Here is a 72,089-nt window from a genome sequence, read left to right as displayed (position 1 = left end):
ACCCCACCGCTTTCTGTCTTACCTGCCAGGTCAGGATGGGAAATGCCATTGGGTTTATTGAGGCAGGGATGGTGAGTCTAGCTTTCAGTTTCCTGTACCTGGCTGACATGATTTTCTTCACTGTCACTTGCTCTGACTGGTACTTGTATCCATATAGAAAAATATAGACATAACAAAAGCTTTGAACAAATGAAATCAAATTCTAATTCTATTAGAAGCCACCTGATACCATTCTCTTAATGCCTTTTTAGAGTATTATTGCACTAATACCCTCCACCAGGGGGTAGGGGAGGAAGCCTGTATTCTCCTCTCTCTGCATATCTAGTACTTTGCTAGTGGCTGACTTGGTGCTCCATAAACAGGCCCTTTCTTCCTGACACTTTCATTTTCTTAAGCCCATTAACAGCATGAGATAGACACATATGGGTGGATTCCCAAGTCCGATGCTTGATTCTGAAACTATCTTTAAAATCTACTGTAGACTGATTTTCAGACCATTTTCCAGCGATGGAAACAGGCTCTCCCTGTGAGTTTATGCAGCCTTGTTTCCCCTACTGTTTCACCCAAAATGAGGTTAGCCCTGGAAATTCCAGTGTCCCTTAGCTACAGGGGCCCTCCACTGAGAATGGCTTACTCCTAGGTATGGTACAAGTATTATGTTTGTTGCCTGTTCACATCCCAGGAAAAATACTGATTTCTGCTCCTGAAGTCATAAAAGATTATTCAATCGTAAGCCTTATGTTTGGGACTATCTTCAACTATAAGTGGCTGCACACATTCAGCTTGTTCTTCCTGACTGAAGGGTCCAGAAGCAGACAGTCTATGGGTGGGAGGGTAACTCACAATGTCGTCAGGGACCCAGTTCCTTTTCATTTCTACTCAGTCATCCTTGGCACATGCGTGTTGCTCTGTGTTACAAGAGGGCTGTTTGGTCCACCAGCAGCAGGAGGAAGGGAAAGGGGCAATGGGCAGAGATGACATGTCCATTGGCAAACTCTTATAAAGAGATTTCCCAAAGGCAGGACCAACTTCTCACCCAAAATTTGGTTCAGATGTTGAGACCGATGATACCATATATGCATCCACTAAGAAAGTATGGAAAGGTTTATTACTCACATAATGATCCAGAAATAGCTTTAGAGACCGGAGAAGAGAGACTGGCTTGGCATTTATTGTGGGTAAAGATGAGGCTGGGGTGAAGGCTTTTGCACGTGGGTAGAGGCTTGTGGGGTTTAAATTTCCCACCAATTCCAAAGGAGGGAGCACCTGGGCCTTCTTATCACCTTCCTGGATATGGAACAAAAGGAGAAGAGGGAGTAATGGGATTTGAGTGCAGCCAGACATCAGAAATGTAGTCAGACTCTTTATTGCACTGTCTCAATACCCTTTTCCTGGCATCTTACAGCAGGCTGAGACATGTGGTGTTTTAGTGGCCACAATGGAGGGCTGTTAGCACAGAAGGAGTGCAGGATGGAGGTGAGCGGGGGGCAGGCAGCAGGCTCTGCCAGCCCAGCCATCTCATCTTTCCTGCTGACCTCCATTCAGAGATGAAAAGTGACCTTGGCTGTCCACCAGGATCAATGGTGTTGAGGCACCTGGCTCACTTTTGTTACATAATCAAGTCCAGTGAACTACAGTAATGTGGCCTTTTCCAAAGCTTGAAGGAGTAGGAGGAAAACCATGAGAAGGAAGAAGAGAGCTACCCTTTGGGACAGAGCAGGGCCCAGTGAGTGTGTTCAGCTATAAATACGGGCATCCTAAAGATCCATCGCAATGGTATGTCCTTCTGTTAATTGCAAAGACAAAGGGAACACACAAGTTAAAAACAAGAACAACAACAATAATAACAATAGAAAGCAAAACAGCCTAATTCTGTCCTCTAGGCTGGAGACTGTAATTTTTTCCCCACCATGGCACACTGTTAAGTTTATTCTAGGGTGAGTGGGTGCCCAAGGGAGGCAGTGAGTATGGCTGAGGTCACCTGGTGGCAGGGTGCTCAGGGACGGCCACAGGTTCTACAGGGCCCTACAGGGCCTGAGTCTTTAGTTTGGGAAGCTCCACCTTCTGCCCCAGCCCAAGGGGGTTGGGGCAGTCACGGATGTAGCAGTTTTCGTAATTCGCAGGGATCAGTGATGAGCATTGAGCAGGCTTGATTCTCATACACATATGCAGTGGCCTGGTCTTCCTGCCTTCGGAGGGTACTCAGGAAAGGCAGCCAGTGGGACAGGAAACTCGAGGGGTCCCCATCAGCCAGAATCAGCACCACGTTAGGAATGTAGACAGGGTGGACGCACTGCACCAGAACTTTGGTGTCCTTGGCCTGGCAGTCTCCACAGATCGCGATCTGCCTGAGGGTCTGCTGCTGGGCTGAGAGGGCACGGACCATCTCCGGCAATGCCACTGGGACATGGTGCATGTGCTGGGAGAAGGCAGTCAATAGGCACACACACTTGTCCATCCAGTCCTTGTGACTAGTGAAGCTGTGCATCCAGAGCAGGTTGTGGCCTGACACGGAATTGGCGCTGGGCTCTGGAGACTGTAATGTTTTAAACTCTAGGAGGAATGTCCTCTGAAAGATTGTTCAGAAGAGGAAGTCTTTTTCTCCACTGGAAGGAAAAGAGGGGAGAAGAGTCAGAATGATTAGATAAAAGTGATTTCCAATATGTTATTGTCCAGAGTGTGGTGTAGAAAAACAAAAGTATAGTAAAAAATGGTTCTCCCTTTCAGTTCTCTCTTTTACCTTTCTCTCTCTCACATTTTTGTACTCAGATGTTGCTCCCTGGATAAAAATAATTCTGCAGTTGAAAAGCAAGTCACTTGGGAAGATCCGGAAGTTAAAGCCCTACCAATAGTTTTCAAATATGACAATAAATGTCTGGGCGGTGATGAAGGGCAACTTGCAGAAATACCGTTTTCCATTAAGAAGGTGGTTATTGGTTTGCTATTAGAGGAGGAAGAAAAGATCTATGTTTATGGTAATGATGGAGAAGCATTCAGAACTAGCTGTTTTTTGTGTTTAATATTTCAGTGAGGCAGGTGTCCCTGAAGGCATATTGACACTTACCTCTAAGTAGTCAACCAGAAATCTCTTTGATTTGACATTTATTTTACAACTTTGATGTTTGTGACCACTGCTCAGTTCCCACAGGTTGCTGTTTGACCACCCCAAGGTCACAAAGCTGTGAAGCCAGAAAATATGTTCAATTCAATAGCTAGTTATGGCTCTCAGCTCAGGGACCCCACCTCCCCAAAAACCAGCAGTCTAGAGGACTCCCTTGGCAGAGAATCTGAGCACATGCGTTCTGAGAAGCCTCTTTGGGGGTCCTGATTTATTTTTATTTTTTCCCTTTTTCCCCTTTATTCTCTTGATGAGCAAAAAAAAAAAAAAAAAAAAAAATTCCATTGTAGCTGGAAAGGCCAAAAAGGTACTTAACTTCAACCACATTTTTGGTACCCTAGGAAAACTAATTAGAAATAATACACAGAGAACAAGGTATGGCATAGATGCACAAGATCTTTGCAGGCCAGTGAGCGAACCAAAGATACGAGAAATTATGGGTCTGCCAACCTTAAAGTAAAAAATTGAGTTACAAACAAAATACAAGTGCCACCACTCCTAGTGTGGAGAAGTCAGCTTGGGCCCATATCCCAACTTTAAGTAAAGTAGAAAACATTTCTTTTATGCTTGCTTTGCCGTGACTCCCCTACAGTGGAAACAGGACATTTTTGCCATGAATGTATCATTTGATGCAGACGTTTGGCTCAAGTTTCCTGATCTTGTCAGCAAAGTTGACGTTAAAACATTAGAACAAGAATTGTGGTTTATTTACGTTTTCTTACAAGGTGTAAATTTGCATATATGAGCATTGTTTTTATTGCAGCCTCTTTGAGAGCCTCTAGTTTTGGAGTGTATGCCCTATTTTTTCTCCATGAATAGTTTGATAGTTGTACTTAAATTTATGGGTTCTTTCTACCTCTTTCTACCTTTATTTCTCCAAGTACCAGCACATTTTATTACAGTGATTGCTGCTTTCCTGTTTTTTTTTTTTTTTTTTAATGGCCATCAAGAAATATAGACTCCCACCGTAGCATTGCAGGTGGCTAACCCCGTCTTGACCTCTAGACTTTTCTAAGTCTGCAAAGAATGAAAACAAGGAGGAATTTGCAAAGTTCATCAAGTCTAGACCTTCCTTAGAGGCCTAATGACTATATTTGAAGCCACTCTGGCCAGTTTTCCTGATTGGAAATGGTTAAAAAGTAGCTAGGAAGTTCTGAAAAAGCAAAAGTGGTTAAGATAACAAGTTAAGCATTAGCAAGGAAGTTTTTCTTGAGCTCAAGTATTAATACATGGTCCGGGCTTTAGAAGTAATTTTACACCAGTTGTCTGTTTTCCTTTTAGAGGTGGATGGAAAGTTGTTCTCAAAATGCATCTGAGTTGTTGAATATCCATTATGTTACAGGGAAGCCATTCCTTCTTCCAAAACAGTTTTAATTTTTATGGAGTCTAAGTTAAAACAGGAACATTTATTTTCTTATGGGTAAAGTTCCTGGAATGCTCTATTACGTGGATTTAGTACATTTTTTGACCAAATAACACTTGACGAAACATTATTTTCAAAATTGACCTCTCTTTAAAAAACAGAAAGATTTAAAAATATGGTTCCTTTTGCTGATGAGCATCATACTTTGGCATTTAGTCTGTAAAGCCCTGGCATTTAGTCTATCTTCCTGGAGCTCAGTTTCTTGAAATGCACGTCTTGCTTTCAGGGCTTTCATACTCAACAGGTGGTACCAGCCACTGGTGTTCTGCTTATAAAAAAAATTATACATGTGTGTTAATATTGCTCTTGAAGTTAATAAACACACCCAAATCTGGTTAATTTGTTCAAATTATTGACAGATTCTCTGTGATTTACTGGGATTAATGAGTATGCAAATACAAGGAAGAATGCCCAGGATAGAGAACATCATGGAACATATTGTACCTTATTGTAAAATAAAAATAGCCCTGGACAGCCCATGGAATGCGTTCTAACAGCATAATCAGTTCTTTACTGTGGTTTTCCTGCCAGCTGGGGAGCACTGCGTCACACAGGGTGGGTGCCAAGTGTCTGGTTTGCGCTTTGGTAAGATTTTTCTTTTTCTTCCTGATAATTTTCAGGTTTGCAGTTTATCCAAGTGCAAAACATCCAAGCTACCTCCCTCTGCAGTGGAGTATTGATTTTGTTCTAGATTTCTTAGCAAAGCTTGGGGTATTAGAGTTCAAAACACAAGTGGGCAGGGTGAGCCCACAGTCTCTGTGATGGGGCCTGCTGGACACTCCCAGTTTGCTGGCAGATGGCAGAGGCCTGGGACAGCATGGTGGAATTTTCAACTTGTTCAAATGAGCTTGGCCTCTTAGATCCAGGTCCTCTGCTACCAACAGCGAATTTGTTACAGTGTGAAGTGTTGAGGCAACTGCCTAAATAAGTCTGGGCAAAATATACTATCGAAGCAATCTGGAATTTCCACCCTTCATGAATTATCTCACATTTTAGTCTAAATTGTTTAAGAATGACTTGCTCATGGCTGGGCGTGGAGGCTCATGCCTGTAATCCTAGCACTTTGGGAGGCTGAGGCAAGAGGATTGCTTGAGCTCAGGAGTTCGAGACCAGCCTGGGCAACATGGTGAAACCCTGTCTCTACTAAAATACAAAAAAATTGCTGGGCGTTGTGGCGGGCACCTGTAATCCCAGCTACTCGGGAGACTGAGGCAGGAGAATCGCTTGAACCAGGGAGGTGGAAATTGCAGTGAGCCGAGATTGTGCCACTGCCCTTCAGCCTGGGCGACAGAGCGAGACTCCATCTAAAAAAAAAAAAAAAAAAAAAAAAAAATGACTTGCTCCCTTGCTCCCTTTTTGCCCTCTGTCCGCATGGTTCCAGAGTCGGTGTTTGAAAAGCTGCTTTCCACTGTGCAGAGAGGATTATTCTTAACAGGCTGATGATCCTGGGGCCCACGGCCACCCTTCTGGGCTCTAGTCACCTCTAATCCACGTCGTGTTAATTGGTCATTTTGTTTTGTGCAGGCAAGACTTGGATGTGCAGTTTTCATACCATCTCTTGATTGTTTACCCAAACAGAAAATGTAACCAGGGAACCAGCAATGTGGTAGTTACGCACTTCCCAAATCAACTTGTAGTTGATCCTAAATGCACGCTGTTTCCACTGGTGCTTCTCTGATGTAGTTTCTGCCCCAATGATAGTGAGCTGGGGTTACTGCGAACCAGGATTGCACACGGGGCTATATGTGGAAACTTCGACCCCATGGTGCCTGCCACACACTCACACACATACTCTTTGAGACCCAACCAAACCAGCACTTAGGGGCAAAGAGTTTAAAGAAATGGGGCTTTATCCAACATTGGAACCATTTTAAATTCCCCAAGTAGCTCCATTTCAAGTTCTTCAGATGGCCTATGAAAATCGATAGGGCGTCTTTCCCTAAGCCCTTGCCCTCCTGCCTCTCCTGACACACGCCTAGCATCTCTCTTCTGGAGGCCTTCCCTGCTAAAGCTCTTTCTGTGCAACTTCTTGGCTGACTCCTCCGTCCCCACCAGGCTCTATCTAACAGCAGGCTCATCAGGGCCACCTTCCCCTCCTGCCACCTGCTCTGTGTTCCCCCAGCCCACATCTTCATTACACAAACTATTTATTTGTATGCTCACTTATAAGCTTAAGGGAAAGAGACAGTAAGCTCGTCTGGGTAGGAAGTCTGTTTTGTTTACTGCAGTATCCATGTCCTATGGAAGGGTGCTGGGCCCACTGTAGATGCTAAATTAAAACCTGGTAAATGCAGAACAAATTAAATGATTAAATCAAATGGTGTAGTATGTAAGGAAGAAACAAAGATAGGGATTCAAGCCCTGCCTTTCTACCTGGCTGTGTGACTTCAGCTCAGTTATTCAACTTCTCTTGCTTTTAATCTTCTTATCATTATAATTATTGAGATTTGGGCCACATTTTTAGACAGTAAAGATTTTGGGTGGCTTTTCGAGCTTTAACACTTTAAAATTGTTTATCTTCTTTTCTGATTTTTTTTTTCCTGCTGGGCTGTAATTTTCTTAAGGGCAGGATTATAAGAGATGCATCTGTTTATTTCCTGAAATTTACAGGACAACACTTACACTCAGGTGCTCAATAATCACTTGTTGGAAATAACCTCTTTTGTTTTTTCCCCAGAAAGCCTGTTTCAAAAGGTGTATTTTACAGTATTTGATCTGCTAGATCGAGGGTTGGGAAACTTTTTCTGAAAGAAGTCCAGGCAGTAAATATTTTGAGTTTTGCGGCCGTACTTCTTCTTTTTTTTTTTTTTTTTTTTTTTTTGAGATGGAGTCTCACTCTGTCACCCAGGCTGGAGTGCAGTGGCGTGATCTTGGCTCACTGCAACCCCCACGTCCCAGGTTCAAGCTATTCTCCTGCCTCAGCCTCCCAAGTAGCTGGGATTACAGGAGGCTGCCACCATGCCCTGCTAATTTTTGTATTTTTAGTAAAGGCGGGGTTTTGTCATGTTGGCCCGGCTGGTCTCGAGCTCCTGACCTCAGGTGATCTGTCCACCTCGGCCTTCCAAAGTGCTGTGATTATAGGTGTGAGCCACCATGCCCGGCCTGTATTTCTTTACCACAACTCTGCAACTGTGCCATTTTAGCCTGAAAACAGCCGTAAACAATTTGTGAACAAATGGGCATGGCTGTCTTGAAATGAAACTTTATTTGCAAAAAACAAATGGCAGGCTGCATTTGACCTGGGAGCTATAGTTTGCTGGCCCGGCACTAGACGGTTATTGTCATAAAATAACCATTTTCTAAAAATGAACTCTTTGGTTCCACTGTGTTTCTGAGTAAGTTACATGAGATCATTTAAGTTTCATTTCTATTGTTGGCCATTTGTTATATGAATAAAGATTTGCTAAGTGATCCTTAAGCTTGGGTCTTTATTTCATTTTTAGATTATATAAGGCTTGACCCACTTAAGAAATGTAACCGTCTTTTTTTTCCTCCTATTAAATTTTTTTTGTCTTTGTGACTACCTTGTTTACACAAACTGAACCTGAGACAAAGCCTCTAGTGACTGCTTTTTGTGGTTAAACTGGTTTCTTACCCACCAAAGTCTAGAGGAGGGAAAGAAAGAATTGTACCAGATTTGATGTGTTTTGTGTAACATAAGCCAGATTGTACCTCCTTCTCTCTCCCCAAGTCTGTATACAACTTAGGACCAAGATGTGGACTTTGGTGTCTTAGTTCAAGCTCTAAAAATACCAGGGAAGCAGGGACGAGGGCACATCCCAGGCTTGGTGCAGAAACCTGACCTGAATTGGACCTTAAGATCAGAATATAGACCTATTGTCTTTCCTCACCTGGCTGTTACCAAACTAACTTCCGCATCTCCTGGGAGTGCTTTCTATTTCATCCAAGCAGTGCCCTTATCTGATCTGGAGTGGGTTTATCTCTGGGAGAGCTATTGACGTGCCTGACAGGAGAGGACACTGAGAGTACCTCCAGTCTCCAACTGCCTCCTCCAGCAGAACTGAGCAAGTCCTAACCATGCCAAAAACAGCATTATCTCTGGTTCCATCTTAGTCCCTGCACACCCTAGGATTCAAGGACTCAAGTAAGTTGGGGAGGGGAATATCTTTTCACCCCTAGAAAACCTTGTCTCCTCCCAAGCCCTGAGAGGAGAGGACTGCTGCTAATGAGACGCTGGTGGTTAGTCTTGTAATTTTTACGGTATTATCTGCAGAACGAATGACTACCAGCAGGTACTCTGAATGTCTTTTCTTTCTAATAAGATGTAATGAACGAACCAGATTGTGGCCTTGGAGCTGACCAAAGGATCAGCTAAAGGAATTGGACACATCCTGAGTTAGTTAACACATGGGTATTGTCGGTCTAAGATGCTCTTTATGGGCTAGTGACTCATTCATGATGTGCAGGAAATGGCACAGACACCTCCATGACCACAGAAGGTTTCTACAGGCGCCGTCATCACAGGGTCTACAAACAGAAGGAAGTCAGAGAGAGAAGCTCAGGGGAAGGCAAGGCGGGGCTGGAGACCTGGATTCTACATCGGAGTTTACTGCATCCTGGTTCTATTCCCAAAGTCCTCTCTGTGTGGCCATATCCCTGATTCTCAACCTGGCTTCATTCCAGTCATCTCAGGACCTTACAAACAACATTGATGTCACCAGGCCCCACCCCAGACCAATGAAATCAGAATCTCTTGGACATTTAAAAAAATGAGTGATTCTTTCTGGGTGATTCTAATATGTGGTCAGAGTTGGGGCCACTGCTTTACTTCATTACATCATGACACTAAAAATACTACTGGAAAGAAAAAAGGAGGGCTACCATCTGCCTTCCAATCTCTTCAGCTGGGAACCTCTTCATAAACTGTATCTGAAACCAGGATATGAGATCCTTATAAGTAATTCCATTTATAATAACAAAGAAAGAAAGAGAGAGAAAGAAAGAGAAAGAAAGAAAGGAGGGAAGGAAGGAGAGAGGAAGGAAGGGAAGGAAAAGAGAGAGAAAGGAAAGAAGAAAGAAAGAAGGAAAGGAAAGAAAGAGAAGAAAGAAAGAGAAACAGAGAGAGAAAGAAAGAGAAAGAAGAAAGAAAGAGGGAGGAAGGAAGGAAGGAGAAAGAAAGAGAATGAAAGGTGTTTACAGCTGGAACTCAAACAGAACTTTGCCTGACACGTGTTCATTTTTGGCCATTTTTGCCTTTTTTTGTGGTGTGAACCATTACTTCAGCCCAGTTAACCCTGAGACCACCCACAAAGACTGAATTCACAGGTGGCTGTCCAGTACAGTGATTCAAGGTGAGGACTGTGAAGTGAGATCGAGATTTGAATTTCTGCTTCTCAGTTCACCAACTATTCGATTTTGGGCAAGTGACTTAATTTAAGACTTAGTTTTATCATTTATAAAGTAAGAAGAATAATACCTATCTCACATACTCTGATTTGTTGATATGATAGTCAATATGCTATAAGAATAAATTAATAATTAAATGACACAGTAGACATAAGGCATTTAAATCTAATTCCTGATCCATAGCAAACCTTCAACAAATAGCAGCTGTTATCACTAGAGCTAAAACGAATCATGTATCTAAGCTAGGGTCTTGTTTCTTTGCTGTTTTGGATAATGGCTCAAGAATAAGAATAAAGCCCACTGAAGAAGTCTTGATTTTTCTTAAAGCTGTAAACTCACTAGAGTTTTTTGCATGTTGCCAATTTCAATCAGTTCCAGGAGTATTGATTACTGTTAGCATATATGATGAGATTAACTTTTGGAAGAATCTGTGGCATGCAGGCCAAAACAATTCTGAGGCTGCTTTTGATTTGCTTTGAGTTTGTTGCAGCTAATGTGAAGGATGCAAATATTTCCATATTCCCTACTATCTGCTAGGGGTCTTCAAGAGATGAGTTGCAGTGACCTGGAGGTAACATTTTAAAAATGCTAGTTAAGATTAGTGTTAAAAACATAGACAAAGTTTGAATCTCTCCAATGCTTGATTTTAATTTTTAAAAAAGAGGAACATATTACAAAGCAAGCAGAATTTCAACATAATCTTTAGATGGTAAATTATGTTTTACATTAGTCTGCATTATTATTGCGCCTGGCTGGTATGAGGAGTGTGTGTGTGTGGGTTACAGGGAGCTGTTATTTACCTGCTTATCTATCAGACTGGTAATACCAATTTCACTCCGAAAATTTAACATCAGGGATTTACTGTTCATAATAGAATAAATGCATATTGAGAACCTCACTTGAACTTAGCCCTTCTGACAGGAAACTTTCAAAGTTAGAAGTTACACTGGGCTTGAATTTTAAGAGAGGAAAAGTCATTTAATAAAACTAAAAAATGAAGGATGGATGGATGGATGGATGCATAGGTAGATGGATGGATGCATAAGTGGATGGATGGATGGATGGATGGATGGATGGATGCATGGATGTATAGGTATATGGATGGATGGACGGATGGATGGATGGATGCATAGGTAGATGGATGGATGGATAAACAGATGGATTGATGGATGGATGGATAAATGGATGGGTGGATAGATGCATAGGTGGATGGATGGATGGATGAATGGATGTATGGATAAACGGATGGATGGATGGATAAATAGATGGTTGGATAGATGCATAGATGGATAGATGGATGGATGGATGGATGGATGGATGGATGGATGGATGGATGGATAGATGCATGCATGCATAGATAGATAAATGGATGAATGGATATGTAGGTAGATGGATGGATTGATTGAATAAAATGCTGAAGTTAATAGAATTCTCTGTTACTCTGTATGCCCATATGTTCTTCATGGCCACATGTAAGGTTAGCCTTATGATGGAAGATTGGCATTAGTATTGTCATTTTTATTTCAGCTTGTGCCTAGGTTACATGTTCTCGTATGTTCCTCATAAACATTCACATGGTCCAGTGTGCAACTATGAAAGAAGCTTCCCATGACCTGTGCCTCCCAACCTCACCCCACTCACTGCAATCTGAGGAAGAAATCCAACACCAAACACTAGAAAGCTCCTTGCTGGTGTGGGCTTCCCTGTTAACTAAACTAAAATTCCATCTCTAGGACTCAGTGAACTGACAAGTGTTATTGCTTCCAAACTTGGGCTATGTTCACTCCATCCAGGTGCATTTCTACAATTCAAGTAAGCATTTTCACTATAAACTTATTGCTAGTAAGAGCACACCACATCACAAGGAACAGCAAATAGCAGACATATCTTTGCGCCTTCACACTGCAGCACAGAAATTATATCTGGTACTTGATTCAGTGTCAGGTGGTTTAAGCACTTCATCAACAAATGAAGAACAGAAAGGGTAACTGAGCAGCAACAAATATTTCATTAAGTTCTGTAACCAAGATAGGAGATAGATTCTCACACTTGATTGCTGGGAATACACACATCCTATAAAAGCCAGGAAAGTTAACTAAGTGGCACAAACCTTATAGCTTATCAGTACAATGCAAGGCACTTCAGGAAAACTGGCATGATAAAGCTTGGTTTCCTAGGAACAAGCTAATTAAATTATATTTATTCAGGTAATCTAAACTATTTGACTATTGAAGTGGTTCGACAATAAAAGAACTAGAATAAGACTCAGAAAAGTCTAGTACCTACATTGCTCTCCCTGGGAGGTGCAGCAGCACTTTGAGGGCATGCAAATTGTTTAAGATATTTTAAGGCAGCTCAGGATCTCTGCATACGTTCTAGTGAAAACAGCAGATCTTGAAGTAACTGAAGTACACGGCTCCTGTGTCCCACAATTCAAACATGAGAGGAGATGAGAACCCCGTATTATAAGATGGCTTTGCACATTATTGTTCCTAGAGGTGAGTTTTCAGGCAAAACAGAGGGAGCTCCCTGTCTGAGTGCAACCAGCAGGAAGAGGACCTTGATGCTGGCCACCTTTGCCCCTCACCATGGAGCTTCGTTCCCTGATATCTTCTGACAGAACACACGTGGTGCAGGACAATTCCCATGCCCTCCCTTCTCCAAACTACATAGGGATCCTGGGAGGTAAACTGTTTTTCTCACTTCACTAGTGCAAAACCATCTCAGATAAGTCAATCTGCTTGCCTCAGGTCATTGAGTTAGTAAGTAGCAGCTCTAGAATTTGAATCTACAGCTAAGACCAAACCTACATTTCTCCCTTGCACCCTCAATGGACTTTACTCCTTGCCAGAAAGAAAGAATATAACCATTTAATGTCCCAGGGCAAGAATTATAACTTTGGTTCAATTTTGCTGTTGGTGTCCACACTGTAAAATGAGATTTGACTGGTAAGATAAGACATACCACTGAGCAATTTGAAAAACAAAACATAATGACGTTTGCCCAAGAGATTGCAATGATTGTTTAAATTGATAACCCAAGTACTCTTTCTGATGTGCGTACTAGGTGATATATGTTATTTACTGATTGATAAATGGTAAGGCTGCACCTTTAGAATTACTGCTGCCTACTAAGTACACACAGATTTCAGAAGGGAAGTGAGCAGAGGTGAGTTTTCAGTCATAACTCAACTATCACTCTGAGTTAGGGTGACCACAATGGCAAACCAAAGCCAGTGGAACAGAATGGATGACAGATAGGAAATATTCTCCAGCATGTGATCAGGAATAAATGCATGGAGGTGAAACAACTCCAGGAATTTTTCTTAATGAAGAAGGAAAGAAAATACAGTCACTGCATGTCTAGTCTGTATAGGTGTGGTCAAATACCAAGGAAACTAAAGGCTGTATGTTTGACTTTAATTTCAGAAGCCTGACTTTGGCTCAGTCATAATTCTCTAGCTGTTATTCTTCAGGTCAGACAGTCAAGGAGGAGAAAAATAAGAAAAATCAGTACCCTATTATTAGGCATTCTTTATCATCTCTTTTTCGGCTGGAGTCTCCATCATCTCTACGTGCACATTTGATAAGCTGAAGTGCAATGATAGAATAAGATGATCTTGGACAGCTTTCTCTTTGAATTCATTTTTAGCTTAATGTATTTGTTGTGGCTTCTCTAGGAAATGTTTGCTGAATTAGCCCCTGTGCATTGCTAGGGCTGATAAGGAATAGGCGGGATTTAATAGTCAAGAGTTTGAGTTCACAACACTCTCTTTCTATACTCCTGCTAGTCCTTCAGTGTGAAGTCCCTTAGATTTTTATGACAACTGGGCTGAGATCTTTCACTTTACGTAACTTAGCCAATTCGCATTGCTCAGTTTTTCCACAATAACTAGAATGTTTGGCAAAAGGGTACAATTTTGCAATGGGAAAGCTCCCAAAGTGAAAAACCTAATTGTTTACCCGGTTCTCCTGCTAATAATAAATACCCAAGATGAGACCTGGGACTTCTCCTAGGCCCTCTTGCATTGATGCCAGGTAGAAGGAGGGGTATTGGTGCAGAATCAGGGTTTGAATGACATTCTTCTGTGTGGATATTAGAGGGATAAACTGTATGGATTGATAGGGAAGTGGTTCAGGATGTTACAAATGAGGACGTTATAGCCTAATAATATCACTACATGCTGGAGCAAATAAAGGGCCATAAAACATGCAGTGTGTACCCAACTAGCTCTTCCAGAGGCCAAGAACTAAACTTGGAAAAGGGTGAAAGAGGCCTGATCTATGCTCAGGAATTGAAATGTCATAGCAAGAAATATCAGTATAGGAGAGATCTGGAGGTTCACATGCTTCAGACAGTTTGATGGAACTTGGTGATGAAGGATGTGCCGGAATACAGCAGGTAGAATCAAACACCTGGCCTGTCCATTGATATTGCCAACTTGAAAGACAGATCTCCCATTGGCTTGGTGATTTGTTTTTAAAGCTGAAATGTGTGATTGATCATCAGTCAAGCACCAATTGACCAATTGCTAAAATATGAAAATGGAAGGAAATGTAGAATGAATCACTACTTTTGTCTTCCCTAATTGATCTTTGAAATTATTCAAGTGATAATTGCATTTTCTGTAATATTCTATTTCAAATATTGTAAAGTGGGTCTTGGAGTGTTGGGTTCAAAGTCAATCTGTTGTATGTAAGACAACGTGTCTGGCCATCTGGTAGAGATAGGGTCCACGGCACACATACCTCACCATCTGGTCTAGGAGGCTCCCTGTACAGTTGATTCAGAGTTAAACCACAATAAGACAACAATAGAAGAGGTGGGGGTAATACAAGCCAGCATGCCACACATTGACGAATGATCCGGTGAGGCTTTCAAAGCAAGGCAGGATTACTCTGGTTGCAGTGGGCTGGAGAAGGTAACTATACTTAGCAGATATTGCTTTTCTATTTGCCAGCCCACACTGTCAACAGTGGAAAACAGTCATTATCATATCCCTTCTTTGATGGGAATTGCCACAAAATAGTTCACTTGGTAAAAGCCTGTCTGAGGTGAACCAGGAACAAACGGTGTGTATTTAACATGTGGTGTAAGGTTGCACCAACAATAAAGGAATAAAGTTCAATTTGAATAAAGCAAGAGGAAACCGGATCGCCCTTGGGTTCATGTCAGCGGTTGCTTCACAGTTTCTCAATTCTGAAGCCATGCCGCTGATAGGGACCTAGAATCACCAACTAACTCCAGTAGAAGTTTAAAGGACACTTCCATACGGAGCCCCTATAGAGAGAGGCGGGCACTTCATGCACCCAACTTTTAAGTATGTACATTCCCACCTGACAAAGTTAGATTTTACAGACGCCATGGCAAATGTGCACTAAGTGCTAACAAATTAGGATATCAGGCATGTATTAATGCTTTCATTTTCCAATTTTTTTTATTGCATTTAACAGCTGACTTCAAAAGAGCTGAGGACACACAGAGGAATAGGGTGACCCATTTTCGCAATTTGCCAGTGAGTAGGGGATTTCTTAGGATGTGGGACTTTAAGTGTTAAAACCAGGGCAGTCAGTGGAAAGCCAGGAATGTTGGTCACCTGACAAAGGAATGACTTGGAGGTAACATTTTTATTAAGTGAGTTTTGCATTTTTGGATAATTTTTGAACCATCTCATTTAAGGAGAACGTGAATAAAATAGCTTCCATGTCTTCCTGAGGAGGAATGCTTTGTGTTGAGGATGGTGGGTGGTGGGAAGATGGGGAAGCCTCCAGTGGGAGGCTAGAGGTTGCTTTCAGCCCCATTTACTTCTCCCAAGGGAAAGCTAAAAGACAAGGGGAGACAGGCGATTCTATAACCAAAGCCATTTTTCTTGTGATTTCTTGCTGTCTGAACTCCATGAGGCTAAGGCTAGAGTTACATTGCTAAGCTGTCCCAGAGGTCAGATCACTTGGCTCTTTTAATCTTTACTTAAATAATCTTTAATTATTTGCTCTTCATTTTTCCTGGAATGTCAACAACCCTACTTTGTCTCTACCTATGGAAATCTTGTGGGCTGCACTCAATTGTTCCCACCTCTGGAAGGCTACCTTCAAAATCCCAGGTAGAGTAAATTCCCCTTCCTGTGGGCTTCTAGAATATTATGGTCCTATAACACTTATCACAATATATCATGGTTAGCTATTTGTCCATCTTTCTGCTGAACGATAATTTAGTCCAGTTTAGGAACTGGAGGGTCTTTGGAACTCAGCAAAAAGAAGGCATCTGATTTAGTTACTAATCAAACTAAATTGACATGATACCAGTAACAAAGGTTTCTGTTAGTAACAAGAAAGCCCTGCTAGGATTCTCCTGGCATTTTGAGGAAAAGACCATATGCATAATAAAATCTCGTGCATCTTAAATGGAATTCCACATTTTAATGCTGAAATTCACGATTTTATTTTAATTGGGAAACTGACAAATTGGAGGAGGATGGGAACATTGAGGGATTGAGGAGCGATGATTAGGGGTAGTAATAGCACCTGCACCATGGATTGGAAAGCATTCCAGCACTCACAGGATTAGCCATCACAGCCAGTGCTGCTGGGAGTCTGCCCCAAGCCCTGTGAATGTTCTGCACTGCTTCTGAGAGCCCATTCCTGTGCTTCTGTGTGTATATTAATTTTAACAGCCTGCTGCGCCTACCACCATCTTCATAAGATTGCCCTTGGGCTATGGGAGCCACTTCCACTTCCGTTGCAGATGCAGGAAGCCAGAGCCCTTGGGAAATTGCATGCTCCCATCACCCTTTCTACTCTCAGTCAAAGATTGATAGGCAGCATCATGAAAGCCCAGCTCTCTTACCTAGGATGCTATTTTCACTCCAGAACTCCCTCCCCAGTGTTAGGCAGGGACTGGGTCTTGTCCTTGTCCTAAAATTATACCCTGGCTTCTTCCTTTCCTGACTTGCTTTCCCCACACCACTTTGGGTTCCTCCTGGGAGTACTACTTTAATAAATTGCCTGTGCATTTTTGTCTCAACGTCTATTTCCATATAATCTACCTCCAGACAAGATTTTAATTTTGTGGCTTCCCAGGGCAAGCTTCTTGCTAGAAAGACCCAAAGGCAAGTAGGTCCTCACCTCTGGCCTGTGAGGTCTGGAAATGGGTACACTTTATGCTTCAAGACTCACCTATATTCCAAGGAATCATTTTCAATGCCTGTAGGATAAGGATGGTGAGAACAAACTGGAGACAGCTGGCCATATCATGATGTACCTGTGGAGGGCTCTTCAAGCTGCTAGATTCATGGGAGATTCTGAGGAAGTTTTAAGAACTGTTGTAAGCTTCCATAAATAGCTCCATATCTAACCCAACTTAAATAGAATTTATTCCAAGGTAAAAATATTTTTTCCCTCTCATCACATTTTAAGGTTTTTTATGTCTTGATTCAAGCTAAGATGAGGATTGGAAACATTATAGCATTTTTTTTTTCTTTTTTGGAAATTATTCTTGGGGAACAGTTCTCTTGAAAAATTTGGTTCTTGTGAACTCTTCTGCCCAGTATTCAGATGTCATTTCAGATCTTCGTAGAAAAATCCAGACTTCTATGTATTTTCTATGCAAATTTGACACACCTAAGAGTTTCTCTTTCAGTTAACTGTGGAGGTGGGAGTTGGGGAGCAGAAAGAAGTAAACACAACTACTGAATAGTCATTTATATTTGTTTTTGTCTTCAGCTAAAAGGTCAGTAAAATTAACCATGTTCAATTATGAAATGATTAGCTATGTTATTTCATGTAATCTTATACACTAGATTTCCCGCTGTACTCCTTAGAACCAGATTGTGAAACAAATTTTACTCATTGGATGAGAGAGAGATTGGATGGCAGAAAATATTGTTTTGTCAGGATTAATAGTTTGTCCTATTTCCCTTAGTCAGCTTCAGAAATTTCCAGAAATACTTAGATCATTCAGTTGTTAAAGCACGCTAAACAAAGCCTGGCCTCTATGACAGAAGTCACATAGATGCGCATTTTAGAATTTCCCCACTCACCTTTCAACCCTGCAGTCATACATTTATAATGTCTCATCTTCTTTGGTAAACTGTCAGATCTGCAGCCTCAAAATCTAATTGTTAACATATCACCAAATGAAAAGTAACAAAAACAGGTAAACATCACCAAAATGAAGGACATTGTCTTAGCATTTAAACTTTAAAATTTATTTCTGCTACTCTGGACTCATTTTTTCCTTCCATTATCTTTAAGATTGTTATAAATGAGTATCCACTCTACTGCATATGGTCCTACAAGAACTAAAACTTCCCAGAGTACTAAACTATGGTTATAATTCATGCAGTGTATAACTCAATGCTGAGAAGAAGCTACACATGCATATGTATGCTCAAAATATAAGAATTTAAGAAAAATGTACGATAATGAAAAATGCATGGACTGAAAGTGAAAAGAGCTGTTTTGAGCTTCAATTCATCGCTCTGTAGCTGTGTGACTTTGCACAAATCACTTATCTTCTTTGGCTTCCATCTCTTGCCCTTAAAATCCAACTAATCATGCCTACATTTTGGTCTGAGCATGGAATTAACAACATTTCTGGCAGTGTTTTACAAATTGAAAAAAGGTGTTCCAATGTTAGTTTATTAAGTAAAGCTGAGGCTGGAAATACAGATTAAAATATAAGGAGATAATTAAAGTTCCATGGTAATAAATCATGTCTTCCATATGTAATCTTTTATCAACCCACTTGACAAATATGCATATTTTTTGAGGGACTATGATGTGCCAGATATTGCTGGAAAGATGTTTGGTGAACAAGACAGGTACCATTGAGCTCTAGACTGGAACACAGATGGTAAACGGAAAAGCTTTAGGGCAACTTGAGGCAGTGGTAAGTGAGATACACGACAAAAGGGAGTCTTGGGGAACGGAGCTGGATCCAGACCAGATCAGGTAAGGATGTCCCAGAGGAGGTGCCATTTGGGCTAGGACCTGAACAATGAGTCAGCTTGGTGAATGAAGGCCAGAGGGGACCAGTCCAGGCCGAGGAAACAGCCCCTGCAAGTCATCCCACCTGAGCAGCTGGTGTGTACTCAGATCCTTTAATTCTCAGTTTTCCCTCTTTCATCGTTCTTCACCTCTGTGCTTACCTGTTTTCTATGGGACTTTTAGCATATCCTCGCAGGAGGTCTATCTGATTCTAGACTGCTGGAGTAAGGCTGTACCAGCTTTAAGAAGTCCAAATCTTGTGGACTTCTTAATCCTCCTGCCCTAAACCCCTGGGAGCCCAGTGTCTTCTTTCCAGGGCCGCCATTTTTACTCCCAGGCTGAAAAGGAGTCCCTTGCTTCCAGGGAAAGAAAGAGCAAAACAGAAGGAGACTGAGGCATACCATCTCCACTGGGAAAACAGAAATGGAATGATTTATGCACTGAGCTTTGAGTCAGGAGGGAGAGGGGGGAGAAAATAAGGAGGTCTCAGCCCTTCCTTCCTAAAGACAGAATGACACCCCATCCCTTCCAGCTCCCATTTAGTTCAAGCACCCAGAACAGCAGCAGCTGCACTTGGGGTGAATTGCGGAGCCCAGTACTCTGGGGAGAGGAAGTATCATTCATTTCCAACAGAAGCAAAGTGTTCCTCACTCTGTCTGCTCTATGTCGAACCAGATGCCGTGGTCTGTCCCCACTGACGTGCCTGGGCAGGGGACGTGTGGGTATATCATCGTCTCCCATGGGAAAGAGACCCTTTGCGTCTCTTGGCATTGCCTTTGGACCAGTGTAGAGGGCTCTCTCTAGGGGAAGTGCTTGTGAAAAACCCATTCCATCTCTTAGGATTGACCATGGTCCCCATGCAGTCTGGCCATGAGAAGGCCAGGAGAGCACACGAGCCTTGGACTGGCCTCCCTTGATGTGGTGGCTGCAAGAGTCACTTTGCATAGGATGGACATATAACCCCATTCCCGAAAGAAGCTTCCTGTCTCTGCTTCCAGAGATCTTCCATTAGAAGCCTTCTTCAAGGATGGAATTCTGAACATTTCTCATAAAGATGCCAGACTATGCAAGAATGCTGGAACCTAGATTCCAACACATATCCCGAAGCTCAGTTTCCATGATCCAGAAGAACCAAATTTTGCCCATGTCTATTCAACTTCTATATATATAATATTTATCAGGGAAAGCAGGGCAATAGAAAAAAAATCAGCTCATTAAGGGGGTTGAGATAAAACGCGAGTTTTCCTCTGTGGCATTTTGCTTAGCTATGTTTGATATAGGTATAGTCTGTATGGGTTCGTTCTGATTCCCCCAGGAGGCAAGAGACTTTGTTAATATTCATTTGGGGAGGAGGGAGGAAAGAGAAAAAGAAAACATGGGATAAAGGAGAGATTGTTAGAAAAGGTAATCTGGTTATTTATTTATAGTTTACTTAGCCAAAGGGACCTTAAAAAAGCTTTGATAAGAATGGCCAAAGTTTCTTCAAAGATTAACTGGCATTCTTTAAAAAGGCATCAGTTTTCTTTTGCACAGGTGTTTGGAGAGCCCGGACTGGATGCCCACTAGAATCCTGTGCTCGTCTGTAGATTTCCTTAAGACTTTAAGACATGCTGACATCATGGTCTCCTTTCTCAGATTCCTTCTCTCTTTTTCTCTTTCTCCCCCACTCTCTCTCTCTCTGTCTCTCACTTTCTCTCCTTTCCTCCCTCCCTCCCTCCTTCCCTGTCCCTCCCTCCTCTGCCCAATGTCTCCCAATCTCTTTCCTTTCTCTCTTCAGTTCCTCCAGGTAATTCTTACTCAAACTTGTACCAACTTGTTTTTGACTGACAGTGAACAGTGAGAGAGTTTTCTTCATTTTGAGGAACCCTAAACACCTATCTTTCCCAAGGCAACCTGTCTGGACTGAGCATTTCTCTGACTTGACATAACTTCCCATCCAGCCAGGAGTCTGTACTCTTCAGTCTTTGCAGGTAAGAGGTACACGGCGCTTATGTCAACTCTGGGGCATGTGGCATGCTGGAGGTATTTTTGAAAAACTTTACTTCTAAAGGTATGAAAACGTTGTGATTCTTTTAAAGCTTATTTAAATCATTCAAGACGCCCGTGCTTATCTGGGGGAATTTACAAGTGCTGTTTGCATGTGGAAAACGGAATTTTACTTAATGATGAGACAAAAAAAGTGTTTGATTCTTGCTCGTGAAACAATATCCAGATGTTGTCTTGTTTGCGGTGGGTGTACGGGGGTCTAGCTTGCGGGAGAAGAATTACTCCGACTTCTCTTTGCAAGGGTCTGTCAGAGCAAGTTTGTTATTGATTTTCAGCGATTACATAGTTCTTTGGCTAATTCTGAAGCAGTTACTTTCCTTTGTCAGTGGGGAAATCAGCTTAGATTGCCGTAAGGCGAAACCTCGCCGGAATATTTTAAAATCTGTTACCTATCCTTATGAGAAAAGTTATGTAAGTTTTCTGTGGTAGGTGTAAGGAATGTAAACAATCCTGAGTTTGGAAACATTATGAACTTTGTTCATGACCCATGATTAATATGTTTTTTAATCTGTGTATAATTTCATGAGAGTTTAGACTATCCTCAGCTAATAAATGTTATACTGGGTGAAATTTCCACATTGCTCCTGTAACGCCAACGTTTGTCTCCTCTGTACTTCCGCATTTAGTCGCTTGAAGGAAATAAGAATTTATTGTTCAATAGATGTTTCTTGACCTCATAATTTCTTTAACCCACAGGTTAGAAAACTTACAACGAATGTAGTATTTAACTGTGGAAAACCAAAGACCAAAAATGTGTACCATTAATTCAAATGTTTAGATTTATCTTTTTCCCCTTAACCTGTAAGAGGGATTTTGAAAAAAAAAAATCCAAGTGATTCTTAAAATTCATTTTTTGCAACCTCAAGATCACATGCACACACTCACACTCATGCACAATCAACTGTTATCCCCAATCCTATCTTATTTTGTCCTCTTGTGAATGTTTAAACAAATATGAAACAATCAGTAGTAATAGCCTTAGGTGACAAATTCTCTCCTATTTAAAATTGTCCTAAAAATCAAAAGAAAAGTGTCCCATAAAGCTGTAATACATTTTTAAATATCATCATTTTGTGAAAACTAAATACAGTATCAGAGACACTTCCAGCCAATTAATTAAGTAAGTAAGCACTTACCTCACACACAGCTTCCCCGGGTGCTGTTCTTTCTTTCCATACCTTCTAGGGTTTAACTTTTTAGCAGTTTCTCTCTTTCTCTGTTAATATAATAAGTGACCATCCAGGGAATGACCCAGAGGTCACAAGGCAAGTCTTCCCAAAATACTGAAGATTAGAAGAGTTTAACCAAATTGCCGGTAGCAGCATGTCAGAAACCCTCATCAAATAACGGAACAGACCTTTCTTCACTGAATTAAATAAATGTATAAATAGTCTGGGGGTTTGAGAGAAATTGCCTTAGTTGAACTTTGTGATTCTGGTTGCTTAAGGAAAACACATTTTTCTAAAACGTCCTCTCTCCATCTTTCCACTCCTTCCTCCCACCAACAGTTGTGGTCATTTTACAGAAAGTCTTATTTCCCCAATTTCCTCTCCTCACACTTCTCACCAGTGCAGACAGCCAGTGTTTCAGGGGGAAAGAGAGCGAGACCCCAGGCTGCACATGCCAGCAAACCTGAGAAGCCAACAAAAGCAGGTCTCTGGGCTCTTTCCCATAAGGCTCGGCACAACCTCACTCTGCTTCTGCATCGAGGAAATCTCGAAAGGGCTGTGCTTTCTTGGGGCGTGTGTGTGTGTGTGTGTGTGTGTGTGTGTGTGGTGTGTGCAATTATATACCTGAATAACAATGACATACTCATTACAAGAAAACCCACCAATATGTGGCTTTAGGCATGGAATAGAGAGGCAAAGTTATTCGGATTTAATCAGTACATGTCAAATCCTTGAAATATCCTTTCCCGTCCAATCCCCTCTCATCTGTTTGGAGACTCGAAGCAGCCCACGAACTTTTTTGCATACTTTGCCTCAGAGTCCAGGGTTGCTTATGAAATGTATTTGTGTGGTGGATGCGTCAGAGTCTTAGAGCCAACATAACAGTCCAGAGACTGAGCTGTAAGCATGATAAAGCTGTAAATGACTGGCCCGTGGGAATGCGTGTTGTAGGCATATACACCTCCCTAATCATTTTCTTCAGTCTTTAATATGTAAGTCATACAGCTACCGTTATTTTTTTCCCCTGCAACAATTCAAGCATTGCACCCCGGATTAAATCGTATATCTCTAAATATGTTGTTTTAATTCTTTCAAGTAAAAATAATTCCACACTGAAAATTGTCAGAAAGCCACTACATGAGTTAATATTAACTTTTGTGTCTGCAAAGATGAGTTTGTTGCTTATTCATGGGCAAATACAAGAGGCAAGTCAGACAGAGGTTATTGTCTACCTTCTCTCTCTTCTGTCCTTTACCCTTTATCTCATAAAAGCCACCTCAGGAGTGGGGCTTTTGGTGCAGTCGATGGTGGGATAAGGCTGGGCAGGTCTGGATCTAGAACAAAGTGAACCAAGGGTGGGCCTTACTCTCTGGCCCTCAAGGATGCAGTGCCCTGGAAGGAGACAGGTCTGACCGAACACACCTGGCTCAAGTAACTTCCTGGTGCCAGTTTTGCAGACAGGTGAAGGAGCAGTGTGACCCGGTAGTAGCTCCAGAGACAAGCAATCTAAGAAGTGCTAATCTTCCCTAAAGGAACACAGGGGGCCTGCTCCCACATTTAAAAAGAGAACTAAGGGCAGAGAGGGAGAGAAACTAAGTTATAATTTATAAATAAAGGTTTATAAACATTTAGGAAATGCAACTGCTTTCTTGGATCCTTTATTTATAAGTTCTAACTTAGTTTCTCTCCCTGTATGCCCTCGATTCTCCATTTAAGAAGTTTTATTTGCTAAATATTACTCTGTTGAAATGAAAGAAAAAAAATGAGGGAGTAGATATTTCTGATAAAAAGGCCAGGCGAGAAAGTTGAACTTGACAAGTGTAGCCTCTGGAACATGTCTCTGGATGAATTCAGATGATAGTAGGGGGATCTCCACTCGTCGTAATGCAGCTGGAATACACATAGTGAAATCTGTCACATGCCCAGGGAGAATTTCAGTCAGAAATATCTGTGCTGTTTTCACAAGGGAAAGGTCAGAGCTCCATGAGGAGTTCATGTATCTGCACTTCTTTTGATGGGCATTGTGCCTTAACTAGAGAAGAGATCAATAAGCCAATAGTCGCCACTATCCAATTTGAATCCAGAAGTTCACACGTGACCTAATTCCAGAATACAGTTCGTGCTTCTAGACGAAAAATTCTAAAGCACACAATTCCAGATATTTTAGCCACTATACAAAGATGAATCAGGGTCACAGGATCATGCTAACGTCAGAAGATGCAGGAGAAGGACAAAGTTTTGCGTTTTGGTACAAAACACACATGTGCCAGCCACCTGATTCTTTTCCAGTAGGGAGCAGTTGAGTGGAGGGGCATGTCTGCACTACCTTAGGACTGAGGATCTACAGAGGGAACACTGGAAAGAATTAGCCACAGAACAAGCCAGGTTTTGTTTGATTCTGTCTCTCCCACCCTGCAGCTCCAATTCAGAGCAGTCTTAATGTGCAGGGATCCACAAAGAACCAGCCAAGCAGGCCCTCTCGTAGTAGCCTGGCCAGAAGTTACAGCAGCTCTGTAGGCCACTCATTCCCTCATTCAGAGTTCCGACATCCTGAGCCTGCCCATGTCCCTGGGATTACAGATAACATGAATCCTCAGAGTCACCACTGGGCCATCAAAGAAAAAAGAGGGTGACACAGAGAAGGAACACTGCAGTGGGGAATGCAATTCTTAGGGTGCTCTGAGGACCCAGGTGCCTGGGTTTGGGTTTCATTCACATCTTGCTTCAGTCAGAGCTGCCCTGGTGTCGGGCGGATGGCTCTGGAACTCATGTGCATTTTGTCTAGTGTCTATACTGGAGGCTGATGAAGATTTTATGGACCCTTAAGATTGCACAATTTGGGAGCTTTCTTTAGAGGAAACAAATGCAAAATTAGGACTGTACTATTAAGTACAAGGATTTGGATAGGACCTGGGCAAGTGAGGAACCCTGAAGCTGAAGTTTCATTAACTTCTTGATAAATCCACTCTGTGTCATATATAGTAAAGCCCTGATACTTGTCTCTTGAATGAATGGTTGAATCAACTTATGTAAATTTTAGCTGCTGGCTGCCCTCTCAATAACTCTGAAAAATGATAAGCAAAAAATACCAATCATGTTTATCCATATCTAGTGATCAGTGATATATGGAAAACTGATCTCAATGCTATCTAGAATGTTTCTCGTTTCATTGGCACCTTGCCATGAAAGGTAGGTCCTTGTACTGTGGTTGAACCTTTAGGTCATATCTCAGCCCAAGGGTAAGATGCTATCAAAGCTGCTTTTCCTGTGGTAGAGTATGCGAGTACTGAAATTAACTGTGTACTTTTTCCACTTGAAAAGCCCCCAACTTAAAACCTAAAGAACATTATGCCAGTTGTGCCACTAGACCCTAGAATGGTATTGAATGCATGAATAATAAGCATCTTCTTGAGCAGACTTGAGGGTTTGCCCCAGTGGAATATCTGTGTCTCTGGTGAGAAGGCTTCCTCTTTTTTCCTTAGTTTCTATTAATGCTGTTTCCAATTTTCGATAGCAGTTAATTGTGTCATTTCTTGGTAGAAATGCTGGCTAAACCCATGCCTACCAGGCCAGATAATGTTCTCACTCAATGATGTTTACATTTTCAAATATTTGCAGATTGATATCTTGCTTCATCTTAGACCTCTTTGCCAAAAAATACGAGGTCAGCTCCCTGAATCTTGCTTTCTTATTTCCTGAGTTATCCTTCATGTCTATTCCAACCTTTAAAGGACAAATTTGAAAAGTTTATCCTTTGCTTTGAAAGTTCATGAAATTTAGCATCTTGGTACTCTTCCTACCAATGCCATTCCCACATATCTGCTAGGAGGTAAAGAAAATATAATGAACCCTGGAGCACCTGGCTGCTGTGACTAGGATGCTCTCAATACTAAGAAATAAGAAACCTGCCCTGTCTTTTTTATATTGTCAGAAGTTTATGGAAATAATTTATATATGGACAGTGAGCTGTATTACATACACACACATGCAAGTGACAAAGGCAGTGTGGGTGTGTATTTAGCTAGGACATTAATAACAAAACTGACTGTGTAGGTATAGAGAGGCTATCCCAATGTCAACAACATCAGAATACAGTAGTACTATATTTTGAATGTCTTGTTTAATATATTTCAAATCTATAATTTTGACTTACAGTCAAAATTAAATATTAAGTGCACACAAAACAATTGCCCTCTAAACAGTATTTTTAAAAAGTGACGTCATAGTGACATTGACATCTGACATCTTTTTTTTTTTTGAGATGGAGTCTTGGTCTGTCACCTGGGCTGGAGTGCAGTGACATGATCTTGGTTCACTGCAACCTCCACCTCCCGGGTTCAAGAGATTCTCCTGCCTTAGTCTCCCAAATAGCTGGAATTACAGGCACCTGCCACCACACCTGCCTAATTTTTGTATCTTCAGTAGAGACGGGGTTTCACCATGTTGGCCGGGCTGGTCTTGAACTCGTGACCTCAGGTGATCCGCCCACCTCAACCTCCCAAAGTGCTGGGATTACAGGCCTGAGCTACCGTGCCTGGCCGACGTTGACATCTTAACGTCACTCCTTAAAACGAGTTGGATATAATGTCAAACGACTTGATTCTTGTCAACAGGAATGCTGTGATAATCTGATTAAGAAAGACTCAGGGTCTTGGTTCCTAGGCCCTATGGACAGAAGAAGGCTAGCTTCTCCCAGGCAGGCCAAAGCTGCTTTGAGGAGGGAAGGGGAGGTGAAGTCTCCACTCCATTGCTAGCAGGACACAGCTGCCTGGGAACTGGGGGAGAACTCTCAGAGGCTGACCCTATAGTTCCTGTCTCAGGAGTCAGGGGACAGGGGTGATTCTGCTGGTCAGAAGGCAGGAGGGAGTGTCCTGAAACACAATTGAATTTGACAGCAAAGCACTGTCTATCCTGGGAAGTTCTGCTGGTGAGCGGAGTCCTGTGAGGGTCCTGGTAACCCTATCCCTGCAAGAAATAAGAAGGTCTGCACTCAAATAGGTTCAGAAGACCTTTCCTAGTTTAGGCCCCTCTTGAAGCTTCACAGCAATCACTAACATTTAAAAAACCCCAAGAAGTTCTGCAGCAAAGACATTCTTTAACTTTGAATCCAAGTTGTACATCCATTTTGGACTGCAGAACTGTCCACCACCTCCTCCCCAACCACAGCTATGATTCCCTCCTCTGACTAATGTTTCACACAACCCCACTGGGGATGCTTTGGCCAACTGTGATGGGTGTGGAGTGGCAAGGCATCATGCGATCCAAGAAAGAACATGTGTGATGTCCAGGCTCCATTTAGGTGTAAGTTGTACTACTGGGGCCTGACTACCTCTGCATGTGACTGGCCAGCCTTCGGGATTGCAAAGTGGCTGCTTACAGTCAGCCCCAAAGAATTTTTTTTTACTTTCTTTCTCTTTTTTTTTTTTTTTATATCCACCTTATTCCTAAAAGAATTTAAGTGAATTTACAAAGATACACACACACACACCATGAAATAAAAGAAAAGAAAAATAAGAATAAATGTCAAAAAGGCCATTTGATTAAATCATTTGCTTACATAGATTTGATCTATTTTTAAAAATCACAGTTAAACGCACACAGATCCACAGTGCCAGAATCTTACTTTTGAGCTCAACATTAAATATAGATCTTAACTACATCTGAACTTAACTTAGCTTCCTATTTGAACCTGGGAATCAACTGGGCACTCACTGAATGTAGCTTTACATGCACTGTATTTTACAATTCTTTTGAAAGACAGTGTCCATTTTCCTCCGTGGATCTTTTAAATTTTATTTCACCTTTTACACCCCTTTATGTATAATTTGTTTAAACTTTCTTCATTGGCTTAAACTCAGGTCTGGCACTAGCCTAAAGGAATAATCTCTGGTCCATCAGGCCTGGGCTGGGAACCCTCTGTGGGGTTCCCTCCCTGTTCCTGGAGATAGCTGGTTCGCCCTGCTTGGCCCCACTTTACAACGGCCTGCCTACTTGTCCCTTTTCCCTACAGGGCCGCAAACTCTTTGACAATGGAGATTTTATGTAATTATTTATTTGTGCTTTCAGGGCATGGCCCAAGGTATTCCTTAAGCAATATATATTGAATCCACAGGCACTGACATGAAAGGCATAATTTTTGCTATAATTACATCTTCACTTTCACCATGAACTTACATCTACCTCATCCTGCAAATGCACAGCAGAGACCTTTTTATCTGAAGTCTTTTGAAAATATGTGTATGTGAAAATGGCTAACTGGTGTGTTCTCTCCCTTGGTGAATATTACAAAGTGATAGATTGGCTGCTAGAATTGGGTAAGTGGGGTTATTAAGGAGGCAGACATCTTATTAAGGAGTGAGAAGAAACAGGGAACCATGTGCTTAAGATATAGTAGTTGTGTAAACCCAGCAGAGAAGAAATAGAAAACATGCAGGTTATTTTAGAAAGAAGAAAATGAAGAAACTTGAAATAAAACAGAAAAGTAAATACGGAGCCAGCAGGGTTCAGCTTGGGAGTGTGGGCTGGAATTTTGATTCTGAGGAAGAAAACAAGGGGAAAAAAATAAAAGGAAGAATATACTGCAATCCCAGGCTAGAAAGGGGTGATTTGATCCATGGGGCAGCAAATGCAGAAAACAACAAAATTAGCATCATTTCAGTCTCCTTCAAACGCTATGTCTAGATCTGGCTTGTGTTAGCATACCTGTGGCAATAAAGGTATTTGGCTCTGAATGTGTTTTAAATTTTAAATTGAAGAGAATTTTCTAACATTTCCCCATTTTAAAGGTGAAATATTATAGGACTAAAACTTGTAAGGGCCACTTTTCTGTGATTACAATCAAGTGAATTTCTTTGCAGCTGGGAGCAGCCTATGCCAGTATATGGCATTTCAGAGTCTAGGGCTGCATGAGGATATGTACATTTAAACATGAATTGTATAATTATAGATATTAACATGTCTAGTCCAATATCCTGGGAATGTTCCCCAAATGATACTTTCTGCACAGTGCTTTGCCTAGTTTTCAGTATCTGAAGAAATGTTCTGACTTGCTAGCCCTGTGGTTGGTAGAAATGTATATTTGATGGGCTTTTAAATCAACTCTCACTCAGATTTTGGATAGTCAGGCTTTAACCCTCAGTGATCTTCACCAAGTATATTCTTGCCAAGGGCTTACTCTGCAGGAGGCTGGGTGGTCAGTCTTATGTCGATTTAGAAGATATAAGTGAGATCAAAGACTCAAGGAGATCAAGGAGCCTCCAGGCTGCTGCTGGACAGAGGTGTGGATAGGAAGACATGGAGATAGAGAAACAGTAAAGAAAAACACCCAAAGCACAAGAAAGACTGCAGTGCCCAGCAGAATGTGATGACATTGACATGAGAGGCCCTGACAAAGTTTCAGGAAAGTCAGAGAGGGGAAAGACCAGATCCCTTTGGGATGACTGTAAGAGGCACTGGGAAATTTGAGACGTGCCTTACAGAACAGGAGGACTTCCAGGGTCAGGACGGGGAGAAGCCTTCAGAGCAGGAGGGTGACAGGAGTTACCATGCACCAGCAGGAGGGTGCGGGAGGCCAACAGTGTGCATAGGGGCTGAGCTTACTGCAGGGAAGGAATGGGAGAGTGAGGGCCACAGTCAGGGTAAAGCTGGCAGCCAACGGCCAACAGTGCTGAGCACTCCTGAAAGGCCAGGCAGGGCTCTAAGTATTTCTTTTTGTTTATTTGTTTGTTTATTATACTTTAAGTTCTGGGATACAGGTGCAGAATGTGCAGGTTTGTTACATAGGTATACATGCGCCATGGTGGTTTGCTGCAGCCATCAACCTGTCATCTACATTAGGTATTTCTCCTAATGCTCTCCCTCCCCTAGCTTCCCACCCCACTGACAGTACCCAGTGTGTGATGTTCCCCTCCCTGTGCCCATGTATTCCCATTGTTCAACTCCCACTTATGAATGAGAATATGTGGTGTTTGGTTTTCTGTTCTTATGTTAGTTTGCTGAGAATGATGGTTTCCAGCTTCACCCATGTCCCTGCAAAAGACACGAACTTATTTTTTTATGGCTGCATAGTATTCCATGGTGTATATGTGCCACATTTTCTTTATCTAGTCTATCATTGATGGGCATTACGGTTGATTCCAGGGCATTAGGGTTGGTTCCAAGTCATTGCTATTGTGAACAGTGCTGCAATAAACATACGTGTGCGTGTGTCTTTATAGTAGAGTGATTTATAATCCTTTGGGTATATACCCAGTAATGGGATTGCTGGGTCAAGTGGTATTTCTGGTTCTAGATCCTTGAGGAATTGCCATACTGTCTTCCATGGCTCTAAGTATTTCTTAATCCTCACACAGGCAGGCTTTCTTACTAACCTCTTTAGAGATGAGGAAAGCAGGGTGCAGAGGTTAAGTAACATGGTGAGGACACAGGCTTCAGAGAGGAGTGAAGCTGGCCTTTGAAGCTAGGTTGTCCATCTCTAGAAGCCACACCCTTAAGCCTCTGCTGCAGGAGGTGGGAGTTAAACATAGGCAATGAGGAGTCATTGAAGATTTTGGTTTTCTGGGTCCTGAGCTGCACTTTAGAAATACCAGTCTGGCAGTGATGATTAAGTGACTAATTCAAAGGGTATTTTGAGAGACTGAGTGAAAGGAATGAAGACCTGGACCAGCATGGTGGCTGTGGGAAGGGGCAGGAGAGACACCCGTGCAAGGGGGATTCAGCAGGTGGAATCCGGGGCTTGCACTGATTGGATACAGGAGTAAAGTTGCTTAAAGAGGGAGAGGTGAGAGAATGAGGATGCCATTGTTAGGAAACAAAAATCAGGAGATGTAGCTGGATTTAGGGAGAATAATATGCCTTCAGTTTTGGATGACTCAGTTCTGGACTGCTCTCATTCCAGGAGATGTTGGAAACAGAGACTGGATCCCTGAGGAGATGCTGTTGGTGAGCATTGATTAGCACCATGGGACTCTGAATGGGCACTAGGGTAACTCAGAGGATGCCAAAAGAAAACAGAAAGATATAATAAAGGAGGATGAGCACAAGACCTTAGGGAACATAATTACAAAGGATGGGGAAGAAGAAAAACCCACCATGCTGCAGGAGAATGAACTCTCAGAGAGGCAGACAGATGACAAATGAGTCTGCTGGCCCACTAGTAACCAACAGTAGGAACTTTCTGAGGAAGACACAGTTAATGGCACCACCCTTGACTCATATATCAGAGAAGGGGAGATGGAGGGAGTTGAAGGGAAGAAACAGTGGAAGAGGAAGGCTTGGTAGCACCTTGCCAACTCAGTTCAGATGAAAAGCCTGAGAGGAACTGAGAGATTATCATTTGGCTGGCAGAGCAGAGTTCTCAGGGTCCTGGAAGCTGGCTGCCTTCAAGCCTATTAATGGTGAATGTTTCTCATGCTCTTTTTTGCTAAATTTGACAAACCTATTCCCCTTCCTCCTCAAAGTCAACTGAGTTATTCACTCAGTTAAATCTATCATGACTTAAGAAGTATATGCTTAGCTTGGAGAGGGGGTTACATCTGTTCTTGTAGTCACATAATTACTGGAGACATGAAGGAAGATTCCAGCAACTCAGGCCCCTTCTGAACAGGTTGAATACCTGGTTTTTATGAGCAACCCGCTTCAGTTTTCTGAGAAGCTCTGAGTAACTACAACTAAACTACAAGTCTATTCTTGAATATGTTTATAATAAAAAAGAAAGATAATGCAGTTATTTGCTAATTGCTGCAATGATTAAAGCAAGATTTTTCAAGTTTATCCTTTCATAAGACCGGCAACCTTTTGAACACAAACAGGATCTGACAAAGATAGTAATAATGAAAGCAGGAGAACAAGGAAACAACACCAATTTTCTTCAGAACAATCGGTCGCCACTGACTTCTAACCTACCTACAGTTTCAAGTTTCTTTGGCTGGGACTATATTCTGATTTTTCAGTGCTGTACTGTGATTAAGCCAAACTTCAGCAAAAAAGGAAGTGCTGCATTGTAGTAGTATTGAAAGTTATGTAGGTGGATTTTTAAAAAAAATTACAGCCTAAGTTTTCTTAGCAAAAGTCAAATGAATAACAACACACAGTTTGGAAACATTTGGAGAGGAGAAAACAAATATCTGATAACAGTACTTAAAATTTGAAAAAAAAAGGTGGGAGGAGAGTGAGAAAAAGCCCCTGACAGGTAATGGTGGAAAACTGACAAATGGAAGGTCATTCTAATGAGAGAGGCGGCCTGGTCTTATGGAAAGAGACTGGCCTTTGGAATCTGACCTTCCTGGATGTGAATTCCAGGTGTGCAGACTCCTGGCTGCAATACTCTTGGGAAAGGTGCACTAATGTTCTGAGCTTCAGTTTCTTAGCACATTGTGGGGTATATGGGAAATAGACAGAGGTGGGCTACTTCTCTCTCCACTCCAGGATGCCACCCTCCCACTGTTCCCCACCTTCCTTCTTCCCCAGGACCAGGCTTATCCCTAAGGCAGCTGGTAAAGGAAAGGTTCGACTTGGAGGTAGAAGCCCTGGATTGGAGTCCCCACCTATGAGCTGAGGGATCCTCCACAAGTGATTCAACTTCTTAGTTTCTCACCTGCAAAAGGCAGGGAAATTCCTGCCACAGGACAACAAGGAAGTTAAATGACATGATTTTTTGTGAAAGTGTGGTGGAAAGCACTTCTGCCTTCTACCTTATGAATCAGTAGGGAATGAGCATTCTCAAAATGACCAAAATGATTCCTAATTTCCTTTCTAAGGACCTGATTCCTTTTTCATACTTTCTTTTTGTTCTAAAAACAAAACAAAACAAAACAAAACTTACTTTATAAAGAAAGCCTGAATTCCAGAGCCAGAGTCTATCCATTAAAAACTTTCAAGCTTTGTTTTTTTAAACTTATAAAAGGCATTATACCCTATGGCCACTCAAACTTTCATAAACAAGAGTTGCAATGTGAAAAAACTCACTTGCTGGGTTTGCCTCTATGAACAACTATTGTTGTCAATGCAAATTGAATCAGAAATTACCCTTGTCATTGTTTTTTTCTGGGGTTGCCTCTTTCATTTCTGTTAAAAATACACAGAAACATTAAAAAAGTAAGGAGAAGAAGGTGATAAAGAAAAAGAAAATCAACTTGGCATGCAAGTGAGCCTTGCTCTGGAATTTGGGTGGGTCTAGGAAAAAGCACCGACCTCAGTGGAAAACATATATGGGTGTGTGGGAAATCCCTGTAAACTATAAATTGACTACACAGTGCTTAAGCTGGTGTGGAGAGAAACCACAATGCTCTCTGAAACCAGAGAGGAGGGGACAGAGAGTAAGTTTTGCACGAAGAGAGCACAAAGTGTCTCTGGGAGACAGAGCTGCTGGTAATTCTTAGCAGGCTTAACTGGATCTATTGAAAGTGATCACTGTAAAACACCACTGTTGCACCCTGGGGTTCTCTGTGGGATGCCCCTACTTGTATCATCCAGGAACCCTATGGCCTGACTCTGCTTCACCCACACTTCTTCCCACTGCTCCCCAACAAGGCCCCCCACCCTGTTCAATTGCTCCTCTATGCTTCCCTACTTCACTGCCATTGCCTGTGCAGTTCCATTTCCTGGAAAGCATTCTTTCCCTTTTCTATTAGAATCTCATTGTGTAGCTTTGAAGCCCTTCAAGGCCTGTCAAGACTCAGCTTTCCCTTCCCCATGGGGCCTTACCTCTTCTACACTTTCTAAATGTTATCTTCTCCAGGCTGAACAAAACCTAGTGTGTCTGTGTGCTACTAAGGACTAATCAGATGCTGTGTCCTGATTCATTCGGTGTTGGTGCATCCCATAGCTCCAATCAGATCACCAGCCCCTGGAGGGCTGACAGCACGTTGGACTTGGCTGAGCTAGAATCACCTCCCTTTTGCACCCTGAGCTGAGTGCATGCAGCTCTGCATTTGTAATTCTAGCCTAATGCAATGTGAAATTTATTATCTCTCTTTTTACAAATGAGGAAACTGAAAATCAGGGAGACAGTGTCGCTTGTCCAAAGTCACCAACCCAGTTGCCTTTCAAAAGGCATCTCACTCCATCTTCAAGATGACCGCAGGGCCTGAGCTTTCAGACTTTAACTCCTCCTAGAAGCTCATAACCTGAAGATCTGAGATTTGAACCCAAGCCTGTCTGGCTCCTACCCTGTACCTTTCCCACTGTAGCATATTGCCTCCGTATCACCAAAATGCCCAACACGAAGTTGAACATGGCATAATATCAAATGAACTTGTGATCATCACGTTTTGTCAAAACTAAGAGAACATAAAAAAAAAATCAGCAAATTTGACCAGAGCAGTGTATTTATGGCAAGACCAAGGCAAAACTTGATTCCGCATTCTTTGCTTTATAGTAACAGACTGAAAAGGTTCATAAGTATATTCATATTTAAGGGAGTGTGTAACTGTTCTGCCTGGGTCAGCGTAGAATTCCCTATACGTTGCATGCATCATCAGGAATTTCATATGCAGCAGAAAGGCATACAGCCTGGTTTCGCCAACAGCCAAAGGCATTTCTGAGTGAAACACCACTCTGATCTGGTGAAGCCAAGTCCATCCGGACATTGGGGAGCCCCAGGCCAGCAGGGTTTCTGCTAAGTGGACCTTTCCAAATCCTCTCTGGGACAAAACCTGGTTGGGCATCTTCAAGAAAAGAGGCCGGGCGCGGTGGCTCACGCTTGTAATCCCAGCACTTTGGGAGGCCGAGGCGGGCAGATCACGAGGCCAGGAGATCGAGACCACGGTGAAACCCCGTCTCTACTAAAAATACAAAAAATTAGCCGGGCGTGGTGGCGGGCGCCTGTAGTCCCAGCTACTCGGAGAGGCTGAGGCAGGAGAATGGCGTGAACCCGGGAGGCGGAGCTTGCAGTGAGCCGAGATCGCGCCACTGCACTCCAGCCTGGGCGACACAGCAAGACTCCGTCTCAAGAAAAAAAAAAAAAAAAAAAGAAAAGATGCTCTTGTAAAGCTGGTGTAGCTGCTTAAATAAGCCCCAAATAGAGTCTAGTCAGTCTCTCTGTGCTTTTCTTTAAATTTCCCCTCATAGAAAGCTAAAACTTAAAGAGCTTTCAGAGAAGCTAGTCTGACCCCATCTCCCAGTATCATTGAGAAAACTGAAGCTCGGAGGGGCTGGGTCACTTGCCTGAGGTTTTGCAGCACACAGAAGAGCTCGTTCTCCTAATGTGGCCTGGAACTCCTCACCAGGCCTCCTCCTATCCCGGGTGGAAACTGAAGAGGAAAAGATGAAGCTGAACTCAGGCAGAAGCAACATATTTAAACTGGTTTATCGTTTGGCAACAGAGATCAGAGGAGTGAGTGGAAAGAAACTGAAAATCAGTGAAACACTTGCAGTTTAAGAGGCATGCGATTCCTGCTTTTCCTAAGCAGTGGAAATGTGTTTATATGTCCTTCCTGGAGCTCTCTCATTGCTAATGTGGTCCTATAAGGGGAATTCCTGGAGACTGAGCTGGGTGTATTTGAGTATTCTTCTCAATGGAAAGCAATGAGCTTGTGTGCTACACTGCTTAGGCCACACGATCCCCCAGGCCTGGGCTGCCAGACATGGCCGTCATTGCTCCATGCAGATCATGCCCATCCTGTGCAGAAGGTCACTATAGGAACACATGGCACGGGGAAGAAAACGCCCATAGAAATTCACATGGCGCTTGTCTAAACCGAAGGCAGGTGAGATCCACCCACTGTCATGGGAAGCTGCTAGCATGCTCCCATTTGTTTATAATAATTTCTCCACCATAAGAGGCTGCTTTAAAAACAAATGGCCAAAACCTGCGACCCAGTGCCACAATTGAGACAGAAAGCATGGGACTGTGACAGTTTTAAGAATTACTAAAGTATGAGGCTTGACCAGATCATTTTTCCAAGGATCCAGAGCCCTTTAGAGAGAATTCAAGAGGGAGAATTTCTGGTGACTTCTACCATCTCTGAAGAATTAAAAAACTCACTTGTGCTGCTTTCCAGGCCTCTGTGGTAGTTAATTCTGCTTGGCAGTTTTTGTTATCAAATAGCTTTTAAAAAATCTGGAGCTATCTCAGATATAAATACCTTATGATGCCAGAGGACTATCTTTCACCCATAAAAATTGAAGCCATGTGCCAGAAGCCCTCGTGGCTCAAGGGCTGTGTCCTTGGACACGGATGAGGGCAGCTGGGCGGTGGGACCCAGGCTCTGCCTGAATGCTCAGCTTCTGCAGGCTGGGGTGGAGAGTGTGCTCCCGCCTACCGGCTCGGCCAGCACAGGAGCACGTAGCCTGCAGGTGTGGGTTGCACACAGGCTTCCCCCTGCAGAGTCAGTTCCCCAGATCTCTTCATCACTTCCCCAGATGTCTGGGATCTTCAGCTGAGATTGGGCCCCAGCACCTGGACTCAAGGTAAGACCCCTTAGGATGCTTGTAGCTGATCAATCAGGGTAGTGCAAAGGAAGAGGGGAAAAAGCCACGGAGACCTCAAAGGAGATTTCTGGAAGATCCAATCAAAGTGATTCACCTTAACCTCAGGCGTGACTTTTCCCCATTATCCGCTGTTTTTAATTTCAAGTAGTGTAAATCTTACTGATCTGAAGAAGACTTCTGCTTCTGAAACTACCAGCGCTTAACAATGATTGAGCCCTACTCTATGAGATTGCAAATAAAAATATATTAACCTTGGCAGGATATCAACTGATTGATACGTATACCCTACACTGAAAGACTGGAACCTCAATTTATCTGCATAAACAGAGGCTTTGGGTATAAAATTAAATGCAGTCGGTTATGCCGAAGACTGCTTTCAATAGTAATGCACCAAACATGCTTTTGAAAATAGCAACAAACTATTCATTTAGATTAGATATACAATAAGTAACTTTCAGAGTTAGTAGTAAGTTTTAAGCCTCAAAGACTTTGATTTCAGTGACAAGATGTGTAAATGCAGCTGTTAGAAAAAGCACACATACTGAGGTTTCTTTCAAGATTATATATAGTATTATTCAAAAGTCTTATTGTATATGAAAAGTGACAAGATTTTTGCAATATGAAACAACAGTAGCTAGCTAATACTCTAGTAACCTTTACAGATTGTCTTGTTGGTCACATTATACCTTAATTTTTCAGGATCTAACCAAGGCTTGGTTAACTCTTACTGGCAATGTTTGAAAGGGACGAAAGAGGTCCTATGTATATTACTCTAAGTTAATCTTAGTGCAGGAAGACAAGTCATATTTGAATAACTTTATTTTGTATCCCTAGCTACTATCGTCCTAGTATTTGAAAAGCTCCTTTTCTCCCAATGTTCACAAAGTCATTTTCCAAACTTGCAAATATTAAAACCTATTCATGTCTAATACCTTTCTACTTGGTCTATTTCCATGTCCTGTCAATGACATATCAATTACCCTATTCAATTACCCATGTCACTTGAGATTTCTCCCACCAGAATTTAGGTTGCATATTTTCACAGGGCAATTTATTTTAAAATCAGAATGGTCCATAAAACTAATAGCTTTGTGTGCACAGACCTAAAAGATTTGTAGTAGCTCTGCAGCTGCATTTTTGAACATCAATAGTTAAACAATCAATGTAAATGTTAAAGAAGTAAATTAACTTTCAGAATTTCACGTGCGCTCTAGCATTCACCATTGACCATGCTGGAAGAAGACTTTGAGGTCATTTCATCCAACCCTCTCATTTTACAGATGAGGAAAACAGGACTAATTGATAGCTAGCAATACTAAATTATAGCTCTTCTAAAACTAGACAGCAGAGTCAGTAGGCTTCTTAATGTGCTCAATTACTGTATGGATTCCACGAGTTGATGAGCGTGCTGTGACCTTGAACATTTACATTCTGTGGTTTTCAAATGTTTATGTTTCTAATGTGGTATTTGTAAACCTGGGCCCCAGTAACCTTTAGCACTGAGGCTTTGCCAGTCCCAACACTAGGCAGCCCACCTCTTCCATATGCAGCAGTGCTTCCAGGCTGTTCCACCTGGGCAAAGTCATGTTAGGTGTAAGCAAAGACGTGAACTAGTGTTCATGCTTGAAAACCTCACAGAGACCTGCCTGCTGGCTGAATCCTTTCTTCATCTCTTGTTGCCTCTCCTACATGTGACTCAAAAGCTAGCCAAGTTTGTTCCACATCCTTCAGCTTGTTCCTCTTACACCAAAGTGCCATACCATTATCCCCTTTAGCAAGATCACACTTCTCCAATTTCTGTCCTCTACTCCTCAATAAACAGGAAGATGCTGTCTGTGGAAATGCATGTGGAACTCTTGCACACGTTTTCTATAACTTGTCTTCCTTCCACTTCCCCCCAACTAGAATATAAGCCTCATGAGAGCAAACGCCTCGTCTGGACTGTTATCTCCCCTGTGTCTAGTATAGTCAAAAATAGTAGGTGATGGGTAAATACATGTGCAATAAATATATCCTTTCATCTTTCCTTCCTATCTTAGGGAAACAAATGTCCCTTTCTTTTCTGTCTTACCTCTCTAATAACATCAGTGCTTCTTTGTCCCTCCTCCAATATTGACCTCTGAATCATGTCCTCTTTCTTGAAATCTTGCCTTCTTAATTGTCTGCTTTTATGAATTTACATAGGTGTCCAGCCATCTGGCTGGCCTTTCTCCAGTTCTTTTGCTAGAAAATCCCCTCCTCTTCTCTTCAATACAGGCAATCTCTAAGATTGCCCCCTTCAGTTACTTTCTTCCCTTGGTATTTTTCTTTTTTTGCAGTTCTCATTGACTCATATCTGGTCAACTTTTACTTCTAGATACAATGATTCTTCAATTTCTACCTCCAGCCCCAAATTTAATTCCTAGATATGGACATGCTTGGAGCCAGCCCCACCATGTCACCTCAATACCCTCTACTTTTCATACAAATCTTCCTTTCCATCCAGGCAGCAAACTCCAGAATCCTTTCCACTCCTGTTCAACCCTTTCTACTTCACATCCGATAGGTGTGTGAATTTTACCTGGTGGCAAACCAACGTGGTGATTCTCTTGAATTCATGTATTACTTAGACAAATTCAACAGCCTCCTAAATGATCTCCTTCTAGCTCCTCTCCTCCCTCTCCATCTGTCTTGCTAGATGAGTCTGGCTTCTTTTTTCCTGCAGAAAGATCAAACTTTTCAGTTTAACCCGCATCACCTTTTAAAATTAATTGCCAGTGTAGTTCTCAATATGGCCTCATACTAACTTCAGGTACCCCAGTGTATCTGAAGAAAGTAATCCCAGCTACTTGGGAGGCTGAGGCATGAGAATTGCTTGAACCCGGGAGGCAGAGGTTGCAGTGAGCCAAGATCATGCCACTGCACTCTAGCCTGGGCGACAGACCGAAACTCCGTCAAAAAACAAAACAACAACAACAACAAAAAAACAACAAATGGGAAACTTTTTTTTTGAAAAGAGCAGAGGCTCCTTTTTTAAAAGAGCAGAGCTCAGACTCTTACTCACATCCCTGTGCCCCACCAAAATATTCTGATTTTATTGTCCTGCATCAGAGCCAAGGCATTAGTTCATTTTAAAATCCCCCTAGGTGAATCTCATAGGCAGCCATGGTTGAAAATCGCTGATAATTGATAAATCCTGTAGCCCAATCAATTGGAAGTACTTGAAACATACTTTGCCACCCCATAGTTTTGCCTGGGCAATTCCCCTTGTCTGCAATCTTCTTTCTTCTATTTTTTTTTCCTACAGAAAACACGTGATAACTTCTTTGATTTTTCCAGTTAGAAGGAATCAGTCCTCCTCCTGGAAATCCTTAACACTTTTTAATATATCATATTCATTCATGTGATCTAGGCAGACCTTGTGTTAGATATGGACAAAATGGAGAGAAAAAAGACAAGGTCCTTGTCTTTAAGCAGCTTATAGTCTTGCCAGCTCACTGGTTACACATGAACTAGTGAGTATCAACTTTTATGATAGAAGTGTCCGTGGAATACTGTTTAGGTGTGAAGGAGTCTATTCTGCTTGGCATGATAACAATTTATGTATATGTCATCTCTTGTATCAAATGGTATACTTTTGAGGGCTAAGATCATGCATGTCTCACCTTTACGTATTTCAAAGACCACAGTAGTGTAAAATGTTTGCTGAATAAATGAGCGAATGAATCATGTTTTGGTAATTAGGAGTCACTGGGGAATAATGGCAGCTCTTAGGAAATGGTACCATAGTTCCATTCTTGGGGTAGGGCTGGGTGTGTCCCCATGGAGTTCACAGAACCATGTCATAATTTCAGTACTAAATTATGTGTGTTTTGCAGTTTCTCTCAATCACCGGTTGTATGGTTTATTTAAAATGGTAATAGGAATAGCATGTTAGAAACTAGGTCCTGTACTCATTAACAAAAAGAAGGGAAAAACAGACATTGGGGTCTACTTGAGGGTGGAGGGTGAGAGGAAGGAGAAGCAGAAAAGAGAACTATTGGGCGCTGGGCTTAATACCTGGGTGATGAAATAACCTGTACAACTAACCCCCATGACACAAGTTTATCAATGTAACAAACCTTCATACCCTGTTTTCAGTACCCCTGAACCTAAAATAAAAATTTAAAAAGTTAGATTTTAGAATATATTTAAAAAGTAAGATATTATTTCTCAGTTAAAGAAAACATCTGAATTCATATTTTAAAAATTTTTTTAAAACTTTAAGTTTGATCAAGGCATTTACATCCTAGAAAACAAAAGCAATTATTTCAATATGCATTCTAGATTTATCAACTTTGCATACATATTTTAGGAAGATTTTGAGAGATTTCAATATAATATCTAAAAATGACCACTTAATTTTAGTAAAAAGAGACTCCTATCTTCTGGTAACTGACAATTACTATGGTCTAAGAGTGTTTAGATTAAAAAATATGTGTGTGTGTGTGTGTGTCTGTGTGTGTGTGTAAAATTATCACAGGAAAATCAATATATCAATAGTAGCACCAAAAAAGAAAAAAAAGAAAGAAACTAGGTCTGACTAAGAAGTTGACAATGGTCTTTCCAAATTAAGACTTGTCATCTTTGATTTTTGCAAGCATATCCTAGAGATCCAATGTGAGCATTTGATGGCTGACGGGAAGAATTGAGGAGGATTAGGGAAGACACTTGACTTTGCCATGATTCTCAAGTTAAATCCTTGAGCCTCTTAAAGATGTTGTTGATGAAGCTGCTAAAATGGTCACCAGATGAATATAAACAAATAGGACCCGCAGTAATTTCCAGGCTAATTTTGTGCACGTGCGTTTAGGGGAGAGGCAAATTAAATAAATGAGGAGCTGATGTTCATGTGAAAGTAATTACTCTCCTCCAGTAGAAATCCTAATCCTACAAGTAACTGCAGAAATAATTAATCATAACTAAGAAGCAAACCACTCTCAGGGAGAAAAGCTGTATCTGAACTTCCACGTGCTCTTGGAGGATATGGGTGATTCACGGCATAAGAGTCATCTACCAAGGGATCTGCAAGAGCAAGTGCTGCTTCCAAGAGGGTCTGAGTCAGAACAGATAAAAGGAAGTGCTTCTTAACTCAGAGGATTTCAACACTGGGAAAACTCATTTCCCACAGAGATAGAATAATGTGTACTATAAATCACTCCCAAAAAGCAACTTAGACAACTACACAGGTAATGATAAATGCATGGAGAGCACCCACATGTTTTGGGTTGTGTTTTTGACATTCATTCGTTCTTTATAGATTATTAATCCACAGATTAAGTCATTGACTCATTTATAGTCATGAGTCATTAAAACTTTTCTGGAGCATCTATCACATGCCAGCAACTGTGCTACTGAGGGTACAAAGGTGGACATGGCCCAACCCCTGCCCTCAAAGAACTTCTAGGGAGCACTGACTTTGCAGGCATGATTCCATCTGCATCACGCATCAGTAAACAGCTATGTGTACTGTAGGGTATTGAGACACAGTGACGTTCCCTCTGCTCAGCTCATCACCACAACCAATGTATAGGAGCTTGCTTTTTGAGACCCAGCGATGCTTTTCTATAACTGGGAGATTCCAAGTTCCGTTTGCTTCCATTTATGCATTCAGCAGACATTAAGGCCCTGCTAGAACCTAGGCATTGGCATGTACAAGATGAGATATGGCAGCTTGCATTCAGTGGGAGGTGGCGGGGTGTGATGGATGAAGAGCTGGCTTTTGAGTCAGACTACAATCTTCAACACTGTCACCACTACTAACTAGTTGTGTGACCCTAGGCAAATGCTTTAACTTATCTAGCCTCCATTTACTTATTTTTACCAGCTTTACTCTGAAGTGTGGAGTTATACATGCATGAGCTGCCGACACAGCACTAGTTACATATTCATTCTCAACTAGTGGCAGTTGTTGGTTGGATCATTATTATAATTAAATATACACAAGCAAAACAGATACCTCCAATACACTGAGATAAATATTCTGGGAGACAGAAGCACAGGTGATCATGTAGAGAAAGCCCCAAACCCATGGGAACAGGTGGAGAAAGCACCTACCTAGAAAAGGTAACACCCCAAAGGATAGACATGAGAACGCTGGCCAAGATAGGAGGTGGGCTTTCGGGCAGACGGCATGGCTTCAAATCAATCAATAGAGGACTAATCCATCTGGGCAACTGCAAGTCATTCTGCATGACCTGACCAGGTAACAACCTGAGGAGTGGCTGGCACCAAGGCAGGTGGGGCCAGTTTCTGAAGAGTCAGTTTCAGGAGCTGAGGCTTTGGTTTGTAGACAATGGGGCCACTAAGCTGGGCGGCAGAGTGCTTTAGGGACACCACTGAGGAGGGACTATGAAGGATGCTATAGAGAGAGGACAACTTGAGATGGGGACCTCAATTATGAGCCTGTGCTGTCATGCAAGAAATAAAGTATGTGGATCTAAACCAAGGCAGTGTCACCCAAGAAAGAAAGTGTGTGGATCTAAACCAACGCAGTGACAGTAGGAAGGCAGAAAATGGACAGCTTCAAGGGATGTTGGGGTAGACTCAGGGTGCTGAGTGTTTTTCAGTGCCTGAGGGTCTACGGGAGGAAGGGAGTTGCCCTGGGTAATGGATAATTAAGCTAGGCTGGGTTTAATTTGGGGTGTTTGTGGGCAATCAAAGGGAGGAACCACACACAGTTGACTGTTGTTCTGGCAGTCTTGCAAGAGCAATCTGGAACCCACAAAGTCTAGGCTTCATGAACTGCAAAGGTAACATCTGAAATCATGGGAGTGGATGCAGGAGTGTGTCTTTAGTGAAAATAAAATAGTTCGAGCATGGAGCCTTGGAGAAAATGCCACTTCAAAGATTGGCGGAAGAGGAAGAACCTACAGATGGAACTGAGAAGGCATCAGAAAAGTAGAGGGCAAGTTGAGAGAAGACAGTAGCAGCAGACTGAAATGCTATGGAAATGTCAAGGAAGATGAGGAATGAAATGTATTTGCCTGCTGAGTTGTAAGTAACTCTGACCAAGTGGAGTGGTGAGCTGAGAGGTTACTCCCTTGGTTGAAGAGTAATCACCCAGCCCTCAAGGAAGTGGAAGCAAAGTATCGCTTCTGTCCTTTTTAAAGCTCTTCTCCATATCCATTGACTCTGCTCCCCAAACCTTGGCTTTTAGTGAAAGCCATTCTCTTTAGACAAACTCATTGTCTCTCCTCTCAACCCCAAGACAAGCACTTTGACCTTTTTAACTCCGTGGGTTTTATTACCAATGAATGAAATAGGACATGGCACACAGAGCAGACAGAAGGGCATTGCCAAGGTCTTTCAACCGGGGTCGTACTCTCAATTTTACTTCCTGAAAGTTCAATGTCTTGGCTGAAAATAGGGTTGAAAATAGATCCAAGGAAGACCACTGGGAATTGGCCAACTAGGTTTAAACTGGGGAACAACTCCCCTCAAGTGGCAAATTTAAGGGTCTTCATCCTGCCTCATTGGCTTTAATCCCTCTTGAACATGTCAAAGTGGTTGAAAGACTGAGTCCTGGTGGGCCACATTGTGTTTCTGTGGACTGTGGACTAGTTTCAGAGGAAGCACCTGTCTGACTTAACCAGGGATCACTTAGGATGAACACCAGTTACACAGTATAGAAGACATAAATATTTGGCTGGGTGCCGTGGCTCAGGCTTGTAATCCCAGCACTTTGGGAGGCCGAGGCAGGCGGATCACGAGGTCAGGAGTTCGAGACCATGGTGAAACCCCATCTCTACTAAAAATACAAAAAATTAGCCGGGCGTGGTGGCGGGCGCCTGTAGTCCCAGCTACTCGGAGAGGCTGAGGCAGGAGAATGGCGTGAACCTGGGAGGCGGAGCTTGCAGTGAGCCGAGATTGCGCCACTGCACTCCAGCCTGGGCGACAGAGCGAGACTCCGTCTCAAAAAAAGAAGACATAAATATTTGAAAATTTATTTACAGGCACTGTTGCACAGTGCAAGCTAGCTCAGAAATTAAGGCATATATATAGTTCAAATGGGACCAAAGTAGTCTTTTGGAAGTCATAATAGGGAACACATACATGAATTGTTGAGCAGATCTTGTAAATTAAGAGATTCATTGTATTCAGTCAATTGTGTGTGTGTGTGTGTGTGTGTGTGTGTGTTCCCTTTCTTTGGGAAAACAGCATTTGTAAGCCACTCACTCCCAACGTCAGGGGCACATCAGGGTGAGGGTATATAGAGGTAGCTGTTATTAGTCAGAATATAAGCGACGCTTGACTTAGCACTCTGTTACTGTTAGCACTACCGAATCTTTGATGACTAGGTGTGGTCAAAATCTTGGTTTCCAGCTATGTTTCCCATAAATGAAGTTTCCAGATATAAGCCAAATGCTAAAACAAAATTGCTGACTACAGGATCATTTTGTAATACTGTATGGGTGATTTATAAGCTGCATTTTTTTAAAGAATTAAGTCATCTAGTGGCTTTGAACTTTCTCCCCATAGGTGAAGTTATAAGTCCAGCAAGCTCCTCAGAGTCTCCTTTCTCAATAGTCATGTGAGAGAAGCCAGCCTCAATTAAGCCCCATGGCATTCACTGATGGAATAAATTACCTTCTATTGTATGTGTCTAGAGTGATGCTTGCTATAACCATCCATGGGAGAAATGAGAAAACAGTCACTCAAACCATTTTCTGGGTTCAGTACCGTGTTGTCTAGATGAGGAACAGTGGCTGCAAAAGGCCGTTTGCTATGCAGAGTGTGAGCTTTCACCTCCAGCCTCAGCCTCGCCTGGGAGCTGGTTAGAAATGCAAATTCTCAGACCTACCGCAGACCTTTTGAATAATAATTTGCATTTAAATGAGCCCTCAGGGAATTCGTATGCAAGTTTAATCAGTATTGGTGTAAAGCAATGGATTCAAAAATTATAGCCTCTGGCAGCACACACAAGGATACTTAGGGACATACACGCACAATATATACATTTTTCATCTTGTTCTAACATATTACATATATTTTATTTATTTTTTCAACTTTTATTATAGGTATGGGGTACATGTGCAGGTTTATTAAATGAGAATATTGCATGATGCTGAGGTTTGGTGTATAAATCCTGTCATGCAGGTAATGAGCACAGTACCTGACAGGTAGTTTTTAAAACCACCCCACAGCCCTCTAGTAGTCTGCAGTGCCTATTGTTCCCACATTTATCTCCATGTGTGCTCAGTGCTTAGCTCCTTCTATTATAAGTGAGAACATGTGGTATTTGGTTTTCTGTTCCTGCATTAATTTGCTTAGGATAATGGTCTCCAGCTCCATCCATGTTGCTGCAAAGAACATGATTTAATTCTTTTTTATGGCTGCATAGTATTCTGTGGTATATTTGTACAACATTTTCTTTATCCATTCTACATTTATGGGCACCTGGCTTGATGCCATGTCTTTGCTCTGGTGAATACTGCAGAGGTGAACATACAAATGCATGTGTCTTTTGGTAGAATGATATAGTTTCCTTTGGGAAAACACCCAGTAATGGGATTGCTGGGTCAAATCACAGCTCTGTTTTAAGTGCTTTTAGAAATCTCCAGACTACTTTCCACAGTGGCTGGACTAATTCACATTTCCATCAATAGTGTAGAAACTTTCCCTTTCTTTGCAGCCTTGGCCAGCATCTATTTTTTGACTCTTTTGTAATAGCCATTCTGACTGGTGTGAGATGATATCTCTTTGTGGTTTTGATATGCATTTCTCTAGTGATTAGTGATGCTGAGCATTTTTTCAAGTTTGTTGACCGTTTGTATATCTTCTTTGGAGAAGTGTCTGTTCATGTCCTTTGCCCATTTTTTTAAAATGGAGCAATGTATTTTTTGCTTGTTGATTTATTCAAGTTCACCATGGATTCATTTTAAAATATGTGTAAGATATAAACACTTAAAAGGATAAAGTGGAAGCTACGATTGAATACTTCTATCATTTTGTCACTGTCCCTGCTTGGGTTACTGGTGTACCCCACATTGGAGACATCTGGTGTAAAGAAGCAAACAGAGCCGAAAGGAATCTTGGAACTCTTTGTCTATGATGGTCAGTGTACTGGGGAACATGAAATACACAGAGGAAGTAATTTGTTGGATGAAATTGAATATACTTATGTTTGCCCATAGTTTTTATCGGTTTTGTCATTTTGAGAGATGTACAACTAATTTTCTCTTCAAGACAGAACATTGTGGCATATTCTTTGTGCTACGAATCAGAATAGGAAGATGAAATCTTTATTTCTAATTGAATTGTTCAAATCAGTGAAGTATTCTCCACCCCAACAATGTGCCTAGCTATGGACTGGATTCCTCTCTGGGATTCCTCTCTGACCTAGAACGTTGGGCATCATAACCTTAGGCACTTAGGCAAGTGACGTTCTTACTAAATCAGATGCTGAGTCCCCTTGAATGGCATCTCTGCCCACCCTGTGCCTCCCTTAAACATTAAGTTCCTACCACATGCCAGGCCTTGTGTTTGCTACTCAGGATGAACTACTGAGCCCAGTCTATGGGGAAAGGTAAGCTCCAAGACTGATCATTACAGCAGCACGTAAGTATTATCATGAGGTGTGGATAATGAGAAGGCAGAAGAGAGGAACAAGATGAACTCTACCTGCATGCTGGAGGAGATGACATTTGAGTGGGGCCTCGAGGGATGTGTAGGAGTTTACCAGGCATAGAGCAAACAAGAAATATGGAATAAAGGGGTCAGCCTGAGCAAAGGTATAGGGCAGGAAATCTGCTTTATCAGCAGTATCTCTGGGTGAAGTGGAAACTCTTCTAATTCAGTCAATGAAATGAAACCTTAAGATGACTGAAAACTAGGTTCTTCGATTTGTGCAATAGATATTTGGAAATATCTCTGAGAGTAAATGATTTCATAATGTTTGGCCACAACACTGTGTGGAAAGTTTCTTTGTGTAATATAACACAGTAAGTACTTCTCATTTACAGTAAAATCTGGAATACTTGGAAATGGTCTGTGCTAGGGAAATTGAATTTTCAGATTAACTGCATAAAAATGGAAAATCTGGTTGAAAAACCTTTCTAATTTTGTTTTCCTTTAGAGAGATAACTGCTGTTAATATTTTAGAGGTGTTTTATTTTGATCTTACCTAGAGAGAGAAACAGAGAGATTACCCTGCATATTTAGCTGTATCACTTGCCTTTTAAAAAACATTTAGCATTTTGTCATGATTTTTAAACACTGCATAATATTTCAGCCTATACATGTTTTATAAATATAAAACCATTTCTATATTGTTGGTGACTCAGATTGCTTCTAAAGTTTTAATATCATAACAAATATAGAGAACATTCTTGTACATTATCCTATCATACATTTCCTATTAAGTCTTATAAGTAGACATTACTGACTCAAGCAGTCTAACATAAATAGTTTAAAACTTTGAGTATACATTGTCAAATTACTGCCTCCCTCAAAAAAGTTATGCTAGATTACTCTATCAGACACCATGCAGGAAGCTCTTCATTTCTTCAAACTTGTCAATGTAGAATGTTGACATGTCTTTTAAAATTTTCGGTAATTTGGGAAGTGAAAAGTGATTCCCTGGTGCCTTTGTGTTTCTTGGACTGATGGTCCCTCCTCAGTCTCCTTTGCCTGTATCTCTGACTCTGCCTGATCTTAAGGCTATTCAGGCTCAGTCTGGGTTGCTGCTTCCACACTACTGTCTAAGGGGGAAGCTCCTGCACTTTCATGGTTCAAATCCCACTTGTCAGCTTATGTGCTAAAGGCATCCCTCCTGTCCAGGTCTCTCTGTTGAAGGCCAGGCCCATCTGCACAGACCCTAGTGCTTACTTCTCTTTGGGTGTCTCCAGGCAGCCTCCAGTGCACACCTTCAAACCTGCACCCCAGAGGTGAGATCCTCCTTCTGCATCAGGATTCTGTACAAGCTTGAGCTCCATGCTGGTATAACACCAAAACATTCAATCTGGGTGTCCCATAACATGTCCATAATGTTAAAATCACAGAGGAAGATCCAGTGTCCTCTGAATAAGTAAGATAGCCTCCGCCCACCCCAACACACCTCATTTCCATGCCAGGAAGCCTGGAGTCGTTGGTGAGACCTTGTCTTCTCCCTGCCTTGTCTTCTTGACATCCACCTGTTGGAGACACCTGTCTGGGATCTGTCACCCAGAGCTCCTGGCTAGTAGCTCTCAAGCTACTACACCGCCCTTGTCCATGCATCAGTAATTTCAACTCAGATTACTGAAAGTGCCAATTAAATAGACTCTCAGCATCTATGTTTGACTCTTTCCAATCCATTCCCCATGCTGCGTTTAACATGATCACTTCCAAAAGCAAGTTTGATCCTTTCTCTTCCTTGAATAAAACCCCAAGATACTCCTTGTGCTCCAAGGGTAGGGGTGATGGTCCTCAAGGAGCCCACAAAGCCACATGCAGGGGCTTGGCGTGGTTCTGCCCTCGCTCCTACCCGACCCTGCTCCCCTCTCCCCTACTCGATATCCTCCTTGTTTCCTGGAAGGTGCCAAGCTCCAGGCTCCAACTCCAGACTAGGACATGTTATATACCCCATGTGCTAGTCTCTCATCTGTCCTTGACTTTCTCCCCAGTTCTTCCCACAAATGTCTTTAAATCACTCGTCTAATGATGTATTTAATGCCTCTCTTCCTCGTTTTCTTGCAAACTACCCAAGAGCAAGAACCAAGTCACTCTTACTGCTTCATCAGCAGCATGTGTCATGCTTAGCACATAGTTGGTGCTCAATTATTGAGCACATAATTGGTGCTCAATAAATTCTTGCCACACAAACCAATAAATAAATGTTAAAGTGTTGAAATGTCTTTTCGCCTTTTCAACATTTATTGAATTGTGTTTCTACACACGTTGCCCACTTAGGACGATGAAGGCTCTTGTTGATTTGTGAAAACTTTATATGAACCCTCTGCTGTTCATCTGTGGTAAATGTGATTTCTTTTGATAAGTCGTATTTTATGTTTTATTCGTGGTGTGCATATGTTGATAACAGTTAACACTTGTATAATGATTAATACTAATCATTATACTAATCATACGAGCAGGCAGTTTTATGGTACTTTATATGTTTTTACTTCACACGACCCTATGAGGCATAGAAATGATCATCATCGCCATTCTGCATATGAGGAAACCGAGTCTCAAAGGGGTTAAGAAAGTTGTCCAAAGTCACCCAGCTGGTGTTAACAGAAGCAGGGTCCCGTGCTCTTAATCTTTACACTATATTGCCTTTGAAGAATTGTTTATTTTTTTTTTAAGTACAGAAGAGATAATGTTCAACCTGACTTTTGAAGAACAGGTGGGAGTTAACCAAGAAAGGGAGAAAATGAAGAACCTTCAGGAAGGAATTCATGTGCCAGATGTGGGCTGAGAGGGCACCCAGCTGCTCAGGAAGGGGCAAGTATATACCGAGGCTCTGTTCTGAGGTGAATAAAGCCGGAGAGGGAGCGAGAGCCAGGGCTTAAGGGTCTTTTTGGTTTCCCAAGGTGTTCAGTATTTGTCTTGTCAGCAGTGGGAGATACTGGAGGATTTATGAAAGGGAGTATTGTCTCAATTAGCACTCTAGATGAGTAAGCTTTCTCTTTCCTGGTAAGAGTTACCATGAAACCATGGCAATATAAAGTTGCATGTGACTGAGTGGTATATTAACTGTAAAAATCCACCTTCCTGGCTGGGCGCGGTGGCTCACGCCTGTCATCCCAGCACTTTGGGAGGCCGAGGTGGGTGGATCACAAGGTAAGGAGATCGAGACCATCCTGGCTAACACGGTGAAACCTTGTCTCTACTAAAAATGCAAAATATTAGCTGGACATGGTGGCGGGAGCCTGTAGTCCCAGCTACTCGGGAGGCTGAGGCAGGAGAATGGAGTGAACCTGGGAGGTGGAACGTGCAGTGAGCCGAGATCGTGCCACTGCACTCCAGCGCAGACGAGAGAGTGATACTCCATCTCAAACAATAAAACAAAACAACAACAACAGCAACAACAACAAAAATCCACCTTCCTACTTCCGAGAAGTGCTACAGTAAGGCTATGAAGACCAAGCATTATGTATGTATCTGAGCTGTTTTCTGTTATTTCCCCCTCTGTTTTTATGTCAGAAGAAACTGTACCATTACTTCTAGAGTAGAAGATGTTGGAATGTCTACTCATTAGTCTTACTGTTCCAATCACGTGAGCACCAATGTAATGTTCATTACTAACATTAGTGCCTGCAAGAATATCCTACTGGAAAGATGATGAGCTGTGATTTTGTTAAGTGTCCAACCAATTTTTATAAAAGACACAGCATCTGAGATGGCTGTTAAACATGTCAAGAGATTGTGTATGAGGGGAATAAATCAAGGAAGATTCTATAGGTTGGTCTGATTCTGTGATATTACCAGAATTACTGGTAATATCTACAGCATTTAAAAACGTCATCCACAGTCAAATTTAATCCCAGAGCTATGAAGCCTGGAGAATATATGGGTAGAACTCAGGAGAATCCACGATCTCACATGAGGAGAAAAGAACAGCAGTTTATTTTAAATGGCCTCTAACTAAAATTTGTACTGAGTGTGTGCAACAAACCACAGATGTACTAGTTGCAACTGTGACTTGGTCATAGTGGAAATCACAGACATTTCAATATCACATTCCAGTCATTTCAGAGACCTTGAAATAACATTGCTGCTCACCACACCTTCAAAACATTAGCTCTGATTTAATGCTTGGAAAAGTATAATTTTGTTTTTTCAGTACTGTAATAGGTGCATTTTAATACCATTGGTGTCTTCTGTAATCTTTGTGACTTTGCTTTTATCTGTTTGAACACTTTATTCTGAGAAGGCAGGCATGTGTCTCACTAGTCCACCAAAAAAAGACCATAACATAAAACGTTAAGAGCCTCTGAGCTAATATCTTAAAAATGAGACAAACTTCTTAGCTTTTCTGACACCTCTGCTAAGCCATGCATGAAAAGGCTGCACCCCCATCCTGCAATGGTTAGATTTGTTTTCAGAGTTTTTAGTACTGGGAAAATCTGAGTTGCTTTTTTTCTTCTAAGAAGGATGGCTTTACGTTAAACCCTGTCTTTAAGTTTCTTGGCCTTAGGACTGACACTTGAGCGTAAGTTTGCTTTTCCCTAGGGGTGCCAGATTTAGCAGATTTAGCAAATACAAATGTAAGGCCACTCTGTACTATGTGTATCTATAGATACATATATATAAATAGTACATATATATCTCTGAATTTCAAATAAACAATGAATAATTTTAGTATAAGCATATAACAAATATAACTTATGACAGGCTTATACTAAATTATTTGCTGTCCATCTGAAATTCAAATTTAACTGGGCATCTTGTATTTTATCTGGCAACTCTAAAAACACCAAATTTGGGCCAATAGTCCTCCGGCTAATTAACTACAGATGGTTAGAATGTGTTTTCTTATACAGTACAGTGATGGAAATTAGTTAACTGCCAAATGTCTTAATTTTTTATTGAATGTGAAGATATTTTTAAGTTTGAAATTTTGTATTATCAATCAGTGATCACAGAGTCTGTTTTCAACTTTGGGACAAGCAAACAACTGAGAAATACTACCAGTCTTTAAAGCAAATTTTGGTATAAACTGTGTTCCACCGAGATCGTTTCTATATCAGAGAAATGTGGTCAAAATGTAGACAGATAGTGAGACAGAATTTCAAAACTTTTTGACATTCGTTCCGTTGTTAAATAACTTGGTTTATTTTGTTTTGTTTTGTTTTGTTTTTTTGAGACGGAGTCTCCTTCTGTTGCCCAGGCTAGAGTGCAGTGGCGCGATCTCCGCTCACTGCAAGCTCCGCCTCCCAGGTTCACACCATTCTCCTGCCTCAGCCTCCCGAGTAGCTGGGACTACAGGCACCCGCCACCACACCTGGCTAATTTTTTGTATTTTTTAGTAGAGATGGGATTTCACCATGTTAGACAGGATGGTCTCAATCTCCTGACTTTGTGATCCGCCTGCCTCGGCCTCCCAAAGTGCTGGGATTACAGGCATGAGCCACTGCGCCCAGCCATAATTTGGTTTTAAATCAAGCACAAGTCGTAATTTCCATTGCCTGGGATGAGATTCATGCTAATAACTAATATGAATGCCAATGAAGATAAGAATTTTACCTTTGCATGCAGGTGAATTACATCAGAGCCCATTAGTCATCAATTTATAGAGACTGACAACTCCACATTTATTTCAAATAAAAGAAAATGTAGTAGTCAGCATGAGGCCAGAAAACAAGCTAGCCTGAAATTGTTACCCATATTTATAACGTGCTTTCTATGTTTCCATGCCTTCATCGTAGTGCAAAATATGATAAATGTGAGGCAAAGAAAGATAAATGTGAGTGGTAAAAATTGGCAGACTCAACATCTTAGTGAGAGAGAGAGAGATTTACTTAAGGGAAAATCAGTTTGGAAGTATTGCAAATTATATAATGATGCGGCGTAAAAAGGCATGATCCAGTCTCAAGCATCTTCTCGTGTCTCACGGAAACAGGAGTTAAGAAAACCAGCATCACTGCTTACTTCCCACGTGTCATCTCCTGTGAATGCTCCAACCATGTCCACTTTGAAGTTTCATTAAATAAAACACACTAAGCCGGGCACGGTGGCTCACGCCTGTAATCTCATCACTTTGGGAGGCCGAGGCAGGCAGATCACTTGAGGTCAGGAGTTCGAGATCAGCCTGGCCAACATGGTTAAACCCCATCGCTATTAAAAATACATAAATTAGCCGGGTATGGTGGTGCATGCCTGTAATCCCAGCTCCTTGGGAGGTTGAGGCACGAGAATTATTTGAACCCAGGAGGTGGAGGTTGCAGTGAGCTGAGATCACACCATTGCACTCTCCAGCCTGGGCAACAGAGCAAGAGTGTCTCATAAAAAAAAAAAAAAAAAAGAGTCAAATACTTGCTTCTCTACCAGTATTATCTGCAAAAACAGAAGCCTTCCACTCTGACTTATACCACAGTCAGACAAACCCAAACGCTGTGGATTTCCTTCTCCTTAACCAAATGGTACTGTTTTGAGCCATCTTCTCCTCTGTTTTAGGTTTAGACTAATCCAGACAAAAATAGTGAGTGAGATTCCATGAGCCTGTTGAATAAATCTCTTTCCTAAAGAGAAAATTGGGGCCAGGAGCAGTGGCTCACACCTGTAATCCCAGCACTTTGGGAGTTCGAGGCAGGTGGATCACTTGAGGTCAGGAGTTCAAGACCAGCCTGGCCAACATGGTGAAACCCCATCTCTACTAAAAATACAAAAATTAGCTGGGTGTGGTGGTGCACACCTGTAATCCCAGCTACTTGGGAGGCTAAGGAAGGAGAATCGCTTGAATCTGGGAGGCAGAGGTTGCAGGGAGCCGAGATCGTGCCACTCCACTCCAGCCTGGGCGACAAGACAGACTCCATCTCAATAAAGAAAAAAAGAAAATTGAGCAGTGCATTACGGAGGCTGACACAGTACAATTTACCTCCTTATGCCCTCCACACTCACTTCCAGACATCAGTGTTCCTGTTTTGCCAGTCATCTCACAACAATGCATGTCCAAGCCACGCTGTGATTAGAGGGAGAATATGCTTATTACCCGAGTTCTTCGCATGTTGGAGCAGGGAGAGGCCAAGGGTGGTAAACCACAGGAAATTTCCATTTGCCCTCCGCTGCGGCACTCTCACTCTGTAGGGAAGCTAGTTGTTATTAAGTAATAATGTTCAGTGGAGGTTGGTCACTCGTAACAACAGACAGATGTGTAATGTTTTATTTGGGTTAGCCAGCTCTCTCACAAATAAAGGGCCTGAAATTAAACTGTCTTTATGAAAATATTCAGTAAATGATACCTCTGGCTTATTCCAGCGCTCAGATTCTTTGCCATGGAAAATGGCAAATGAGTCCCCTGTTGGGCCCGGAATCTGTTTAAACTTGTCTTTGTCGAGTACAGAAGGGTTGATGTTTTATGAGATTAAAAAAAAGTTTTTAAAGAATTCTCATCGAGGAGTAAAGGGAACAACGATGCAAACCACATTTAGAGATGGAAAAGAATTTTTTTTTAGTACTTATGGAATTTCAAACAATAATAATGGAACAGAAACATAGGAAAAAAGCTACATATCTGACCGCAGAGGCAAATTGCATTATTACATGCTCACATGCAATGCAAATGTGGATTGGTCTGTAAAGGAACACTTTTTGCTTTTCTAATGCATAGTAGGGTGAGAGGGGCACCTCTCCAATTTCCCAAGGCATCACTAGCAAACTCCAGCTACCGAATTGCTTGGGGAAATTGAGTTCTTTTGAAGACAGGTTCTTGGGAACTGCACCCCCAGAAATTCTGGTTCAGTAGCTCAGGTGTGGAGCCTGAGAGCCTGCATTTCTGATGATGGGTATGCTGCGGTCGGATGAGGGGAGAGGGGTCACACTATTCTATACCACCCTGTTTCCAGTAGCCAGTGAGATGGATAACTCATCTCAACATATAGCATGACCACGAAGACAGAAACCTACCTGTAAAATGGACTAAGATTCACAAAAGCTTGTTTCCAGCTGTAACCTTGTTACTGGCTCGGTAACCTTGAACAAGTTACTCAAACTTTTTGATCCTTTTATCTCCCCAGATATAAAGTATAGAGTTTAGACCAGATCGGCACTCCTCAAAGTGTTCTCAAATGTCATAAAAAGGCTAAACACACACACACACACACACACACACACAGCTACAGTTAAGCAGGTTTTATAACTGTAGGACGTCTCAGAAACTGTAATAAACAAATGTGCAATGTGACTTTCCAAAGAGTGAAGACAAGGGGTGTTTGGGGGCCCAGCTTCAGCTCCAGTAGGCAAATCCTTCCAAAAGTATTTAACCACAAATCCCTTTATGTGTGTGGAACACCTGAATCACACACTTCAGCAAGAGAACCCCTAATGTCCTCCAGCCTTAACTTTCCCAGCCTAGAATCTAGGTTCTCTCCACAGTCCTCCAATGTTCCCAGCTAGGCCAATGCTAAAAGCCTCCCTTAATGATACCCATTATCCAAGGAAGAAACCTGAGAGCAGTTTTCTACTGACTGTTTGCTTTTTTCCAGCAATTCTCAACTTTTTGCCAAGACATTACACCCGAACTTCTAATCCCAAGGAAACATTTTCTAACTAAAAACTCCACCTGGCCACTGCAGTACTTATATATTTAACCCCAGTGACTTTCTCCATTCCTTTGTTTGAAAGTAATGATACTAAATTTTAGACAATCTAATTTCTTGGCTTATTCATTTTCTCCATATTCCAGATAACTTTTAAGTAGTGAAGAGTATAGATCGTGGTTTTCCAAGTGTAGTCTAAGGTCTAACAGCATCAGGGATATCTGGGAAATTATCAGAACTACAGACCCTCTGGCTGCACCCCAAACCTGCTGAATTGGAAATTCTGAGGTAGGGCCCAGTCATTTCCATTTTTATCAACCCCTCCAGGTGATTCTAAAGCACACTGAAGTTAGAGACCCAGTGTTGAGATCAGAAGCATGGACTATGGATTCCAACATACCTTGTGCTATATCACAGTTCCTTTGTCTGGAATATGGGAATAATAGTAGTACCTAACTCAGAGTCTATGTGAGAATTAAATTAATATATAATGCCTAATGTCAGGCCTGGCACAGCGTGAGCAATGAGTCAATTAATTATAGCTGCTTAATCTATAATGGATGCTGACGAGTAGTGAGCAGGAACTTAGTTTTGTCACACTGCACCACGAGACTCCTTTGCAAGCTAATGCCGATGACGGTGGTTAGATAGCAGTGCAGCCGTGGGAGCAGACAGAGCTGGTTTGCTCACCAGGTGCTCCATTTATTAACTTTGTGAATGTGTGTAAATTATTTAATTTCTCTAAGCTTAGTTTCCTCACCTAGAAAATAGAGAAAATAATTTCTTCCCAAGGTAAAGAGAGGGATTCAATAAGATAATATCTATAACTGCTTTGAAAAGTGCCTGGACCCTTTTAAGTTGTCCCTTCCCAAATGAAAGCTATCAATGACCTAATGACAGTGGTACCTGGGCGGCCGAGTGTGTTTATGTGATTACAGATCCTGAGGCCACTAGGTCCTTAAACTGGGGCTTCTTGCTCCACAAAATATTAGAATGATAGGATATGATACCCTTACAACTTTCCCTAAAAAGTTATCTTGTCATGATAAATGTAAATATTGACTCAGAAGTAATCAAAAGAGAATTAGTCACCTTTTCTATGTTGTTCTTAGGGATAAGGCAAGCCATTCTTTCCATTACAATCTTGTTGAATTTGGGTTCTTTTTGTATTCAGTGTTTAGTCATAGACCAACATTCAGGGTTTACATTAAGACTGTTGCAGAACTCAGTTGGGTGTAGTGGCTCTCAACTGTAATCTCAGCACTTTGGGAGGCTGAGGTGAGCAGATCACCTGAGGTCAGGAGTTCCAGACCAAGCTGGCCAACATGGTGAAACCCCATCTCTACTAAAAATACAAAAATTAGCCAGGTGTAATGGCGGGTGCCTCGAATCCCAGCTACTTGGAAGGCTGAGGCAGGAGAGTCGCTTGAACCCAGGAGGCAGAGATTGCAGTGAGCCAAGATTGTGCCACTGCACTCCAGTCTGGGTGACAGAGTGAGATGCTGTCTCAAAAAAAAAAAAAAAAAAAAAAAGAGAATATTTCCGAACTTTACATCTTTCCTTTAAATGCAGTACCTTTTAGGTCAGGCATATAATCCTAAGATAAAAAAATATGTATTAATTGTGACAGTGTCTCTGTGGTCAGGTTTCACTAGGTTTTGCCTTGTTAACAACTCTAAGAACTGTGTGGCTTACAGCGACAAGAATTTTTTCTCACCTGTGTTTCAAATCAGCTGTAGTTGAATTATGGCTCAGTTCCAAGTTTCCTTCTTCCCACTTACCAGAAGGAAGGAACAGCCCAATCCATGACCCACCCACATGCAAGGCAAGCCGCGTGATGAGCCGGACACCTCTCTTCAGGCATGGTGTGGGTCACTGCTGTTCACACTCCATTGGCCAAAGCAGGTGACAGGGCCACACCTGACACAAGGGAGTACGAAACACACACCCCACCCCTGCTACGCCCCGGCAATGAAAGTCCCGGGGAAGGATCCTTTGTGGATGGACCCAGCCGAGAGGCACAGCAAATAGTTGGGAGCAATGTACATCAACCACAACCTCCCAAATTGTCACAGCTCTACCAATAGTTTCCAAGTTCAAACACATCTTCCAGACACAGGTCACTGAAAGGAAACTAGCTTCCAAGTGTCCTGTAATCTCAACCTGTTCTTCGCCTGAAATCCTGATAATTCCCCTGGAGGAGAATGAGTTATTCCGCAGCCTCCAAGGAGCTGTCATTCTTTCTGGGCCATCCTTCAGTCCTCAGTAGTCTAAGGAAAAAGTGCTTTTGCAGAAGGAAAGTAGAATTTCCCCAGGAGATACAAACCAAAGGATTGCCCTCTGGAATCTGCTGAGAATCCACTTTGTCCACCTTGCTCGTTTTCAATGAACACGTCTGTTTCTGAGGCCACTTGGCAAAGCTATCTGTGCCCTTGGCTGGTATGGATGAGTTAAAAGCTGAACTTTGAACAGTCAGACCAGCCTTTAAAGCAGATCCTTCACTGCTCTGTAGGGTAAGGAGGAAAATGGCCCAAGGCCAAGGCCAAAGGTCGTGGTGCATGTCCTCCTGTGACCACAGTCGAGGGAGCCCAAGGAGGAGAGCTAAGCCTTTATTCTCAATTGTTTTAAGCCTCCTGAGCTCAGTGAACCCCAAGTAGATTCTTGTCAAGCATTTTTTTTCTACTTAATATTTAAAACTGTGATACTTAAAGTCAAATTTAATCCAGGCATTTTTGATTTCTGAACAAAGAGATCATTGAAAAATTAATTTGTCAGAAATATTCGACATGTAAAAAAGCAAAAAAGCTTTTAAGGCAACTTTTCTTACAAACAGGAAGCTATGTTTTTTCAGAGCTTAAAAGTGAGAGCCACCACATGTTAATTTTAGTCTGGAAATCCAAAGTTACGATTTGATTTATATTTCACTCTTTATGCCTCATCACCCTGGTTAAAAGACGTGGAATGAGGTCGCTGAAGGCCTAGTTGAGGAACCCCGGTTTTGGGGAGCCACTGTCTCCCCATTTTTCTGTAAGTGAGAAATGTTTTTTCTATGGGGCCTTTGCTTTGTTAGTTCACTGTGAAATGCAGAATGAAGGTTTCTCAAGATGAGCAAATTGAAAACCTTCAAAATCTGGCCTAAGAGAGCTCTAAGTTTTAAAGACATCAATGTTGTACTTACTTGGAATAAAAAAAAACATCATTCTTAAACTGAATTTATTTTCCCTATCAAAGCATCCATGTGACAGTGGGACCATCCCCCTTTTATGCATACTTTTGAAAAAAATCCTTTTATTGAGGTACAATATACATATGTAATTTACCATCTTTAGCATTTCAAGTGTACAGTTCAGTGATAATAAACACATTTCAATTCTTTTTTTCCCTTTCATCCCCCTTCAAAGTCTCTGGTAACTATTAAACTCTCTATTTTCATGAGACCCACCTTTTTTTTTTTTTTTTTTTTTCCCTGAGACGGAGTCTCGGAGTCTCACTCTGTCGCCCAGGCTGGAGTGCAGTGGCGCGATCTTGGCTCACTGCAACCTCTGCCTCCTGGATTCAAGTGATTCTCCTGCCTCAGCCTCCTGAATAGCTGGGATTACAGGCGCCCGCCACTACGCCCGGCTAATTTTTGTATTTTTAGTAGAGACCATGTTGGTCGAACTGGTCTCGAACTCCTGACCTCGTGATCTGCCCACCTCGGCCTCCCAAAGTGCTGGGATTACAGGCGTGAGCTACCATGCTCAGCCGAGATCTACTTTTTAGCTCCCACATATGCGTGAGAACATGCGATATGAGTCTTTCTGTGCCTGGCTTATTTCACTTAACATAATGGCCTTCTATTCCATCCACGTGGCAGCATTTCATTCTTTCTTATGGCTAAATAATATTCCATTGTGTATATACCATATATTCTTTATCCATTCATCCATTGTTAGACACTGGGTGGATTCCACATCTTGGCTGTTGTGAATAGTGCTACAATGAACATGGGAGGGCAGGTGTGTCTTCAAGATACTGATTTCATTGCCTCTGGATCTAAACCTAGTAGTGGAATTGCTGGAGCTTATGGAAATTCTCACTTTAGTTTGTTGAGGAGCCTCCGTAGTGTTCTCCATAGTGACTGCACTAATTTCCCACCAGCAGCATAGAAAGGTTCCCCTTTCTCCAATCTGGAGGAGCTCAGTTTTGAGACTTAGAGAAAAGTGATAGCATGTACACACGGGCTGACTAGCATAAATGAGGGCTGAAAATCTATTGTGGGAGTTAAAGATTTATCTGAACTTAATTTTAGCTAATGTTTTTACTAGAATTATTTATATTATATATATATTTCCTATAGCTATAAATATTATAATACATGCTTATATATTCTACAACATATACTATTTATATTAACATTTATAATAATACATGTTAGTAATATGTTACAGTTTTGATCAGGTTCTCCATATATTCCTGCTTTAAAACATTCATGACCTTGAGTCCCTGGGTAGTTGGCATTGAACTATGGGAGGATGGCAGAGGTTGTGCATTCTTGGAGTGGATACACAGCTGTTCTCAGTGCCTCTGTGAAATGATGTTATTTTAGGATGCTAAGGGAAAGTTGAGCCATAAGACTCTTTGTCAAGGGGAAACCGTATATCACGTGTGGTTCCCAGTGTGTGTTCCTGGAGCACCAGAGACAGCATCACCCGAGGACTTGTTAGATGTGCAGATTCTCAGGCTTCACCCCAAACCCACTGAATCAGCAACTCCGAGCCTTCCAGGTGATTCTGATGCGGCTAAGCTTGAGCCCCTCTGTCAGGGCGGTTGCAGGCATGGGCGCAAGAGCCTTGCTGTGGAATGTACCACTGCCCTATGTCTGCTGTTGGGAACTTGGGCGAGTCACTTACCCTCTCTGTGCCTCAGTTTCCTCATCATGGGGATAATGATGGTGCCTACCTCTCAGGGTTGGTGTGAGGGTTAAATAAGTTTCCATGTGGAAAGCACTTAGAATGGTGGCAGGCATGTGGTGGTTTAAGTGTTATCTATTTATGATGATGATGACTGTCATTATTGATTTGAACCTTTATTGCTATCATTACTTCTCTGAATATTTATCACATTATCTTATTATTGCTATAGTTACTATTTATCTGCATCTTTCCCACCGTGGGCCACTCTAGCTCCATTCTTGCCTATTATTTGCTTATATATTTCTTCCAACTGGTCCGGTAGCTTTCTGGTCATTTCCAGGTTGATTTCTCTGATGGAACAGTGTGTTCCCGCTTGCTGTGGTGGGTTTTTGGATTGTTCATCCTTATAAGAGCCTCTGTCTTTGATGGAATATTTTTCCTCCCTCAAGATGGCAATGGGTACCACCCTTCCATTTCCCATTATCCTTGCTGTGTCCCCAGCACTGGAAGTGTAGTTCTCCATATAGCTAAGTACCTTTTTCAATGTGCCTTCTGTTTCATTCTGTTTCGGAGTGTGTTTATTTTCTTTCCTTTAACTTCAGAAAACAAATGCTCACAGCATAAGCACTCAGTGACCTCAGACCGTGAGTCTTTTACTGGTTTGAAATAGGAGAAAGTAATACTGACCTATCCATTCAATAGTTGTAAGAACTTCACTTAGGTAGATATCGCCATTCTAAGAATTGCAACCCCAACCCACAAACTGAAACGATATAACAAAAACTGCAGAAATAAACATTATTTTCAGAAATTAAAGAAAACTGCTAATGGTTTATATGAAATATTGCTTAGCTGGGAGGATTAACCCTTTTCTCATTTGCCCTGAGAATACTTACTGGCAGCACTTGAGGCTGCAACGTTTACCTGGAGATGATCTTGCCACACAGTGTATCACTTTTATTATTATTTTCATGTCACTCTAGTATATCAACTTTGGAAACAAAAGACAACATTCTATTTATAGCATTCTGCTTTTAGTAGTGGTATTTTTATTTACAAAATATAGTAATTCTTGATCGCTGAAAATGTCAAGTCCTGGAAAACACAGCATTCCTACACATGATGTTAATGTCGATCTCCAACAGTTGTTGGCCAAAGATTCATTTGATGAATCCAATTTTTCCGAAATAGACAATTCTGATGATTCAGATGATTCTGATGTTAGTTCTGTTTAGAAATAACTCCAAGAATGATTTTTATATTTTATTTTCACATTGAAAATCAATCAGATTTGCTTCAGCCTCGAAAAGCATGTTTATGTAAAATTAAATGAGCACTGGTGGCAAGCTGCATTTTTTTTTTAATGGGAAAAAGGTTAAGATAGGGGAAATTAGAAGAAAATATTCTTCTCTCATTCTTTGTGTTTTTATCTTTTGGGAAACTGTTATTGTCGCTTACCATGTTAGACGTTAAGCCAAGTCTATTGAACAATCACTAAGGGAATAAAACCTAAAGCAGTAACATAAAATTATATGAAATAAGAGTATGTATCAACAATGAATTAAACTTCATGAAAGAAGTCTGCTGAGGAATAAAATTCTATAAATTAAGAGCCTATGATGAAGTGCAATTCATAAAGCCTATGGTAAGATTGATGGGCACAAAGAAGATTCTGGGTCTTAATAGAGCAATGACAAAGAGGTCATTTGCCAAACATGCTGTGGCCACACTGGCAGGATCCAGCCTGTACGACTATGTGCAGGTTAATTGGGAATACTTTAAGTATAAGAGAATAATAACTGTAAATAATTGGCAGATCAGAAGAAACGTAGGAAGTGTGCCCTATGTGTGTGTGACAGACATAAAAATATACGGGTGTAGACGGATGATTGAGAGATACAGATGATAGCTAATTGATAGGTAATAGATCAATAATTGATAGATGATAGGTAATATGTAGGTAGATATTTAGACCGGTAATAAATAGATAGATAATTGATAGGTAATAGATTGATAGGTGATAGATAATAGATGATAGATTAGATAGAGAGATAATTGATAGATAATAGATTGATAGAAGATGGATTAATAGATAGGCAGATAGCTTAGGAAGAATTATTTTCAAAAAGTAGATGCAAAAGAACTTCTTGAGTTTAAAGGAGATTACATGAAACTGTGGATGTTTCAGGGGATTTTGTGGTGGACTGACAGGAACCCTGGGCTAGCTTCCAAAGACTTTGGACCTTGTTCTTTCTGCCAGGACCCAGCTGTGTCAAGTGGGATGGTTCTGACAATCTTTTCCACTCTAATGTCCTATGACTCAACAGTAGCAATGCATTTCCACAGGCGGTAAAAATATTCTAGACTCTTCCCTTCCAGTGCTCACTGTTTACTTCCCCTGCACTTCCCCTTCCTGCCTCCCCGTGTGCTGGTCAGTTCATAGCGGGCTCCAATGAGGGTGGGTTAACCCTCTCTTTCCAGGGTGTTTTGCTACGGAGCTCCCTCCAGGGGCTGGGAACTGTGTGGTGAGGGCTGTGGTTGGGGTTCAGCTTCCTTCTTAAATCGTTCCTTGAACCTTTACCCTATTCTGTGCACTGTGCCAGATTTCCAGGGATTGGAAGGTAAATGCCACGGCGTAACTCTTAGAAAATCATCGGGGGTCAGTTTTACTGGGGTACACTTGGTAACCATCTGTGAATCCATGTGTCCCTCTTTCTTTCAGGCAGTAGCAGAATCCCATGGTAGCCAGGTGGGTGAAGGGGAGCGAGGACCTTCTACCTGCCTTGAAGAAGACACCTGACCTGCGGAGTGAGTGACCAGGTAGTAGACGGTTCTGAGGGCATCACACACTTGAGGGAGGGAGGAGGACAGAAAGGGCCATGGCGCCCTTTGACTGCTGACTGCCAGCTGCTCTCTTTCCCACTGAGAAATGCTGCCCCCAACACACCCAGATGCTCTAGGTCTTGTCCTGTGATTTCTGTCCATCAAGCCTTGATAGGAGGTATGATAGATGCCATTAACTCCAGCACTAGATACACAGGACTGCAGCAAAAGCTCTCTCAGCAGAAAGAAGAAACAGATCCAGTTCATCCCAAGCCTGGCTTGCTGCCCCTTTGAAAGAGAGTTTAAAACAGAAGCTTCATGGTGCTGCCTTCATAAAAACAGGGCCAAGCTTTCCAGAATCTGGCAGAGGGCTGAGTGCCTGCAGGACACTTGTGTATCACTCACACTGGAAAACTTAAGCTTCTGTTTTTATTTCAGTGGATTGAATGGCATGCAGTTTCCTCAGCAGCTTAAAAAAAATGCATGCAGTCACTTGCAGACAGGCTGCATTTGTCTCTGCTGGTGCTCATGTTACAAGTTTGTCTGTGCATTTGGGCATGCCAGCATGGCGTTTCATTTCCAGACCTTTATTGTGGTCACTTTCCTCTTCGTTACACTGAGAAGTGTTACTGAGGGTATAGTAAGGCCCTAGTTCATCAATTATGTCCTGTACTTTTCTTCTAACTTGATCCCAAGAACAGCGGAATTTGCTTCAAGGTAAACAAATTTTGAATAATTTATGGCTCTTCTTTGCAACAAAAATGAAAACACGACTTTCTAAAGAAAAATCAATTTCAAGGGGGCATTTATTAAATAACACACTCTTAATAATGTAACAGGAAAATTAAAATGCCCAGCGGACCCATTGCATCCTGAACAGGTGTTTGCTGCTAATGGATACAGTTTCCATTTCCTTGAAGGGATTTGCCCAGAGGATTACTTTCAAAACTTCTATTGAGATAATACTGCTCTAACAGAAAGAGCAATGCATGAATCTGTATATCAGTTCCTTAATAAAAGGGAAGTTTTTTAATTCTTAAAATACCAACGAGGTGAAGAAAAACATGCCACTCAGGTAAAGTTACTCTGTAATCACCCACATTATTTTTTTCAAGGAATGTGGGGGAAATTTATGTCAGTCACCAGGCAGGTACTAGAAGATGCTAGGGGCCTCACAGACAGCTTGTTCCCGGCTGTTAACATGGAGCAGAGCATTCCCTGGGGCTGAGCATGGAAGCCCAGCACTTCTTATAGGTAGGTCTTTCCTACTATAATATTAGATGCCTACACTTATTGACTTTTTCATTTGCTCTTTAAAATAGATTTCTCCTGCTGGTTCTGCTTAATTCTAAGGAGTAAGGTAGAATTTTGGTGCCATACCTAAATATCATGTCTAAAATGACATTGGTAGCACTTTTCCAAGAATAACCAGCATATTGATCAAGCCATTAATAAAGCCTAATTATTTGCTATAAGAATGTTTTGGGTTGTTTCAAACTGAGTTTTCTCCAAAGTCATAACAAAACTAGGAGAGGTTGTAGATTCTTAATTATTCATTAGATTAGGGGGAAAACGAATTGCTATTACAAAGAATATCATGCAAAAAATAGGTTTTAAAAAATGCATTACTACTGAGTTTTAAAAATGTATACTAACATTCTCCATATCAAGAACTGTTTCATGGATGGTAGATTTTAGTTATAGCAGTACTGGATTTACACTCAGTCAAATAATTTTACATTTTCTATAATTGGGAATACATGGTAGCTGAATATAAGTAAACATATTACTCTATGAGATATATGCATAAGAGTTTGTTATCACCAAAAACAGCATAACATTATTTTTTTGAAATACGAGGCCCTGTTTTAACACTTTACCTTATTTAATAGTAACAAAACCCCTGAGGAATAGGTTGTATTGCCATTTTAAACATTGGAGAGCAGAGGTCCAGAGAGGTTAAGTAGCTTTCTCCAGGTCACACAGCTGATGAATTACAGAGTCAGCATTTAATCCTGGTCTGCTTTTCTGCAAAGCCTCTGCTCCTCACTCTGCCCTACCGACCACCTGAGTATAGATCAGTTAATCTTGCCTTCAGAATTCTCCTTTCTTGTGTACTTCCATGTACATTCACATGACGATTCTATTCTCTGGAAGTTCCACCACATATGGCGATAATGGAACATCTTTGTCATTTCTCTAAGTGTTTCCAGAGCCTGGCAATGGATGCCATTCACATCGGCATGTCCAGCACCCCCCTGGTGAAGCACACTGCTGGGACTGGGCTCAAGGCCAACAGACCCCGTGTCATGTCCAAGAGTGGGCACAGCAATGTGAGAATTGACAAAGTGGATGGTATATACCTACTGTACCTGCAAGACCTGTGGACCACAGTGATAGACATGAAGTGGAGATACAAACTCACCCTGTTCGCCGCCACTTTTGTGATGACCTGGTTCCTTTTTGGAGTCATCTACTACGCCATCGCGTTTATTCACGGGGACTTAGAACCCGGTGAGCCCATTTCAAATCATACCCCCTGCATCATGAAAGTGGACTCTCTCACTGGGGCGTTTCTCTTTTCCCTGGAATCCCAGACAACCATTGGCTATGGAGTCCGTTCCATCACAGAGGAATGTCCTCATGCCATCTTCCTGTTGGTTGCTCAGTTGGTCATCACGACCTTGATTGAGATCTTCATCACCGGAACCTTCCTGGCCAAAATTGCGAGACCCAAAAAGCGGGCTGAGACCATCAAGTTCAGCCACTGTGCAGTCATCACCAAGCAGAATGGGAAGCTGTGCTTGGTGATTCAGGTAGCCAATATGAGGAAGAGCCTCTTGATTCAGTGCCAGCTCTCTGGCAAGCTCCTGCAGACCCACGTCACCAAGGAGGGGGAGCGGATTCTCCTCAACCAAGCCACTGTCAAATTCCATGTGGACTCCTCCTCTGAGAGCCCCTTCCTCATTCTGCCCATGACATTCTACCACGTGCTGGATGAGACAAGCCCCCTGAGAGACCTCACACCCCAAAACCTAAAGGAGAAGGAGTTTGAGCTTGTGGTCCTCCTCAATGCCACTGTGGAATCCACCAGCGCTGTCTGCCAGAGCCGAACATCTTATATCCCAGAGGAAATCTACTGGGGTTTTGAGTTTGTGCCTGTGGTATCTCTCTCCAAAAATGGAAAATATGTGGCTGATTTCAGTCAGTTTGAACAGATTCGGAAGAGCCCACATTGCACATTTTACTGTGCAGATTCTGAGAAACAGCAACTTGAGGAGAAGTACAGGCAGGAGGATCAGAGGGAAAGAGAACTGAGGACACTTTTATTACAACAGAGCAATGTCTGATCACAGGGGTGCCATCCAGGTTTAACTCTGCAAGCTATTTCCACATCAGAACTCCCTTCAAACACAAAGATTGCTGTGAAAATGCAAATGGGTAGACGCACTCTCAAAAACTGCACGGACATACAAAATCAATGTTTTCCTTTGATCTTGTGGCTAAACCAGCATTTCTGTGTTTGAGAGATTTCCTGTTAAGTGCTTCGTCTGAAAGTGAACTCTCATAATTCAAACTGTATAAAATAAAGCTGCATTTCTAAGAGCTTGGTGTAGGGCAATTGGAATAATGTCCTGTTAGATAAACAGACATTTAGCAATGCTGACATTAAAAGGAAATGTATTTCTATACAAAATTATTAGCTGTAATACAAGATATTTATTTAACCAATGGCCTTATGGCTGAGAGTTGAATTGTGGTTCAGTATTCATTGATCTCACTGCTTTAAAACATGCTGTTTTTGTTCAAGCAGGAAAAATATTATATCTAATTATGTCTATGTGGTAATACCTAAAAGGAGGTAGAGAGACTCTATGTTCACAAAATATAGCAATTTCATTTTTACCTTTCTTCAGTGGACTGAATTGTATGGAAGGATACTGATCAGATCTGTAATTCACAACTGTGGAAACCTACACAAATGGGGCTGATGCCATTGTTTCCTCTATTTTTTTTTTTTTTTTGAATCTACTATCCTCTTTCCATTCAAAATGTTTCCATTCAAAATGTGGTTCACAGACCTGCCACATCAGCACCATCTGAGAGCTTATTAGTAATGTGTAGATTCTCAGGTCCCAGCCAGACTTACAGAATTGGGGTCTGTATCTTAACAAGAACCCCAGATGATTTGTGTACAAATGAAAGTTCAAAAGCTCTGCTCTGGACATCGTTTTCAAAGCAACTTTCTGAAGCCATGTGGAAAACTGACTCTGTGGGTCCCATATCCCTGTGGCATCCAGACCTGGCCTCTCTTCATTTCATTATTATTGGCCAATATTTCTTTCAGCCATTTCATTTCTTATCTATTAAAATGCCTTGCCCATAAAGGAACTACATAGGATTATCCCCTGACATTCCAAGAGCAAAATAAAGCTCTTGAGAGTAATTGTTGTCTCAGTCATGCTTGCTGATTACAGTTAGCACAAAAGAAAAATTCAGCTGCCTGACAATACAGGAAATGTTCTCAGATGCTGAAGTTTGTAAGGTCTGGTGGGGCCATGAGGAAGAAGAGGAGCTGAAGGTAAGAAGCTCATAAACAAGATGACTCTTTGATGCATGAACAAGATTTGAAAATCTCAAGCCTGTAAAGAATACCTCTGCTATTTAAATAAAGCTCATACCAAGAGGTAACATTTTGCTCCGGGCCAGATTCAGGGGTCTAGTGCCCTGCATTCTTTTGAGGCAAAAAATAAATGGGCTAGACTGGTTAAATGTCCAAAAGGTGAATTCTCATTTCATTCAAACAAAGACAGGTTTGTGCATTCACTCAAGCAGAATGTGGCCATGAATATTCAGCCCCTGCATACATACAAAGATGTACGCATGATTCCCCCACCAAACACACACACAGTCACACACGCACACACACGCACACATGCACACACACATACACACGTGCACACACACACACACACACACAGGCCCTGGCTCTTCAAGCGTAATCATGGTAGTCATCAGTGAAAGACATTTGTGATTAAGACAGCAAGTCCTTGACAAATATGTTCATGTCTATTTGGTTCTAGTTCTATAAAAATATGAACACTGGGACTCAGAGAAAATGGGGAAAATAAAGTGGATTCAGGTTATCAGTGAAATGATGGTATAGATTACAGCAAATCTGGATATATATTGATGTTACTGCATTTGCAAATGTCCTCCCATTAAACAGAAAATGTGGCTAAAACCCCTGGCTTGGAACTGAAGTAGTTTAAGGCAGGTGTAAGGATAGTGGGAGTAAAGTTTGTGAAAGTTTAAAGAATGCCCTTAATCCATGAACGAGAGGGAGGATGTTGTCTTTAATTATTTAGATGGTTTTTTTTCCTTGTCTGTTGATAATTTTATGGAAGGTTGCTTTAGATCTCCATTCCTTAAAAAATATTACATGTCAGTGTAGTTAGATATCATCTCTTTTAGTTATTATACTTGCTATTTTTACTGTATAGTGTGGTATAATAAAACAAAATAATGCCACGGGCATGTTTACACCTTTTCTGTTGCACTATTAAATTCTTTTCACAGTATTTATATCAATGCTAATTTGAATGTGATGCTGATTAAAAATCGTGTTCATTTATATTGTATATGGTACAATGACGTAGCATAAGATCCAAAAAAAATTTTGTATTGTCATTTAGCATATCAATTTCAGCCAAATTTGGAAGACTTGATCATCTTATCTTTTGCTCTACACACTCAAAACAAATAGTGCAGCAGAAATATCACCTTAAAAATATATCTTAATTTATATTTAGATAATATTGAAATCACAGTCTATTAAAATTGGAAATTTAATTCAAATAAAAATCAAACAAAATAGTTGTTTCAATTTATCTGAATATCTGGTCTTAAGAGTGCCTTAAGAGTGTCTGGTTTTTAAGAGTGTCTTAAAAACCAATATATGTGTAAGTCAACAAATCATATAATATTCAATAAATAGCTCTGAAGTTGTATCTGATTTGAAACTTACCATTTTCCTGGAACCTTAACTATTATTACTTTGTACGTAATACTTTCGTGTTACTATGCTAACAAAGGATTTAGATAGCAAACTTAATTTATTATATCTGGTCAGTCTTCTGCTTGAAACAGATTCGCGCTCAACACCCAACTAAGGAGGAGCCAAAGTAGTGGAGTATTCCTGACCCAAAAAGGCTTTTGAATTTTGAAACATTTCTAATGTGTTAGGTTTTCTCAATGAGACCATTAAAAAACGTTGTGTTCCATTTGAGAAACCACAGAGTCAACAGCAGTAAATCCGTGTGCCCCACAAGCCACGTCTTATTCAGCAATAAAATAGACAGCGCTCACATGGTGCCTGGCGGACGGTGGCTCTGCACAGCAAAGCACTGAGTCACCCAACCCCACTCCTTTGGGATGGGGTTGGGAGTCATGCATTGGCTCCCTTTTTTATCCTGGGGAAATTGCAACACAATGCAGAGTGTCCAGAAATCTAAAGAGCTGGTTTAAGGTGAAAAAAAAATGCCATGAATGAATGAATCAGATATTTAATAAATCAAAACAGCTATTTTGTTGGATTTTTATTTGAATTAAATTTCCCAATTTTTAATAGACTGTCATTTCAATATTATCGAAATGTAAACGAAGATATATTTTTAAGGTGGCATTTCTACTCCAGCATGAAAAAATAGTGGCACTTGCACTCTAGTATTATTCTGTCTCCCTTATTTGAGTCTTTAATATATATGCCCAGCTGGAGGGAGAAGAAGAGAAAAGAAGAGAAAAATGAAAGCGCTAGGCCTTTGACTAGGTTTGGTTCTACATGCTGTCATGATGTTCAAAAGGTCAGACATTTGACCACATGGTACAGTGAAGACTCTCAGGCTCTCAATTTTGGCTTTCATTCTTGCTAGACTTTTCTTCTATTGAATTTCTGAAATAACTAGTTTTATCATAGCTTTCCATGATGCATTTTTTTTAAGTGAAAGGTACTAGCATTTCCAGTCTTGATTTCCAAGTTCTGTGGTGCGCACTCGAAATCTAGTCTCGGATTGTTAAACTCTGGGTAGGTACAAGAGTCTCTTAATTTTCTTCCCCTGGGAAGACTGACTTACACTTGAAAGTCAAAAGCTTAACATTCAATTCTAAATGATTAACTGCATACACTTTACACTTCAATTTATCTTTTTTTTTTGGATACTGGGTCTTGCTCTGTCGCCCAGGCTGCTGGAGTGCAGTGGCGCGATCTCGGCTCACTGCAAGCTCCGCCTTCCGGGTTCACGCCATTCTCCTGCCTCAGCCTCTCGGGTAGCTGGGACTACAGGCGCCCCCCACCACGCCCAACTAATTTTGTTTTTGTATTTTCAGTAGAGACAGGGTTTCACCGTGTTAACCAGGATGGTCTCGATCTCCTGACCTCGTGATCTGCCCGCCCACAAGCCAGGTGTGGTGGCGCGTGCCTGTAATCCCAGCTACTCAAGAGACTGAGGCAGGAGAATCGCTTGAACCCAGGAGGTGGACGTTGCGGTGAGCCGAGATCGTGCCACTGCACTCCAGCCTGGGCAACAAAAGTGAAACTCCATCTCAAAAACAAAAAAAAGAAAAGAAAAAAGAAAAGAAAAGAAAAGAAACATGAGGCAAAACTAGACCTTCAGCCACCTCACTTCACTTAACCCTATGGCCCTCCTCATCTTGCACCCAATTTCTTTTCAGCATCATATGTGCTTAGTTGACTGTTTCTTCATATTTGCTGTTCATTCTATAAAGTCAAATAGATTGGTGGGTTAAAAAATAATCAATTCAAAATCAAATTAGGAATTTATGGACATTCAGATATCCACATATTGAGGGCAGGAATTTTTACTTTTCAATCGCTATGTTGGCAGTGTGTAAAAATAGAAGACCAAGAGAAGGCGGTTGATTGGAGTTGATAGTTAATAGCTAATAAAAATTATAAGAATGGATGGTGGAAGTCAAAGGACAGAACTGATACACGAGTATAAAAGCCAACAATGTCATATATGTAGGTAAAGTCTTTGTAATCTGAATATAATGCCAGAGAGCTAGGGCTGCCAGGCAATCTGTATGTGCAGAATATGTCCTATATGGAGTAATTTTTGATTTGTGTAGACTTTTTAAGGATGCCTTAAATGTCTTACGTGCAACCTTTTTTTCCCCCATATATTACAAAATTGCCTTGGAAATTAGACAAATCTTCAAACTTAACTGAAACTCCTGTCCTGAATAGTTATTTGCCAAATCTGACAAACTTACAAAGAGTGTTCACATAATCCCAAACTATGCCCATTTCTACAAGAGAAATACATGCTTCTTTACTTGGAGTTTATGATATTCATACAACTAGTAGTAGAGGCGGGGAGTATTCCAGAAACATATTTCCCTGGCTTGCCCAATTATCAAGGGAAAATTTCAGCTGAACACAGGGAACCCGGTCTTTGACAGTCATGTGTGCAGTGTGGAGCAGCGTGCACTGTCTGAGCCTCCATAGTGAGGAATGGTCTTCCCTGGGGCATCACCCTAGAAGGATGGGCTCAAAGTCGCCCTCCATGTGGGTGCACAGGAGCCCAGATTCTCAAGCCTCACTTGCAGAATTAGG

The 72,089-nt window shown here is 41.6% G+C and overlaps 1 protein-coding gene across 2 annotated transcripts; it reads left to right on the top strand.

Annotated features, from left to right (window-relative positions):
- Positions 1 to 20,727: 20,727 nt before the first annotated feature.
- Positions 20,728 to 66,961, top strand: KCNJ15 (potassium inwardly rectifying channel subfamily J member 15). 2 transcript variants are annotated; one of them, XM_058427568.1, is made up of 3 exons: positions 31,452 to 31,502; positions 63,354 to 63,451; positions 65,659 to 66,961. In XM_058427568.1, the coding sequence occupies exon 3, from the start codon at positions 65,677 to 65,679 to the stop codon at positions 66,802 to 66,804; it is 1,128 nt and encodes a 375-aa protein (XP_058283551.1). In that variant the 5' UTR covers positions 31,452 to 31,502; positions 63,354 to 63,451; positions 65,659 to 65,676; the 3' UTR covers positions 66,805 to 66,961. The 2 variants fall into 2 exon arrangements, 1 of the variants encoding a protein (XP_058283551.1); XR_009209686.1 differs by lacking the exons at positions 31,452 to 31,502; positions 65,659 to 66,961 and adding an exon at positions 20,728 to 20,862 and having other exon boundaries at positions 63,354 to 63,469.
- The last annotated feature ends 5,128 nt before the right edge of the window (positions 66,962 to 72,089 follow it).

Source organism: Hylobates moloch, unplaced genomic scaffold, assembly GCF_009828535.3.
Source record: "Hylobates moloch isolate HMO894 unplaced genomic scaffold, HMol_V3 SCAFFOLD_14, whole genome shotgun sequence".
Classification (NCBI taxonomy): domain Eukaryota; kingdom Metazoa; phylum Chordata; class Mammalia; order Primates; family Hylobatidae; genus Hylobates; species Hylobates moloch.
Note: the sequence above shows the minus strand (reverse complement) of the source record. Positions and strands in the feature narration are given on the sequence as shown.

What these genes read in the sequence shown, in the direction of transcription:
- KCNJ15 (XM_058427568.1), top strand. Translation starts at nt 65,677, where the DNA reads ATGGATGCCATTCACATCGGCATGTCCAGCACCCCCCTGGTGAAGCAC.